Genomic DNA, 72,089 nt, shown 5'->3' with positions numbered 1-72,089 from the left:
TGATCAACAGTCCAGTATCATAGCATCTTATCATTGCTTGATTCACCCAACAATCCTCTGATAAATGAGTTATCATAAGATCAGGAACATACCATCTAGTCATGGATCTAGGATTTAAAATATAAAATTGAACCCTATGACCATTGGGTGTGTTCAAATATTTGAAATGAATCCTTAGTGGGAAGGCATTTTGGGCCAACATTTTTGGTGACCTGAGTGCGATACAAGCCTACTTGGTACATGATAGAGATTACTTTAATGGTGAATATTCATCTTTTGGTGATCCCATCTCATGGGTGGATCATCACTTAGCAAATAGCACATGCAACATAGGCCAACTAGGTCATTGGATATTTATCAGATTTAGGTTCAACACTTGTGGTAGTCACCCATTAGTTATCACATGATTGGTAAACAATATTGGTGCAATCACCAATGCAATATACATTTTAGGTACATTTATTTTAAACATTTCATCAGCTTTTGCATGTTTACTTCTTATTGGCCCACATTATTTTGCCATTACTACAACCAAATAATTTTCCCTTGGGTTTGGCATCACCTACCATTTTCTCAACATGTGTCAACCAATAGCCTCATTTAGCCAATTGTTTCATACTATGAGCTTGCATAGGAAGGTGCACTTCACCTATGTTTGACATTCCTGCTTGTTAATCCTACATAATTTGCCAACCTAGATTGGACTATAAGATATTATTATTCTACACAATTTGCTATTTTCTAGTTTGGAGACTGGCATTTCTTATTTTTGCCTAAGTTTCAGAATGCTGAGTGCATTGCCCATTGACTCATGGACCCTAGTTTTCATAAAAGGCAAGTGATTTTTAATTTTTTTATGTCCATAGTGGTACTACCATATTGGTATAGTGGTACTGGTTATTTTTTAGTTTTACCACTGGTGACTAGACATCTCACATGCTAAGATAGCCTATAGGTTTGTGAATTATATTGGGTAGTACCATAGTAGTAGTACCATTTTTTGGAGAATGAATAATATTATTATTATTATATGTAGTCCAAGTAGTCTACTATCACTATTCATAGTCTTTGTGTTGTCACTATTTGAGTCTTTTGTTCAACAACTAAGTTGATTTTTTTTTGTAGCCTTTATCAGTTTGCAATGTCAAAAAAGAGGACTAACAGGGGTTCTAATAGGATCCCTACAAGGCAAGAGAGGTGACTATTATGAAAATGCAAAAGTATAGTAGCATATTTTGGTGGTGAAAATGTTGACGACCTACAAGATTCACAAGTTCAACCTCCAGTGCTTATTGAAAAAGGAGATTCATCACAAGTTGGAGACTCAAACCGTATTGAAGTTCAAGTTGGTGAACTTGATATCTTAGATGAGAATGAACTTGAACATGATTTCGAGGCACTTCCACTAAGTAGGGAGTTAGAAATTGATATTATAGAGTTGGAGTTAGTTCTGAACTAGTCGAGTGAGAAAACCAAAAGTGATTCCATAAATCATGTTCATGCACAAAAGGGGAAAAGAAAATTGGAATCAAAGGAAGATTGATCTCGCTAGGATCTGTCCCAGAGGAATTTTCAGTTAGAATAGGTGGGAAAGTACTAGTTCATTGAACTAGTGGCCAATCCAATTGATGGTGGGACTCTTGTAGAATGCAGATGTAATATTTCAATAGAGATAACAAAGAAGGAGAAGAGGTTCAGCTTAAAATTGATACTATAAAAAAGCATGTCAGTAAAGTTTACAAAAAGAAAACTATATATGGAGTTGAAAAATCTATGCTAAATTGGAAAAAAAAGGACAACTATCTATGTATCATGAATGCTGAAATATATGAGTTACACCAGAAAATATGGGAGAAGCATTCTATAGTAAAAGTTTCCATCAAAGATCTCATTAGGAAAGCAATGGAAGTGCAAAATATGGGAAAAGTAGTCCAATTAGTGGTCTTTTATATTTTGAGTAGAGGACATCGTATGGTAGACTACCCTTCAATTAATGCCTTCCATTTAAGTACATATATATGACACATCTCTCTATTCCAAAGAGTTTCATTAAAACTTCTAATCCTTTATCACTGTGCTGAAATAGATTTTATTGCAGACAAGTGTCCTTATTTTAGAAACTTTTTCTAAAACTTCATGTCATTCAAAAGTTTCTCCCAAAATATGGTTTGGGCAATTAATTAAGAACCATCCAAGGGTTATAATTATAGGGTTACTATATGTTATATGATAATAATACTAACTTAGAAAACCTTCATAAATTATATGATCTTTCAAGGGCATTACTCACAAAAACTCTTGTGGGGGTGTTGCCCCTTGACCCTTCCCTATACTACGATAGGGAGCACATGGACCCCACAAGGGGTTCTTCCTCTTGACACCATCTTGGGGGCACTGCCCCCTAACCCATTTAAAAAATTGGAGGAAAGTTGGAGTGTTAAAAGTGGGCACAATTTATTCTCCAAGTTCGATAAATAATTAGGCTCCATATAATAAGAATAAAATAATAGTTTTTAGGTATGTGTACTTATGGGCCTATAGCTTTCATTTTCTTCAATAATGAAAGATTCATCAACATTTTATAAAATTTCAATATGATTACAAAAATATTTCGAATAAAATTAATCTTTTTTCTACTTTGTAAAACAAAATTGCCAATAGAAATTAAATTTTCCCCCTGGAATAATATTGGATCCGCAAAAGATTTATACTTTTTTACAAAGGGGGTTTTCTTAAATTTATCCCCAGACTCAATATGTTGGCAATATGGCTAGATAGATGTATGAGGGTTGTCACTTATGACAACATATCCATTTTGGTATCTAATGATGTAATCAGAGTTAGAAATTTTTCTAAGTGTTAGATAGTTTTGGAGTAGTACATATATAGATATGATATGTATTGATGACAAACTTCAAGTTAGCTCTTGCATACTTGAGGATTGATAGTTGATGGTGTCCTGATGACTTATCAATGCACAAATCTATACAAATAATATGACATAAGTTACAAAAGGATTATAAGTACAAGTAATTAATAGAGCATAATAGAGCACGACAGTAAATTGAATCGTACAGCTTAAGGAAATATTTTGAAAATAAAATAATTACTTAGCCATGATGGGTTGATATCCTAGATGTTAAACCCAAGTTATTTTATAATGAGTCAAGCATGTGAAAGCATCAAGGCCAACTACATAGAGTTTTGATATTTGCGAGATGTAAGTAAAGATTATATATTGCATAGCTAAGATGTGATGTAAATGTGATGTGAATTATTTTAAAGAGATATTAAGTGATATGCAAGCCTTATATGATGAAAAATCTGATTTATGATTAGAGAAAGTGTGAGATACAATAGTGAGACAAGTATTGTATGTATATCTATTCTTGTGAAGAAACCTTTTTTTTATATTGCATTTTAGGGCAATGGGCTCTTCTTGCATACATTGTATTTGATCTATCAACTCATAATAGGGTTGAGGCCTTTAACATGGCCTAGTCCTCTAACAAGGACTCGAGATAGTATATTTATTTGAAAGACTCATAAAAAATTTAGTAGCCTTAACATGATTATTTTGTTTAATGGACCATCTTGTGGGTATCATCCACACAGGGGTTTTCCCTTGGCCAGGGTTTCCCTAGTTAACAAATAATGGTGTTATGAGTTCTCTATGTATATGGTTTTATTTACTATTCAGTATTGTTGGTTTAATTTCATATGCAAGTTACAAAGTATTTAACAATATTTAGTTGTGGGAAAAAAATTGTTGAATATTGATTCACCCCTCTTAGTATTATCTATTTCTAACAATTGGTATTAGAGCACATCTACTTAGAAGAAGTTTAATAGCTTGGCTAAGATTCCTATGAATATAGAACAATCAAAAATAAATCTTGATGAAGCTCTTGAGAAAATTGTTCTTACAGAAGAAAGAGATAACTTGAAAGATAGGTATGCATATGCAAAAGTCTACATTGCTAAATTGAAAGATAAGATTAATGATATGAAATCTAGAAAGGAGTCAAATGAATAGATTAGTGACAATGATGAGGTAGGAATCCTCAAGAAAGAAAATTGAAATCTTGAAACATAAATTGAAAATTATTTAACTTAAGTTAATTCTTAAGAAAGATGATAGTAAGAATGAACCTAATTCAAAAATTGAGAATGCAAACCTTAGATCTTAGTTGACTCAAGTGACATCCAAATTAGATTCTATAAAAATAGAGCATGCAGAACTAGAAATTTACAACATCGTTGTGAAAGGAAAATTGACACAACCTAAACAATAGTTAGAGAAACCTTATTCTAGTAGTGAGAAAACTGATGGGCTAATATTTTACTAGAGACTGTCTTATGACTAGATAGGTCTTGGATATCTTGTTGAGGAATCAACCAAGAAAACTAAAGTTAGAAAAGAACCTGATCTAGTTGTTGAAATCCCTAAACCTAAAGAAATTGATCAAGGTAAGATTGAATCAAGAATATCTACATGAATATCTAAGGAAGTTAAACTAGTTGATTTGTTTGAGAAACATGATGAACCAAAGAAAATAGAACAAGTTGATGAACCTAAGCATGCTGAATCATCTAAGGAAGTTAGACATAAATTCAAAGGTAGATATTTCATATGCAATGAAGTTGGTCATATATAGAGTGATTGCATAGGCAAGTATTTTAAATATATTACTAATTTCTATTGTTATAATTTTCATGGTTATAGACATAAAGCAATAGAATGTAAGAAACCTAATTTTGACAAAAATAATGAAAATAGTAGAATGTTTAGGAATACTAAACTTGTAGGTAATGAAAGAGGAAGAACACAAAGTAGATCAAATGGTGAAGAAAGACCTAGAGGAAGGAATCAAATTGTATGTTACAAATGCAACAATCTTGGACATATTAAAAGGAATTGCAGAGCACCTAAAAGTCAGAATGGAACCAATTAGAGAAGAAATGCACCTATACATGTCAATTATGCGATAACTTTGGACACACACCAAGATTCTACAGAATGGATAGAAGGAAATTCAACATTATCCCTAATCACAGAAGGAACAATAACATAAATGATAAAAATTAGAAGGAAGAAATTAAAGAGCATGTTGATGAATTCAAAGAAGCATTTGTGAGAGCCATTAATCCAGAAAGTTCTTATATAGTTTTAGAGGAAGAATATTTTGATGCACCTGATGGAAGATTGAAGTCAGTAGTTGCTTGTAACTCATCCCATTTGAATTAAGCATTTCTAGTAGAGGCATTATATTAATTAATCATAACTAATGTTAGAGAGTGAATTTGAAGTTGCATAGTTAGCCTAAGGTACAATACATAGAGAGGAAGCTATGATCGAGTGTGCAAGAATTGTTATGATTTTAGTAAGTCGTATGGAAGAAAACAAGTTTGAATGCACTTGTACGTGTCATTTATGTAATAACATTGAACACACACCAAGATTTTGTAAAATGGATAGAAGGAACTTCAACAAGAACCCTAATCATAGAAGGAACACTAATAGAAATGATAGAAGAAATCATAATAGTTAGAAAGAAGAAATTAAAGAGCATGTTGATGAATTCAAAGAAGAATTTGTGAGAGCCATTAATCCATAAATATCTCATATAGTTTAAGAGGAACAATATTTTGATGCACCTGATGAAAGATTGAAGTCAATAGTTGCTTGTGACTCATCCTATTTGAATTAAGCATAGTGTTAGTTAATTTGAACTAATGTTAGAGAATGAATTAGAAGTTGCACAATCAACAGAAGTTGCACAATCAACAGAAGGTAGAAGGCATAGAGAGAAAGCTATGGTTGAGTGCACAAGCATTATTATGATTGTAGTAAGTCATGCATAAGAAAACAAGTTTACGATTAGTCAGTGACAACTTTTGAAAATGAAGTAGATGTGCATTTAATGCAAAGTTAAATTTGGAATGACTTAAGGATAGTGATTAAGATTTTTAGTACCATTTGAATTTGTGAATATTTTTGCTCAATTCATGAGTGATTTGACAAAGAATTGAAGTGCAAAGTGAACTATTTGAATTGTGAAGTCATAAAACTGTAAAACACAATATTATAGGTATTTTATGAAGCTTTAGTTGGAATTTTCAGCATAAATAGTTAGTAGTATGGCAAGCTAGTTGGCATGTGATGTTAGTGAGAGATGTATGTACAAACTCAAGAAGAACCCATTTATTTCTCTCATTAATGGTCTCTTATGAGCATTTTCTTAAATTCCACTAAATGTACTTTACATAGAAGATGTTAGAAGCTACATTCATTATAAATTTGAAAGTATTGCAGATGAAAATATCCACAAGGATTTAGGAGTTATGTGCAATGGAGACTTAACTATAAAATATGAGTATGCATACCTAAATGAACTAAACCTAATTTAGTATATGTTTTACACAAAATTTGACACTCATGAGTGGAGCAAGATTATCCTAAGTAGAGTTCATGAAGAAATGTTTTGTGTAGGTGATGTACCAAGTGCAATTGACAATGACCCAATTCATAAGGTCATAGGATTAAATAATGAAAATCTAGTAAATGACAAGAATATAAGAAAGACTATTGAAATGAGCTTGAAAACTATGAGAGTTGACCTAATTGAAGACATTGGAGTAAGAGTGTTGAGAAAGATAGCAAAATAAAAAATAAATCATAGATCTAGATCAAACTTAGTACTAGTAGGATTCTTGCACACAACATATGTAATGTCAATTGACAAGAAGAAATTAAATATATGTGAGATTATCAGAGTGCAATTGTTGGATAACATTGCCAAATTGAAGAAATCTAAGTATGCAATTTTTATATTTGAATAATTATTGACACATCTGTTTCTCCATGCAACCAAGCATTTTCTTGAAGTGATAAATTAGGACAACAATGAATTATTTATGGAAATGGTCACCCATTGCTACATGGTAAGACTTGAAGATGTCAGAGATAGAGACATAGATAGGATAATGAAAAGGTTCTAATAAAAAATGAAGCAAAGATACAAAATCCCTCCCTCTATGGTAGAGAAATAAAAAGATGAAATATGCTTTACAATAGAGACTAACACAACATGTATGGAAGCAATGGAACCTAGAGTAAATTTTATTGAACCCATGGAATATGAAATGTGTGAAGAACTCATTGAATGTTACACAAAGATTATATTGTAGTTTGAAAGGAACACCAAAATTTTTAGATGGGGTACTTATGACGAGAAGATAAGGGAAGTTCATTCCAAACTTCATAGTAAAGAGATAAAAAAATGTGGAAAAGAAGATTGAATCTATTCTTAAGGAGTCAAACATGACAAGAGAGGATTTTAATGAAATCAAAGGAGTAGCCTTGGAAATCAAGGCCAATGGGAAAACTAAGGTGTTGGCAACCACATCTATTACTATTGCAACACCATCTATGGAAGTGATAGTAGTAGAGCCTACTTCACAAATGACTATTGCACCTTATGCAACAGTTGCACAAGTACAACCAGTTAAGCTACAACTTGGTCAGCAAAAGAGGAAATTTGATGATGTTGTCATCACAACAACTATGCAAAGGAAATATGAGAGATTGGTTAAGGTTAAGCAACAGCCAACACCAACCCCTGAGAAAAGGATCAAGAAGACCACTAGTGGACCTAGAAAGAGAAGGAAGACACTTCAAATCAGTGATTTTGAGGAGTCTGATGAAGAGATTGGAAAATGGGTAGTTGGAGAAGGAAGAACACCAATTGGTAAGAAATCCTAGAAGCCTAAAGTTGAAAATTCAAACATGAACATTATAAATAATTACAATTTTGTTCAGTTGAATAAGTATTATAGCCTATAAAGTAACATGGATAGGAGATAATTAGAAAATGCTATAGTGAGGAACATAATTTTGAGGAATAAAAGGTTTGATAATATTCAAAATTAGATACTAGAAGATTTATACAATAGAATAATAAATAGAAAGAGAAGAGTAGTACAGGAAGACACAAAGTTGAGAGAGAATATGATTCAAAAATTGTGTGAAGTCAACATTGATAAGGATGTAGAAAGGATTTTTAAAGGCATAGAGGCTTTGTTAAGGAATAAAAGAAGAGAAATTCTTCTCATGGGAAGCATCTATGAAGAGGTAAAGGAAGAAATTAAATATTCTGTAGTAAAGTATATGACTTCCATGCCTAAAGTCACCAAGGAGAGTGCACAATTTGAGATAGTTATTTTAGTATATGTGGAGGCCAATACTCCTAATGATGACAAAGAAGAGGTTCAGGAAACTCAGAAAACTTAATCGCCTCCACACAAAATTATTGGTCTAGAATCAGTGCAAGTAGATAGTACACATATAACTATAGATACTAAAGAGAATTCTTTTGCAACATATGAGACACACATTGTTGGCAATATTATTGCCTATTATATCTTAGATGAAGAGGATGATGAAGAAGTAAAAAAAAATAGAGAGAGTAAAAAGTTAGAGGAAGAGGAAAGAAAGATATAAGTAAAGAGAAAAGAAGAAGAAAAAAGAAAATAGAAAGAAATAAAAAGAATGGAAGATGAGAAGAGGAAAGTAGAAGAAGAAGAGAAAAATAGGGAAGAAAAGAATAAGGAGGAAGAAAGTCAAAGAAAAGAAGAACAGAGAAGAAAAGGAATAAAGAAGGAGAAAGCATAGAAGAAGAAAGAAAGAAGGTAGAAGTAAAGGAAACATCTGAAATACAATAGAAATGGAAGATTGTGATGCAAGAGTCAACATTCTTACCCAATCTAAAACATGTAGAAATTGAATCTAGAAAGGTAGTCTTTCAACATGAAGTTGACATACCTTATGTTGCACCAAAAATTATACCTATTGCATGAGATACCCCAACAACATTACTTCAACTATTACTAGTGTTGTCTAATGAAGACATTGATCATAAAGGATTGAGAAGCTTGTTGAGAAAACTTCTTGAGAAAAATAAGTCTATGAAGACTTTGGAAAGAACACTAGCAGAGGTTTTGCAAAGAATGTAGAGGATAGTGCAAACATCTATTTCAGAACCGAACTTACAAAAAAGGGAAAAAGAATTGGTAAGATCATTTGATGTAGAGTTCACTACATTGTCTGATATTGCCTTAGTACAAGCACAAACAAAGCATGATGAATCATTATTTGACACAATATGCAACAATGTCAGGAAAGACTTGCAAAAATTGAATGTGCACATTAATGAAATGAGGAAGAGTATAGATGAGGGTAAGAAGTTATATGGACAATGTGCAATGTCATATAATCATATATTAGAATTTGATAATTTGATCAAAAGCCAAATGAGTGAGCTTCCAACACTCGCTATTATATTGCAGCAACTAGAGGCAAATATTGATGATATTGGAAAAGAAATGGATACAAATTACGATGCTATTAGAGGCATTGAATCTAATAATGAGAAGGTAATAAAGAGATTCTCCATCCTTAAAGAATATTTATCTCCTAAATTTATCATTTTGTAGAGGCAATTAGAGGAGTGTCTTGCAGCAAAGGCATCCTATGACAAATTTTCCTATATCAAATTGAGTGCAATTGAAGTGGCATCCTACACACTTTGTACACTTGTCATTATATTTGATACAATCAAAGAGAATAGTAAGAAGGAGTTTGATAAGCTGAAACATGATTCTGTAGATTGCATATCCAAAATGTCAAGTTGATTAGAGGAAAGTAATACATTTTTTGTATATAGTTTTGACACCTTTTCCATTAATGTCAAAGGGGGACATGTATGTAAGGAAAATTGTATATGTATATGTTTGTATACATAAGGGAGAAATATGTAAGGAAAATTGTATGTGTATATGTTTGTATATGCAAGGGAGAGGTATGTATGGAAAATTATGTATGTATATGTAAGGGGGAGCTTAGCTATGTATTTAAGAAATCAATGTAAAGGAGTGATAAGGAATTTAATGATCCATCAAGACATGAATACAAATTTTCAAGTTTTGAAGGCATTTTTTTTCTTTGAGTAATTACATTTGTTTTTGTATGACATCATTTGGGACTTAGCCAATGTTTCCAAATTTTTCCATCAATTGCAAAGGGGGAGATTGTTGGAAATATGGCTACATAGATATATGAGCATTGTCATTTATGACAACATATCCATTTTGGTATTTCATGATGTAATTAGAGTTAGAAAATTGTCCAAGTGTTAGAGAGTTTTACAATAGTACAAAGACATACGTTATTCATAGATGATAGACTTTGAGTTATCTCATGCATAGATGAGGATTGATAGTTGATAGTGTTAAGATGATGTATGTCAATGCATAGATCTTTATAGAAAATATGACATAAGTTAAAGAAGGATTAGCAGTATAGTTAATTAATAGAGCAGAACAAAGCATGATAATAAATTGAATTGTATGCTTAAGGGACTATTTTGGAAGCAAAATAATTACTTAACCATGATGGGCTAACATCATAGATGTTAAACCCAAGTTATTTTAGAATTGGTCAAGCATGTGAAAGAATCAAGGTCGACTACGCAGAGTTTTGATAATTTGTGAGATATTAGTAAAAATCATATCTTATGCAACTAAGAAGTGATGTGCAAGTGATGCAAATTATTGTGAAGAAAGCTTAAGTGAGGCTTATATGATGTACAATCTGATGTACGATCAAAGAAAGTGTGAGATCCAATAGTGAGATAAATATTTTATATATATCCATTCTTGTGAAGAAACCTTTTTGTATACTGCATGTTAGGGCAATGGGCTCTTCTTGCATACATTGTATTTGATCTATCAACTCCTAACAGGGTTGAAGCAACTAGCTTTCAATAGGGCCTAGTCCTCTAACAAGAACTTGAGACACTATATGTATTTGATAGACTCCTAATAGGGTCAATATCCTTAATAGGATTCCTTTGTTTAGTGGATCATCTTGTGGGTATCATCCCCACTGGGTTTCTCCCTTTGCCAAGGTCTTCCTAGTTAACAAATAATGTTTTAATGAGTTCTCTATGTGTATGTTTCTATTTATTATTCAATATTGTTTGTTTACTTTCATATGCAAGTTACAAAGTATCTAAGAATATCTAGTTGTAGGCAAAAGTTTGTAGAATACTGATCCATGCCCCCTTCCCCTCTTAGTATTATCTATTTCTAGCACAATGTGACCTTGGTCTACTAGGGAATTTGAATGGCTCACAAAGAGCCAGGCAGGGATCAAATGTTGTTGAGTGCAAGGCTTCGACATCATAAGGAATGAGGTTGTAGATGCTCAAACCTAATACCTAGGACTGACAGACCCTAACAAAACATATAGAGTTGGCCAAATACATCTTTGACAATTATTTTAGAAATTTCAAGTAGCCCAACTTCGAAAGTCTATAACTCACAAACTATTGCTCTGACTGGCTATTATAACCACTTTTTAGAAATGATTGCTCCTGATCTATAGGTTTGGAACTATGGTAGTGCCCTTTTGTCAAATTTTCAAACCTCATCCAAGCACTCTCAGGCCTCCAATAGTGAGCTTGAAGATTTTTTTACAAATTATTGCATTGAAAATCTTCAATAACTTCTCTAATACTTAAGCTAGAGCAATGCCATTTTTATGGTATGCTCATATCTCTAAAATGAACCTTCCAATAAAAAATGAGAATATTTTGAGCTCATATGACAAACTTACTAAAAATAGCAATTTCTCATAAATAGTAACCACCCTATCTACTAGTCCTTATTAAAATAGAAAAGATAGAAAATAATTTTTTTTGGGTGATGCAAGATTGTCCTTATACCTAGGATGCTCTTGCATCAGATACCCAGGGTAATTTTAGAAGTGACCCTATCACATCTCAAGTGATTAGAGGAAAACCAAGATGGTTAACCTCCTTCTTTGCTAGCCATGATGAATCCTCAACTGGCATCCCTTTCCATTTGACTAGATATTCCTCATAATTTATTTTTTTGGTACTTTTTCCAACATGAATATCTAGTATGTATTCAATCTCCTTTGTAGCTGAACTAGCTACTAGAATACTCCATTGCGCTTCTACAACTTCATCTCTATCACTTCCTTCATAATACTCTATCAAATCTAAAATATTAAATACTAGTGAAATATTCAATTCAGCAGGCAATTCCACTTCATATGCAATTCTTGAATCATGCCTTTTGGGTATATTGCATGGTCCAAACTTCTTCATGTTTAGCTTATTATATGTACCTATTGGAACATGTTTCTTTCACAAATAAACCATAAACCATGAATTCATCTCCAATCTAAAATTCCTTATATCTCATTTTCACAAGTGCCTTAGCCTTATATTGTGTATTCATCTTTAGGATGTGCTTCCTCACCTCCTCATGGATGTTCTTTAAATGTTCAAAAAACTCTTCTACTTCAACACTACTTATCTATCCCTTTTCCAATTGCCTTAATTCAGAAGCTTTTTTGGGACTACTCCCATATACAATTTGGAATGTTGATTTACCAGTACTCCTATTAAAAAAATTATTATATGAAAAATCCTCTTGTGGTAAAATCATATCCCATCCTTTGGTTTATCTCCAACCAAGCATCTAAACACGTTTCCCAAACTACAATTCAAAACTTATGTCTATACATTAGTTTGTGGATGATGTGACGGACTAAACTTCAAATTTGTCTTCAACTTCTTTCACAATGTATGCCAAAAATACTCAACAAATTTGTATCTCTATTTGAAACTATAATCTTTGGCAAACCATGTAATCTCGCAACTTCTTTGAAAAACAACTCTGCTACATGAAAAACATCACTAGTCTTCTTGCAAGGAATAAAATTTGCAATCTTTGAAAACTTGTCAACCACCAAAAAAATAGAATCATGCTTGCATTGTGTCCTTGGTAATCCAAGAATAAAATCCATCTTGACATCCTCCCACGACTTCTTTGGCATAGGTAATGGTTGATACAACCTTGTATTCTACTTCACCCCTTTCATCATTTGATAAACTCTACAAATTTGTACAAACATCATCACATCTTGCTGCAATTATGGCTAGTGATAATTTTTAGCAACCAAAGATATGGTTTTATCTTTGCCAAAATGTCTAGCCAATCCTCCACTATGCTTCTCCTTGATGAGATTCTCTCTCATTGAATTTATAGGAATGCACAATTAGCTTACTTTGAACAACATACTATCCTGGATCATAAAATCCAACCACTTTGTCCTGTCAACTGTAACAGGTTCTATACAAGCCTTCTATGCTTCACAAAAATCAGGATCATCTAGATACAAAGTACTAAGTTCTTTGAGTCCAACCACCTCTATTTGCATTTCTATCAGCAAAAGTTGTCTTCTACTAAGAGCATTTGCAACTTTGTTAGACTTCCCATTCCCATGTTTCAAAACAAATGCTCTACAAAATATCAACCCAATTTAAATGCCCTTGGTTCAATTTTCCTTGACTATTCAAATATTACAAAGCTTGATAATCAGTATACAAAAGAAACTCCTTAGGAAGAAGATAGTGTCTCCACTTCTTCAATACTTGAACTATAGATTAAAATTCCTAATCATAAATAATTTTTTAATTTTTTTTTGCATCATTTAGTTTCTCACTCAAAATAAGCAACATGTCGACCTTGTTGGCTCAAAACAACTCCTATTAGAGTACCACTAGCATCACAGTCTATTTGAAACACCTTGTTAAAATTAGGAAGTGCTAAAATAGGCTAGTTAGAAAGTTTTTGTTTCAATAGATTAAAACTCTTATGTGCTCTTACAGTCCACTTAAACTCTTTCCTCTCATTGTTTCAGTCAAGGGTCCACAAATACTGCTAAAACCGCTTATGAACTTTCCATAAAATGTAGCCAGTCCATGAAAAGATCTTATTCTATCACACTCCTTGGAGTAGACCATTCAAGGATAGCCTTCACTTTCTTTGGGTCCATTTTCAAACCTTCTATTGAAATTACAAATCCTAGGTACACCAACTCCTTCATTACAAAACTACACTTCTTTAGGTTTATCAACAAGTTTTATTTCCTTAACTTATCAAACACTTTGCAAATATGAATCAAATGCTCCTCCAATTTCTTAATAAAGATCAATATATTGTCTAGGTAAATAATGAAAAACTTTCCTAGAAACACCTTCAGTACCTCATTCATTAGCCTCATGAAAGTGCTCGGTGTACTGGTTAGCCCAAAAGGTATGACTAACTAGTCATACATTCCTTCCCTTGTCTTGAAAGCAATCTTCTACTCATCACCCTCTCTGATACAAATCTAACTATACCCACTCTTTAAATCTATCTTTGTGAAATACTCAGCTCCACTCAAATAGTCCATAATATCATCCATTCTTGGCAATTGAAATCTATACTTTATTGTGATCTTGTTGATAGCATGAGAATCTATGCACATCCTCCATTCTCCATTCTTCTTTGGTTCTAATACTACTATTACAACACATGGACTCAGACTCTCTTGAACCAACCTGTTCTACAATAACTCATGAACTTGCTTGTTTAACTCTTCACTTTCTACCAGTGTCATTCTATGTGTTTTCTTATTTGGTAAACTAGCTTCTAGAACCAAATCCATCTAGTGATTAATCTTCCTCATTGGGGGCAATCCATCAGGTACATTATCTGATACAATATCAAAAAACTCTCCCAACATATTTGCAACTTTTGTAGGTACCTCCTCTACTTCTTCTTTCTTATCTTTAGGAATTATAGCAATATGCATATGCTCATACTTAATACCTTTAAGAAACTCTTTTTCATCAACAAAATATATTTTGGTAGCACTACATACCTTTTCTTCTTTATCCTTCAACAATGTCAACTTATGTCTCACTCCATCCTTAGTTAGAGTGTAGGTATTTGCTCACCTATTGTGTACAACATGCCTATCAAACTACCATAGCCTACCCAACAACATATGACATATATCTATAGGTATGATATCACATAGTACCTCATCCTAGTAGCTTCCTATGTTGAACTTCACTGAGCATTGCTCCTTGATCATGACCTTGTGGTCATCTTGCACCCAAGCAATACAATATGTACATAGGTGTTTCTGCCTCTTTAGCTTCAACTTGGTGACCATCATTTCTGAAACCAAATTGTTAGTACTTCCACCATCAATAATCACATCATAATACTTATCTTCACATCTACACCTTGTGTGAAACAAGCTCCTTCTTTACTCAAGTTAATTCTCACCACTCAGTAGGACTCTTTGATTGATTAGGACTTCTCCTCTTTCAACATCTTCAAAATGTGAGGATTTGGCATTTTCATCATCATGTGCATCTCTAGCCTGACCTTCTATTCTTTGATCTATCCTTCCTTGGCACTGGGTATATTCAAATGCTCTATGCCCTTCTTCTCCACAGTGAAAACATTTCTTACAGAAGCCTCCTCTTCTAGATCCTTGTCCTCTACCTCTTCCTCTCTGATCTCTATTGTTTTGATCATGGAAATGATTGGAATTGTTTCCCCTCTTTTTCTAACCACTACTTCTAGCCTCATCCTTTCTCTTTTGATCATCATTATGACCACCATAAGATCATCCACTATTCTTATTGTCAAACTTCTTGCTCAGTTTCTCCTCAACTCTTAAGGAAAATTGATATGCCTCCTCAATACTCCTCATTCAAACTAGACTTAGCTCATCCTAAATGCTTGGCCTTAATCCATTAAGATAATAGATGACTTTCTCCTTATTAGGTTCTGCATGGCTAGTTCTAATGAGAACTTGGTAGAACTCTTTGGTATACTCTTGAACATATTTTCCTGCTTGCTTCAACCCTTGTATTTTCTTCAACAAATTAATCTCATAATCCACAAGAATGAATTGTCACTTTATTTTAGTTACCATCCATTCCCATTTGGTGATTTTTTCCTTTCCCTTCCTATTTCACTCCAACTAAACCTCTTTCCACCAGATTTTTGCATGTCCCTTCATTATTTCCTTCATAAACTTGATACTATCAAGATCTTCAATATCTTCATATCCAAAGTACTCCTCCAATTCATTGATCCAATTGATTAGCTCCTATGGATTAAGATTTCCCAAATATGTGTGAATTTCAAACTTAGGTCTTTTTCCAATCTTGGAGATGACCCTAAAAAGCCTTTCTTCCTCTAGGTTTAGAATTGTAGAAGTTGATGAAAGCCAACTTCACAATGCACCAAAATCATCTGAATGCAAATAACCTATTGAAGAGAAACCAAGAAAGGAAGGAGTAAGAGCTTGGAGAAACTAAATGAACTTGAGATAAGATATTGGAAACAAAGAAAAATGTATTGCTATACAATATACCTTGAAAAATAGTTATGAAATACAATGTGAGAGCCTTGACAACTAAGGATACGTCTACAAAAGGTGGAATATCCTCCATCAAGGTGAGATGATAAGTATGACTAGATAGGAACAAACTTCCATGTTGTCAAAAAGTTATCAACAAACTCCTAGATGAAACCTAATATCGCCAACTTCATAGTGCACCAAAATCATCTGAATGCAAATAACCTGTTGAAGAGAAACCAAAAAAGGAAGGAGTAAGAGCTTGGAGAAACTAAAAGAACTTGAGATAAGATATTGCAAACAAAGAAAAATGTATTGCTATACAATATGCCTTGAAAAAGAGTTATGAAATACAATGTGGGAGCCTTGACAACTAAGCATACATCTACAAAAGGTGGAATATCCTCCATCAAGGTGAGATGATAAGTATGACTAGATAGGAAAAAACTCCCATGTCGTCAACAACTTATCAAAAAACTCCTAGATGAAATCTAATATCTAAATGCATTTATCCTAATTAAACTTAAGTAAATGAATAAATAATTAATAAATAATTATTTAATCTAACACGCCCTTTAAGTGCAACTTAGGAGAATTCCTTAAGGTCACAATAGCTAAGATGAAATGCATAATGGTTCCCGGTAACGAGGCCATGTTAGCCCATGAACAAGGAAATCTCTATAAAGCAGAGACAAAGGAGAAAACATATTGGAAAAAACCCCTCTTCAAAGAGAAGGACTAAAGAAGTCTCCAACTAGAGGAATGTCCCAAAAAATAGGAACAAAAAGTAATCATGAAGAGCATCATTGAAGCATGAAGAAGCCACAACTCTATCATCACAAATAAACTACTAATTTGAAGAACCTCTAGGGAAGAATAAGGCATGAACCGAGCATGTCTATATGGTTGTCATGTTCCCTTTTCAAAATAATTAAAAATAATAAACTTTGCTAAGGCAGGCAGGCTCCAAAAAGGTGAAGTTTCGGCAAAAGGGGCTAATCTTTGGAAACCAATGGACTAATAAATAAAAAATATTATTAAATTATATTTTATTAACCCCTCTTGGACGTGAGTTAGGGTTATGCCCTCTTTTAAGGGGTTTGGAGGCATTTTGGGCTCATTCCAGAACTTGATTTTGCTCATTCTTTGTTATTCTTCAGAGGCTGCCAAACCTGTGGAGAAGGAGACCTAAGAATGGGAGTTTGTAGGTTTTCAGGGAGAACCAAGAATGGGAGTTTGTAGGTTTCCAAGAAGGCTAAATATGGAAGTTTGAAGCCATTCCATGTGCATGCTCATGTAGAGTTTTCCTTTGTGCTAAACAGTGCAGATTTGTGAGTTTTCGGGTGTATTTTTTGTAAGAGTTTGGTGTTTCCGGTTGAGTATTTCATATCATTTTGGGTTGCTGCTGTATATCATACTTTTAAATTTTAAAATAGAGCTGAAAATATGTATTTGGATATGATTATACTTCTATGATAGATTATTAAGTTTTTGTGGTGATTTCGGGCTATTTTGTGCTATTTTCGGGAGCCCGATGAGCATTGTTTTTGTCCTCCATTTGGGAGCTACTGTGTATATGTTATACAAATCTGAAAATGAAATTTTATAGGCTGTTATGATGCTCAAATTTCAGTAAAAATTTCTACTTTCAGATTTATTAATAATAGGTGAAGCTGTGAAGCTTTTTGGCACTATTTTCGGCATACCCGATTTGGGGTTTCTTGAGAAATTTGGTGGATCTTTTTGATATCAGTTATTTGATTTTGAAAGTCTGATTAGAGGTGTGAAATATCATAAAAAATCAGAAAAGGAGACATTTCAGTGGTATCAGAGCCATGATCTTGCTAGCCTGAGGGTTTGTAGAAGTTGCATGTCAGTTTTAACAACTACCCAGATCTTGCATGTCAATTTTGCCAACTACCCAAATCTTGCATGTTAGTTTGGACAACTAACCAGATCTTGCATGTCATATTTTATGGTTGCATATTGCTTCTAATTAGTTGCATGTCAAAATTTATGATCGCACGCAACTAAGTGAAAGAGAAAAAAGGTATTTGCAGCGAGAAAAGAATAAAGAAATTTTGATCAAACCTCTAGTTGAAAGTAAAAGTACAAAATCCAAGGAAGAGAAAAGTATGGCTGATCTAGATAAGATGGAAAAGAAATTATTCCAATACATCCAAAATACGTAGAAGAAAATAGTGGATGGTTTGGCAGAAACTAGAGAGGCTTTGTGAATATTGACAGAAAAATTACAAGGAGTTGCATCTATTAATGAGAAAGGGAACATTTCAGAGGAGCCAAGAAATGGGAGATCCACACCATCTAAATCAACCAAAACTATTTTCTTACCTACAGATGAGCCACCAGTACCAAATCCAGCCATTAATCTTGTGGAAGAGGTTATAGGTAACTTTATTACATTAAGAGCTACTTACAATGGCTTAGATGATGACTTTCGTAGTTCAGTTCCTTTTAGAGAATATGTGGATATGATGAACACTTTGATGCCCAAGCAAGAGAATAGGAGGGAGCATGACAAGAGTGGAAGAGAGCTCAAAAATAAAATAAGCAAGTTTATAGCACCTACTTTTGATGGAACAAATAAAATTTCAGCTAGAGCATGGCTACAAAAATTACAAACTTTCTTCACACTTAACCCCATGAAAGAGAGTGATGCTGTTCAATTTGCAAGTCTACACTTGGAAGATGCAGCCTATGATTGGTGGTATCATGGAATGACTACTCAAGGTCATGATCAGGTAACTACATTTGATGATTTTAGTCAAAGAGTGATAGATAGATTTGACCTCAAGGATGATGAAGAGTACTTTAAAGAATTGTCAAAGTTGAAGCAAACCAAATCAGTGAATGAGTATATAGAAGAATTTCAAAAAGTGGCTGTTATGGTACCTGATATGAGTGAAAAGAGGATTTTTTATCTTTTTCTTGATGGGTTAGAAGAATCTGTTAGGGGTTTGGTTAAGGCTTTCTCACCCTCAACCTTATAGGAAGCTATCAAAAGAAGCTTGCAACTTGAAACTTGGATGCCTCTAAAATCAGTCACTAATCAAAAACCTCCAAATATTTGGCAACATAAGGAAAATTTAAAAAAAAAGACTTTTCCAACACTACCACCAAAAGATGTGAAGAATGTGGCAAAAAAGAAGGTAGATGAAGAGACTAGGAGTCAATTACGAAGGAAAAAGCTTTGTTTTACTTGTAGAGAACCATGGGTTCCAGGACATAGATGTTTGGGGAAAGGTCAAGTGCACTATATTGAAGTTGCTTCAAAATCTGATTCAGATGAGCATGAGGAATTTCATGATACTAAGGAGGAGGTAGAAGAAGAGAAAGAAAAAGAAATCAGCAAGGATGGCACTTTAGCAGCATTATCAGGAGTCCCAAGATACCATCCCTTTTGAATTCGAGGGGTTCTAGCAGGGAAAAGGTTGACAGTTCTTCTTGATAGTGGGGCAACTCACAATTTTATTGATGAGGGATTTGTCATGGAAAGAGGGCTTAAAGCAGAAGATTTTGAGGGATTCAATGTTACTGTAGCTGATGGATCCACTATGCCTTGCACACTGGTGGTGAAACAACTCAAGATGACCTTAGGAGATTATGAGTTATGTGATGACTTCTATGTGGTTGGTATTGGGGAGACAAATCTTGTATTGGGTGTCCAATGGTTGCACTTTATTGGAGGCTATTACATGAACCATCAAACTATGGAGTTTAAATTTCATTCCAATGGGAAAGAAGTCATATTGAGAGGTTTATCGAATGGAGCACCTAGGGCAATCTCTGCAAAGAGGATGGAGAGGACTTTTCGAAGAGGACAAGTAGCATGGGCAGTAGGAGTCATGATCCATCCAACAAACTCTCCAAAGAATCAAGGTAATTTCCATTTTGAAATTCAAAATATTCTAGATAAGAACAGTGTAGTTTTCAATGACTTGCCTTTAGGATTACCACCAGATAGAGGTTTCGAGCATGTTATAGAGTTAGAACAGGGTGCCAAACTACTTATAACGACCCCATACTGCCATCCAAGAGGTTATAAGGAAGAAATTGAAAAATCTATTCAAGAACTCCTGGACATGGGATTCATAAGGCCTAGCTCTAGTCCATTTGCATCATCTGTGGTACTTGTCAAGAAAAAGGATGGTACAATGAGAATGTGTATAGACTATAGGGCTCTAAACAAGAAGACCATAAAAAATAGGTATCCCATACCATGCATAGATGAACTCATTGATGAGTTACATGGTGTTTTATACTTCTCAAAAATTGACTTAAGATTAGGGTACCATCAAATCCGAATGAGGAGTGAAGATGTGGAAAAGACTACTTTCAGATGTCACTTTGGGCACTTTGAATTTTTTGTTATGCCATTTGGCCTCACTAATGCACCTACAACATTCCAATCTTGTATGAATAAGGTATTTAGCCAGCATCTTCGAAAATTTGTTTTGGTATTTTTTGATGATATCTTGATTTACAGTAAAACGTGGGAAGAGCATCTAAAGCACATAGACACTATTTTGGGAATCTTGGGGCAGCAATCCTTCTATGCTAAGCTATCTAAATGTGAGTTTGGTTTGACAAAGATCCTATATTTAAGACATATAATAAGTTCTAAAGGAGTACAAGTTGATCAACAAAAAATCCAGGCAATTTTGGATTGGCCTCCACCCACTAATCTTACACAGTTGAGAGGTTTTTTCGGGTTGTGTAGCTACTATAGGATATTTTCCAAGGGATTTTCTCAGCTTGCTGCCCCCTTGATTGATTTGATAAAGAAAGGAGCTTTTGTTTGGATAGAAGAGGCACAAAAAAACATTTGATAAGCTTAAGGAGGTAATGAGTTCATGCCCTGTGTTTGCAATTCCAGATTTCTCTTTACCTTTTGTTGTTGAATGTGATGCTTTTGGAGAAGGTATAGGGGCTGTCCTAACTCAAAGGGGACATCCAATATCATTTGAGAGTAGAAAATTAAATCAATTAGAGAAAGGTTACTCCATCTATGATAAGGAAATGTTGGCAATCATGCATGCACTTCATAAGTTTAGACAATATTTGGTATGTGGGAGATTCATTGTAAAGACAGACCATAATAGCCTCAAGTTCTTCTTAAACCAAAGGTATTTGAATGATCATCAACAAAAATGGGTAAGAAAATTACAAGCTTTTGATTTTGATATTGAATACATGAAAGGAAAGAATAATGTGGTTGTTGATGCTCTCTCAAGAAAGCCCACTTTGTGTTCCTTATCATCTATCTCTGCTAATTGGAAAATCTCCATAATTTTAGAGTATGCTAAAGATTCCTTTGCCACCAAGATGTTGGATAAGTTAGTGGATGATAAAAGGTACAAGGTTGTTGATGAATTGATTCATTACAAGAATAGGATCTTCTTAGTGCTAGGATCAAAAACTAAGGAGAGGATATTGAGGGCCTTTCATGACACACCTTTGGCTGGTCATCAGGGATACTTCAAGACATACATTAAAATTTGAGAGTGTTTTCATGGAAGGGTATGAAAGAGGATGTCCTTAAACACATTAAAGAATGTATGGTATGCCAACAAAACAAGAGTGAGCAAAATTTTTCTGTAGGGTTGTTGCAACCACTTCCTATTCCTAAACAAAAATGGGAAAGTATTTCCATGGACTTCATCACTGGGTTGCCGAAGGTTCAAGGTAAGGATTGCATATATGTGGTGGTAGATAGACTAACTAAGTATGCACATTTCTTTCCTATCACATCTGATTTCAAGGCATCACAAGTGGCCGAATTGTTCTTCAAAGAAATTTTTAGATTACATGGCTTGACTAGAAACATTGTTAGTGACCGGGACAGTAGATTCCTCAGCTCTTTTTGGAAGGAGATTTTTCATTTGGTAGGAACTAAACTCACTCCCAATACTAGCTATCACCCTCAAACAGATGGACAAACAGAGATAGTTAATAAATGGATAGAGGAATATTTGAGGAACTATGTTTCAAATCAACAATATGCTTGGGTGAAATGGTTACACCTAGGGGAGTATTGTTACAACACATCTCATCACATGTCTATTGGTATACCTCCTTTTCATGCTCTTTATGGTTATGATGCCCTTTCCTTTGTTGATCTAATACTTTCTGATAGAAGAGTACTTGCATCAAGTGATTTCTTCAAGCAAAGCCAAGACATAATAAGGTCCCTCAAGGATAATCTACAACATGCATAGAACCAACAAAAGTTATATGCTGATAGGAAAAGGATTGAAAGATCTTTTGAGGTGGGAGATTTGGTATTTGTTAGGTTGCAGCCATATAAGCAAAGTACCTTGAAGAGGAATGGGGCAGAGAAACTCGAGCCAAGGTTTTATGGGCCTTATAAGATCATCAAGAAGGTAGGAGAAGTAGCTTATGAATTGGAGCTCCCACCAAATAGAAAAATACATAATATTTTTTTATTTATCTTGCCTAAAGAAGGTTCTAGGCTAGAAAACCATGGTATCTACAGAATTACCACCTCTTGATGATGAAGGGAAATTAGTTTTGATACCAGAAGAGATTTTGGATACAAGAGAGAGAAGATTGAGAAACAGGAGCGTCATAGAGCATTTGGTCAAATGGAAAGGATTACCACTAGAGGATGCAACTTGGGAAGGAGCACATATTCTTGAGAATTTCAACCTTCATTTCTTGAGGACAAGAAATATTTGGGAGGGGAGGACTTGTCATGTCCCCTTTTCAAAATAATTAAAAATAATAAACTTTGCTAAGGCAGGCAGGCTCCAAAAAGGTGAAGTTTCGGCAAAAGAGGCTAATCTTTGGAAACCAATGGAATAATAAATAAAAAATATTATTAAATTATATTTTATTAACCCCTCTTGGACGTGAGTTAGGGTTATTCCCTCTTTTAAGGGGTTTGGAGGCATTTTGGGCTCATTCCAAAACTTGATTTTGCTCATTCTTTGTTATTCTTCTGAGGCTGCCAAACCTGTGGAGAAGGAGACCCAAGAACGGGAGTTTGTAGGTTTCCAGGGAGACCCAAGAATGAGAGTTTTCAGGTTTCCAAGAAGGCTAAGGATGGGATTTTGAAGCCATTCCATGTGCATGCTCATGCAGAGTTTGCCTTTGTGCTAAACAGTGCAGATTTGTGAGTTTTCGTGTGTATTTTTTGTAAGAGTTTGGTGTTTTTGATTGAGTATTTCATATCAGTTTGGGTTGCTTCTGTATATCAGAATTTTAAATGTTAAAATAGAGCTGAAAATATGTATTTGGAAATGATTATACTTCTGTGATAGATTATTAATTTTTTGTGGTGATTTCGGGCTATTTTGTGCTATTTTCGGGAGCCCGATGAGCATTGTTTTTGTCCTCCATTTGGGAGCTATTGTGTGCATGTTATACAGATCTGGAAATGAAATTTTATAGGCTGTTATTCTTCTCAAATTTCTATAAAAATTTCTACTTTCAGATTTATTAATGACAGGTGAAGCTGTGAAGCTTTTTGGCACTATTTTTGGCATACCCGATTTGGTGTTTCTTGAAAAATTTGGTGGATCTTTGTGATATCAGTTGTTTGATTTTTAAAAACTGATTAGAGGTGTGAAATATCATACAAAATCAGAAAATGGGACATTTCAATGGTAGATGATCCATCTCACTGAAATGCATAGGTAACTAGCCACTACAATCACCTAGTATATAGGATCAAGTACTGGATACATAGTTCATACTATCAAACCATAGAACCAAGGAAGCATTAGAACAACATAATAACCCACCTAATGTAGATGGGTTGAGATGAAAGGAAACTAAAAAAGTGGGTCAAGATCCTTTGTAGAAAGAACCAAGAATGAAGCGAGATTTGAAGAAGTAAAAACACCTATAAAGGCATGATTACCAACTCTACATGGGGCTAATGTCATGGAAGGGACACTCACTTAACAAAGGAAGAGGGCACAAAAATGATAACAACTATACACCCCATGTGCTTTATAGAATAGTGCAAGTAAAACTATCTCAAAAAAATGTTCCTGAACCTAAAATGTAAGAGTGACACTTTATCTCAATGTGTTTCTATAAAGATTCTTACAAATGATAGCTACAATGATCAAAAAGGGAAAAAAGCTAATACAAAAGATAGTATAACTCAAAACAAAAGATCCCATGCCATGAAAATGATCCTTGGACTTAGAATACCCGAGCTATCCACCATAGAGGAAAAAAATACCAAAAGCATGATAGAAAGATCATGGGGTAGAATGTAAAGGAAATGACAACATTTTTGAAAAGATGACAAAACTAGCTTTCCAAAAATATAACATTTTTCAAAAACTGGAGATGGGACGTAAAATATATGCTTGTTAGAGTAAAAAATAGAACTTCAAAAGTTGACTGGAAAACCAAGCTATAAAACTACATCAAAACAAAAATATACCTACACCAATGTCTCTGTCTCAGAACTAGCTTTCTAGTGCTTCTGTTGGATGAAAAAATACCTTTGTATGCTCAAGTGACAGCCAAAAAACTACAAGTAGGTCAAAAAGGACCCTAGAGAGCTAGGATGATGATCTCATGCATAAATTTGATGGCTAGATAGTCTTTGCAGCAAAAAAGAGGCCACGTGGTAGTGCCACATGGCATCCACATGGCAGGAAGCTGACTAGGCAATTGATGTGGTAGGGGCCATGTCGCAATCATGCCACATGGTAGTTGAAAATCGTGCCAACTATCATAGAAATCCACATGGGCATGGGGAGTTGGCAAGGCCACAAGTGGGTGGTAGCTACTAGTGGTGTTGGCTATAGTGGTGGGAAGGACCAATAGTGCCACAACTATGGTGGCTGGTGGGAGGCCCACCAATTATAGTTGGGTGTGGGTTGCTCTACGGTGTCACTATGGTGGCATAACTAACTATGGTGGTGCATGTTGGCAATATAGTGGTGGCTGCCAGGTGACCTGCCCAAATTTTTTTTTTTTAATTTCTTTTGCATGAAAATTTTGTATAGTTCATACTTCAGGCCTGGTAAAATTTTTTGCCTCTTGGAGAAAATTTCTCCAAAATTGAAATATTTTATATGGATTCTGACTATTATGGGCCTTCTCAACTCAATGGTAGCATTAGTTTAGGCCCAAAGTGTTCAAAAAATTTGATCTTCCCCTTGATTGAAGAAAAATGCGCAAACAAACAAAAGTTTGTGTCTTTGAATCCCAGCTTCAAAAATCCTTCAACCAAGAAGTGGATGGGAGGTTCTGATACCATGTAGAACTTGATGGAAGCCAACTTCATAGTGTGCCAAGATCACCTGCATGGAAATAACCTATCGAAGAGAAACCAAAGAAGGAAGGAGCAAGAGCTTGGAGAAACTAAACAGACTTCAGAGAAGATATTGCAAACAAAGAAAGATGTATTGCTATACAATATGCCTTCAAAAAGAGTTATGAAATACAGTGTGAGAGCTCGAATATAAAGGCCTCAAGGAATCTTCTAGAATAAGCTAGAAGATGCTAGGAGATAAGTGTGACAACTAAGCATACGTCCACAAAAGGTGAAATATCCTCCATCAAGGTGAGAGGATAAGTATGACTAGATAGGAACAAAATCTCACATTGTTAACAACTTATCAACAAAATCCTAGATGAAAATTGATACCTAAATGCATTTAACCTAAGTAAACTTAATTAAAAGAATAAATAATTAATAATTAATTATTTACTTTAACAAGAATTGCCTCTAATTTGGCATTTTTTTCTACTTCATAGTCATCCTCACTTTCATCTCTTATAGGAAGATTTATTCCTCTATGCATTTGTTCTTCCAATGCTTGCATCTATCTTTGGAGGGCTCTAAAAGCCTCAGGTGTAACGGATACAACTCTTCCACCATGCTCTCTTTGTGGAGACATTTTTTGCGCTTCTGTTGAAACCCTAGTGCAAACTTCCTCACAATCAGTGATATGTCTACCCATTTTGTCCAAACCATGGTCCTGTGTGAACTGCCTTATACTCAACAATCTGTACACACTCAAGAACTCTAGCTCTAATACCACTTGATGTAGGGTGATCCCCTTAATACCATAAACTCATAATAGAAGAAAAGAAATAACAGAAAATGCAAGAACAAAATATAGACTTCTTATTTGTGTTGAAAATACAGAATTATAGAATTCATAAGTAGAGTATGCTAACCCACATGGGCGCCTTCAGCACAATAATTTGCAAGAAAAGCTACAAACTATCACCCAAAGCTCCCCTTGATAATGTTCGGGCCTTTCTTAAATAGGAAATTTTATGCTACATAAGAAGGTTCTAGATGCTCAAAACATATAGAGTTGGTCAAATAAATCTTTGACAATTATTTTAGAAATTTCAAGTAGCCCAACTTTGGACTTTGGATGGCCATAACTCATGAACCATTGCTCTGATTAGCTATTATAACCACTTTTTAGAAATGCTACTAGATGATCTACAGGCTCAATACTATGCTAGTTCCCTTCCATCGAGTTTTCAAACCACATCTAGGCACTCTAAGGCCTCCAATGGTGAGCCTAAATATTTTCTACAAAATTTTTCACCAAAAATCTGCTATAACTTCTCTAATACTTAAGCTAGAACAATGAGATTTTTATGGTAGGATTTTATCTCTAAAATGAGAACATTTCAAGCTCATATGACAAACTCACTAAAAATAACAAGTTCTCATAAATAGTAACCAACCTATCTAATAGTCCTTATTAAAATAGAAAAGACTGAAAAATAAAATATTTTTGGGTGATGCGAGATTTTCCTTACACCTAGGATGCTCTTGCATCAGTGGTAAGAAGTGTTTCAGTATTCCAAGTGGCAAGTACGAGAAAAGGACTCAAGAAGAGTTAGAAGATTTGAGATTGATGAAAGGTTCTATTGAAATGACCACATTAGACAATGTGACACTACATGATGAAGGATAAGATATGTTAAAGTTATATTGGTATTAGTTGGATTATTGGATTAGTATAAGGAAAAGGTGAAGTGATGCATTTGGAAAGGTAACACATTTGAACTATTTCAAGTAATAGATAGGGAACTCAAGTTGAAGGTCGTGGTAGTCAATAAAACCAAAATTTCAAAAAAGACATGTTGATTATATTAAAAAAATTAATTTAATATTTAAACTATTTTGAAAATATAATACATTATTTAAAATTTAATTGTTAAATATTTTTTTATTGGTATTTGGGAAAAAAATTAATATTACTCTTTAACTAATATTTTAACTTCAACTACAAATATTTAAACACTAAAATTTAAATTTAATATTTACTACTATAGATATCTTAAATAAATCTATCTAAAGAAATGCTAATAGATATCCACTACAAAATAATTATATTTTAATTTATTACATATAATTTTTTTTTTGTTTGGTAAGAGACCAAAGCCAATATTCATTATTATTATGTGATTTATTATTAATTATTAAGTTTGTGTAGAGTCAAACCCTAAGATCTCTAGTGTTGTAGGCTCTTGCCTATTTACTACATCTAAAATTATTTATATTTCCTTTATCTCTTTTAATTTAATCTTTTACTAACTTAATCTTTTTTATTTTAATTTTTTTTTTTAATATTAAAAATCAAGGGATCAAAAAATGTACAACAAAAAGGAGGGAGGTAGAGCCTCAACCAACAAACAAATCAAGGAAAAGCAGAAGACAAAGTCCACCAAGAGGGACCACTATCCGAACAAGCACATCAGAACCATATAAGGAAAAAGGAGAGCCAGAGACATAGCAAAAGGAGAGCTATGGGAGAGAATCTTCGAACTTATTGATCCACACAGTCCAGCCAAGGGGACCCTCCATCCATATGGCTTTTTTCTGATTCAGCAGTTGGTGAAAGACATGGAGATGATCCGCAGAAGGATTCTTGCTATTCTTGATCTCTTGCATGAGTTTGGCAAGGGCTTCATCGAATGCCACCTGATTTTTAGTTAAACTGGCTAGCTCATAACCATTTTGCATCTCATGGATTTCTATTTTGTATTTATTAAATTGTATTTAAAGGTATATTCTATTTATAATAAGATTTAAACTTTTGACATGTAGATAGTTGTCAAATTTAACCTGGAAGAATAAAAGTTAACATTAATACACAAATAATTTTAAAAAACAATCAGAAATATCAAAATTATATAATTTTCATTTATTAAAAAGGGTTTTATTATGATAAATCTTGTTGTCCCTGGAAACGAAAGACGGGGCTATGTTTCTTGCAACTATGATAATAGTAGAATGCATCATGTTATAATTGTGTTGCCTGGATAATGTTATGAGAGAGAGAATTTGTTAAGTTAATTAATGGAGAGATGGAGAGAGAAAGAAATTATTTTCCACTATTCCAATATTTTCTCTCTCCTTGTACTTTAACTTCTAGAGAGAAGTTTGGGTTCAAGTTCGAATTTATTTTTCTCCTTCAAAACTTTCTTTCTCCCTATACTACCTCTCTCTACATACTCAAACTATTAGAGAGAAGTATGAGTTTGGGTTGCCTTCTCTTACACAATATTTCTCTCTCCATGTACTAAAATAATCTCTCACTACGTACTCCAGCTTTTTAACCTAATCCTAACTTGAACTTTCCAACCCAAACTCCAACTTTAAAACAACTGCCAGCTAGAAATAAAATTCATAGATATCAACTTGAAGCCTGGTTTTATCTTTAGGGAAGTGCCAAATAATTCTTTGAGAAATGATGAACAAGAAAAAGTTTAAAGTCATCCTCCTTCAATCCAAGCACCAATATCCTACATGCTTGTGCAATGGATTCAAATATCTATTCTATTATTTGCTTATTTTGGTAAGTGAATGAATGAAAAGAGGGATCTAGGGAAACACTAAGGACTGCTTTGCTACACTATGGCCCATCTTCATCTCATGGCTACCTTCTTGGTCATTTCAATTCACATGTTTTACCTATAGCCCCTCATATTAATTCTCCAGCTTCTTTCTATTTCAGTTACAATATCTTCATCAATATATGCATACAGTTTGAAGAGAACCATTTGACAAGACATCCACAAGTTTGACATACCAAATAAAGGCACATGAATAGGCCTCAGAAAAATACACATGAGTAGAACACGGTGAAGAAAGCTTGGAGTAGAAGTTGTGTTCCAAATGTTTGACACAACGCATTAAATGCATTGAAAATTATGGAAGCATCCACTATGACAAAATTTTGAACCATCGAATGCAAGTAGAAGGCTAAGAGTTAAGTTATATCAACACACCATCATGCACGTGAACTCAAGAAACTGCAGGTGGTAGATGCAAAGTAGAATTTCCAGCATGTTAATCCTCAGGCAAAGCATGTGACTTCTCCATTTCATCTCCTTGAAAGAATATGTAATCTACGTACAAGGATCTACACTCATTTCCCCAACTCAGAACATTAATGTAACCATAGACAAAGCATATAAAGCTAGAGACATGACCATGATGTGATGTGTTTGACTGAATTTCATTGCCAACTTGATAATAGGAACAAATCTGCTACAAGGAATAGAGAAAGTCGTTATGCATGCCCGCATTTGCAAGTATGAGGGCTTGGATCCTTGAGAAACTTCACTTAGCCAATGTACTAAGAAGAAGTTTGATTTTTGTAATTTTGGTGATGAGATCGATGAACAACAAAAACTTTGGTGCTTAGTCTTTTTGAGATTGGGTGTGGGTGTAAAGCCAATAACTATAAGAAGAGAAAAACAAGAAATAAGTTTCTTTATCAAGGCATCACCATGCACATGATTTGTTCAAGCAAATTCCTCAAGCCATGCATGTAACTTAATGAAACACAAAGTGCCAAACATAAACCAAGCATGTCAATTGTTTGACAGCATGCCAAATCTGAATGTACCCACATTCATCTAGTGGAGTTGCTGACTTGTTTGATAAAATGCATTAACAAAAAGTCATCACTAGATTTTCCCTATTATAATGTGAATGCTTAATAAGGAAACAAGAAAGTTTAATTGGTCAAAGCCTTGCATATACCTAAGAACTTTGAAAAGAAGAAAATGTCAATTGAAATGGTTTTCCATATCAAGTAGTCCACTTGAGCTGAAGAGGGAAAGGTGGGTGAGTTGATTGGCATGACACTTTAAGTGAATCGGTGTGCCTCGAAGATAATAATTTGAAAATATGAAGTTGAAGGAACATTTATCAAAGGATTTAGTAAGAGATATTATTAGGTACAAATTCCAAGGTAAAGAGTCTCCTATGATATTAAAAAACATGCTTCCTAAGATATCAGATACAAAGATGAGACATATGGAAGTTGCAAACTTTTGGAAAATGATGAGTAGAGAAGATAAATCACCCCTGGCACAATGAACATTGGAAAGTGGTCTAGCCCATGTAGGAGGACACCCACTTGTAGTTCAATGTGTAGAATTGGTTTATAATGTATCAAGGCATATGATCAGAATTTCAAGGACATCAAGACCTCATGAGGTAATGTCATAGCAAGGCTAGATCCAATGTCTATTTCCATCACATTTAGATTGTCAGTAAGAGAAGAATTCACAAAAATCTTTAAAGAACATTCCCAATGATACTTCCATCAGAATAAGAAAACATGTCTGAATGCCATTGCTAGGAGTTGGCTAGATCAATCTAGACGAGGATAGTCATAGTTTCCAAGAGTGTTACATAGAAATATCTTTAATGAAGACATTTCTGATATGATACTTCTTCTCAATAGAGTGGTGGAAAATTAGATGGCTGAAATTTTTTAGGATTGGATATTTTTGTACATTAATACCATCACCACTAGGAAACAATTTATAGATTGGGGAGAAATGATTAGCGATGCCCTTCATCATCAGTTAACAAGATTCAATGTGAGTTAGGGGTTTTACATGTCCTCATACCTAGTGTATGCAATTGCTAGTATGAAATCATGGCCTGGTCTTAATCCTTATGGGGAGTATAAGTTAACCACACAAATTTATAAGTATTATCCCCAGTTAGAATTAAAATAAAACAATGCACACTTACATAGGGTGAATGATGATTTTTCTCTGCTCATAGCTAGGGAGCTATAGGAAGATATAGGGCTTCAAATTTCTCTTGAAGAAACCAATCTTATCATTACTTATGGTAGCTTCTTCATACAGTACACCAAGTTCACTTACATTCACTTTGGATGTTTTCAAGATTGTCTTTTCATGCTGCCTCACTTCGTATATGACAGGTTGGTGCTTTCAAAAGTTTGCAGGCAAATTGGCCAGGGAAACAAAAAGTACAAGAAAAAAAGATCAATTCCTTTCCCAATTGAGATTGGGCACGACAATTGTCTTTCTTCTTTGGATGCTCAAAATATTGAGAGATCCATAGTGAACATAACTTTACACTCTTTCCACAATCGTTTTCCATTTGATGGCAGTGGGTATGTTAAAAATAGCTTGGCACTTGGACCTGACTATCTCCATTTCCCTACAATGGAAGATTATTGTGCAAATTGTGAAAATGACTTCAAAGTGAGAAGAAAGGATTGGATGAGATTCATAGTACAAAAAATTATTGATGACAAAATGGGATGGGATATGATAGGAATAATAGAGGATAGGTCAAACTTGATTGATCCTTTCTTGTTTGAGCATATACAATTATTAGAATTGCCATATATTGATTGGTCTCTACCAAAATTGAAAGACCTCAATGAAAGAACCTCCTTGGTGATTCAATGAACTAAAAATTGGTTGAAGAACAAAGTTAAAGAAGCCACAACTACTAGATCAATAGGAAAAGGAAGTGAAGAGAAAAATAATAATTCATAGGAAAGTACATCAGTTTCAGCCATTCCATCTTCTATCCGTACTTTTTCTAGTTCTTTACATAGCACACAAGGTGGAGATGATGGCGAAGACCTAGAAAAAGGAGTTGATCTAATTTCAGCATGTGAATTAAATGTGGTCACTAGGAAGAAGAGATCAAAAACCAAGGAGAAGACTTTAAAATCAATTCAACAAATGATAGATGAAGCTCCCAAAATGAACACTTTACCATCATTTGTAGATGAGATGATTCAATCCATAACATCTCTTGCATGCCCATTGTCTCCTGAAAGTATAAAAGCAACTCAAGAGGTGCTAGTTGTAGAAAATGTACATAACTTAGATTTTTCATCTATGGTCCTACAGGTTCCTTCAGTAATCAACCCATCCACCAATATTTCAACATCTTGGTTACAAAAAATTTTGGAAAGAAAGAAGAAAAGGATGATCCAATTGGAAGCACCAAATCTAGATGTTGCAGCTGATTTAATGCATAAAGGTGCAAAGATAAAGAAGACTAGAATGGATTCTAGATTGACAGTAAATTCTAACATAGGAGACTTATTTAAGAAATTGCACAACTAGTCATAGAGAAGGACATAAATGAGATAAATAAATCTGATTTTAGCATCACTAAAGTGGATCTAGGCTAGACCGCCCATGAGGGAAAAGAACACAATTTTTAAGTGTCAGTTGCTACTCTGATGGAATCGTAAAGGAGAGTTAAGAAAGCTAAGAATCAACTCGAGCATCAAGTTCCCTTTTCGGATCCTAGCTTATCTATGGAAATTATAGGAGATCCCAAGAAGATGTTTGATGAAGAAACCATTCAAGACATAGGAGAACACCAAACTTATGGTAAGATGGTGAAAACATGGGTAAAAAGCATGAAAGACTGAGCATCAAGCTTATTTCAAAAGGTTAAGGTTACATTTGCCAAAGTAGATCATATACAACGAAAAATTCAAAAAGAGTTAACAACTCTCAAGGAACAACAAACATTCTAGAAAGAAATTGATGCTAATTTAGTAGAGATTAAAGGAATGGATAGTGATATAGTCAAATCATTGATGTTAATCATTGGTGGATAAGAAGAGAAAATTGACATATGGCTGAAAAAAATCAGATGGAAGAATGGTAGCATGAATCAACAATTGGGTGAAAGAGAGTAATTCTTGAACTCCTGAAAGTTACTAAAAAAGAAGGCCTTGGGAAATATACTGATGATTGTAGAAGGTATTCCTATTAGCAAAAACACTCAAGATCTAGACATGTCTTCCATTTTGGAATGCATAGAGGCAAAAATCAACACCGAACTTGGCAGTAAACAAAGTTCAAATGCTAGCATTATGACAAGATTGAGCAGTCTCTCAAGGGCATTGGACTCTTGTATTCAAAATTTCCCAGGTTATGTCATAGAGTTGGATGAAGTTAAGAAGAGACATGATCTATGCAAGCTAAAAATGTAGAGTTTAATCATCACTAAAAACAAGGCTTTGCTGCAGGTCATCAAATCATTTAGAGCATACAAGGAAAGCTTGACTCACTTACTCACAACACCTACAGATCAAAGAGCAAGCTCAAGAAATATTAATGATCATAGTTGAAAGTTGGAAGTTCATATGTCCAAAGTTGTCTTAGGTTTTTATTTATGTATTTTGTAAAAAGGTCAACTTTAGAATTAATTTTAGTTTTATTCAATCTCTTAACTTTTTCTAACTGTGGTTAAGCATTGCAAGTTAGAGTTGGTTATGAACTATCTTTGGAGTAGTCCAAACTCTAACTTTTTGAGTAGTTACGAACCCAAAAGGTTAGTTATTCTAGAATAGCTATAAATTTATTAATCTTAATGTAGTTAGGGACTTTTTTTGGACTTGGAGATAGGGAACACTTATGTTTTGATAACAAGGCAATTTTTGGAAAAGTGTGAACAATAGTTGTTATAATCAGTCATTTCTTATGTTCTTGGTGCTAAGAAATAAAGAAAGTACACATTGCATTCTCTCTTTCGTTGAAATATTGATTCTTTCTTTGTAATGGATGTTTTCACAGTATTGTGCAAATGCTCATGAATGATCAAATCAGCATTGTGTCAGTGGTAGCTCTCAAGCATAGTTCTTGATTGTTTTCATTAATAGTTTACATTGATTTTATGGAAACATTGTAGTCGTGTGGTACATTCACTATCAATGGTTTGCTTTTTATTTTCTAAGTTCTATTCTTTTTTTTGAAAATATAAAAAAATAACCTTATGAGGGAGTTGCCCCTCTAAACGTGGAGGAAGGTCAGATATCAAGGGCCTATCCAACTATTGGAAAAATAGATTTACCACACACTCCATTGGACTAAATCACATATTTTCTAACTGACAATCTATTTACCAACAAACTGAATCGAGACTTTTGTTTATTTCCTTAGTATTGAGAACTTTATTAAATAGTGTTTTGAATTTCAGTCCTATCAATTTAAAGTAGCTTGTGATTTTTTGAAATGTCCTTGAAAGAGTTTCCAAAGTGAATAGGAATATTGCATAGTAAAATAATGTGTTCTTAAATGCCCAAATTGCCAATCCAAGTTCTATTTTTACTATATCTCGATTCTCCTTATTAATCTTTTTAGCTTGTTTTTAGCTTCACCTTAAACATAGGACGCCTTATATATTTTGTTATTGTAAGTTTCCATTTGAATGGGAAAGTAAATTGGAATAATGGGGTACTATCTAGTAGTGAATTAAGGTCCTATTAAGTGGCCTTGAAAAGTTTGAAATTAATTATTAAAGTTTTTTTTCCAAGATTTTCATGAGTGTAATTCACTATTCTAACCCTAAATTGTTGAAATTGACAAGAAATAAAATCTATGAAGTGAACTAAGAATAATAAAAACATAAATTTAAGATGTGAAGATTCTAAAACAAATATGATCTATTTTTTGAATTAATTGAAAACCAATTTTGAAGAGAAAAAATTAATTACTAATAACATATATCATTGTCAAGACTCAAAACCACATCAATTTACTATCATAAAACAATCACAATACATTCTTTAAAACTCTTGACAACATACTCAAGAAAGATACACTGTATTTTGTTTCTTTTTTGTCCACACAAAACAATAGGGGATGCCTTTAGAATGTGTTCGCGATCCTTTGATGATGATAAGAAAAATCTAGAAAAGTGTTGCTTTAGACACAACTTTATTTGTGCAATAAAATTTGCAATATTAAGTACAGTTGACGTTTGCCCTTGGAGCCAAATGCCCACCTACCATCCCTAACAGATTACAAAACAGACAGAAAACATGAATGTGATAGGTGAGTTTTCAAATTTTGAAAAGAGGGGGAACTTTCTTGTGGTAGAAGACAAAAAGGAACGTCTCACATTCATTTGTGCAATTGAAGTTAAAAAGATTAGAATTTGCAGAGCAGAGCAAAGTAGAAAGAAAGTGATCAGCAGATCCAGTTGTTGCAGAGATAGAAGGAAGCTTATTACGTGACTATAGTTGCACGTGCTCCTTTTTGTCATTTTGTAAGTTTGTAATTTATTGTTTGATTTGACCTATGAAGAAATGATTTCTTTAGGCACCATTGTATGTAGCCATTAGAGCTACAAGTTTAAATTTTTTGAAGTATTGAAGTTGTCTAAAGTTTTAGGGTTATTTTAGAGTTTTCTGGTTAAAGCCAAATGCTCCAAAATTTTGTAATGATTTAATCAAAGTTGAATAGAAAGAAAGCAAGCATACTTGAATCCATTGTTCTTCTTCTATTCATTGCATTTGAGAAGTTTGTTTGGAAGTTTCAAGCTTTGGTTCTCTAGTTTTAATGGTGGAAAAGTTCATGTTATAGTTCTATCAATTAGTATTATCTTTGGTAGAAGTCATTTTTTTGTAGTTCAAGCCAGGCTCACTCAACACCTTCTTCTACCAAGCTCACTCAACATCCATTGATGCTGAGTTATTCTTCGTTTGTTGAGCTCACTCAGCACTCTCCTACACTCAGCTCTTTGAGGTGCTGAGCAAAACTGGCACTTGACAATAGTTTTTTTTTTTTGCTGAGTGTTATTGAGGGTTGTGAAATTGATTTTTAGGGTTGGTAATATATTTCTCACATGGTATCAAAGCTTTGAGGCTCCACATCCATAGTGAGTTAGGGAATTTTTTTTTGGGATATTTATCATAGCAGGAGATGCAGAAAAAATATGGTAGCAGCCACCACCCTTCATTGGACAAAATTATGATACATGAGCAAAGAAGATGAAAACCATAATAGTTGCAAATAATTTGTGAAAGTTTTTGATGAATGGGTTCAATGATGTGATAGACCCAACTCAATATGCTACTCTCACAAATGCACAAAAGACTCACCTAAAAGAGTCAAGGAGAAAGAATGCTACGGCATTAAGTCTTATTGAAGTAGCAATGGTAGAGATAGTATTTCCTAAGATTGTAGTAGCCAATTATGCAAAGGAAGCATGAGATATCCTTGAGACAAACTTCAAGGGGATTGATAAAGTTCGTATAGTAAAACTACAAAATATAAGGAGGGAGTTTGAGAAAGTTTAGATGAAAGAAAATGAATCAATTGTAGATTTCAGTTCAAGGACCTCCAATGTGATTAATCAACTAAATTTAAATGGAGAAGAATATCAAGAGTAGAGGATAGTGGAAAAGATATTGAAGAGTTTACCTCATAAATATGACAATTTGGTCATGACCATAGAAGAGGCAAAACACCTCACTATCTTGACAATGGATGAGTTGATGGGTATTCTTCAAACCCATGAGCATAGGATCAATAGGTCTGCATCTTCTTCTTCCCAAGAGCAAGCATTCAAGGCTTAGTCAAATTCAAGAGAAAAGTGGAGAGGAAGAAATGGCTTAGGTAGAAAATCTAGAGGTAGAGGCCAAGCTAATGGAGGATAAAAAAATGCTGCAGCAGAAAGCTCAAGAAGAGCAGATGGAGCAAGTAGCTCAAAAAATACTTCAAGAGGAGGTAAGAAAAATTACAACTCAAATAGGATTAATGTAAAATGCTACTACTATGATAAATAAAGGCATTATGCAAGTGAATTCTAGAAGAAGCAAAATGATCAGTCAGGACAAGCAAATGTGGCTAATGTGAACATGAGAAGTGGAAACAATGCCACTACCTTCATTATGTGTAATGTTGGTGAAGAAGGAAGCCTTGAGGTTTGGTACCTCGATAGTGAATTTAGCAACCACATGAGTGGTAATGAAACCTTTTTTTTATTCATTGACAAGAGTTTCAAATCTGAGATTAAAATGGGTAACAATGGAACCCTACCAGTAGTGGGCAAAGGATCTATTATAGTTTGCACTACGAAAGGCGAGAAGAAGGAAATACAAAATGTGTATTTTGCCCCTGGTATGAAGCACAATTCGATGAGCATTGGTCAGCTCATTCAAAATGGATACAAAGTGATGATGGAAAATGACACGTGTGTCATTCATGAAAAGGGTGGGAGCAAGAACTTACTTGCAATAGTTCAAATGACAAAGAACATAATGTTTTCCTTGAGGATAGAGACATGTTTCTCATCTCAAGTTGGTGTTGCACCTCTCACATAGTCAGCTCTAAGGAGTGTGATTGAAGACCCCTCATAGCTATCGTACCTCAGGTATAGTCATCTAGGCTATGCTAGTTTAAATTTGTTGTCAAATAAAATAATGGTAGAAGGTTTGCCATGTATAGGAAATTCATGTTACAAGTGTGAGGCTTGTATTTTGGGTAAGCAAAATAGACTTCTCTTTAATTCTAGAAATTCTTAGAGGGCTAGATATCCATTAGAGTTAGTGCATATTGACCTAGTCAATCCTATGCAAGTTACTTCTATTGAGGGAGTACTTATTTTATAACATTTATTGATGATTTTAGTCATAGGACATGGGTTTATTTTTTGAAATCTAAATCTGAAGCATTTGATAAGTTTCTTGAGTTTAAAGCCCAAGCTGAAAGAGAATGTGGACTCTATATCAAGGTCCTAAGATTAGATAGAGGAGGGGAGTATACCTCCAATTCTTTTATAATTTTTTGCAGAAAACATGGCATAAAGAAAGAGCTCACAGCCAGCTATAGACCACAACAAAATAGAGTGGCTGAAAGAAAGAACATGACCATTGTTGAAATGGCAAGGAGCATGATGAAAGAGAAAAGTCTCCCAACTAAATTTGGGGGAGAGGCTGTGGCAACAATAGTTTACCTAATTAATAGGTGTCCTGCAAAGGCAGTTCATGATAGAATTCCAATGGAAGCATGGTCACAAGGAAGATGGACAGTTGAACTCCTAAGGGTGTTTAGATGTGTTACATATGCACATGTGCATAAAGAGGAAAGGTAGAAATTGAATGACAAAGGTGTGAAGTACACCTTCATAGGGTACAACTCAAAATCAAAGGCATACAGATTGTATGACCCATTGAACAACAAGATGATTCTCTCAAGAGATGTGGAATTTTTTGAAAATTAGTCATGGTAAAGTGCAAATTATGAGTGAAGAAGATGCTGATGAATAGCAAAAAGAAGGAGCAAATAGAAGAAAAGGTAAGCAGCTTCAGTCATTGCTAAGCTCCTCTATGCATGACTGAGTGTCAGTGCTGAGTAACAGTGAAGACCGAGTTAGTCAGCAAAGTAGTAGTAGTGAATATTATGATCCCACACTCTTCTCCCTATTACCAAGAAAGACCAAGAGTCATAGGGAGATATACTAAGATGAAAGGTATGAAGATTATGATGAGAGTGCTAATTTTGCATTATTTTCTCATAGTGATCCAATATATTTTGAAGAAATGGTGTAAGGCCATGGATGATGACATAGATGCTATAGAAAAGAATGAGACATGGAAGCTAACTAATTTGCCTCCCAAGAAGCAAGTGATTGGACTGAAATGGGTCTACAAGACCAAATGCAATGCTGAAGGCAAGATTGATAGGCATAAGGCAAGGCTAGTAGTCAAGGGCTACAAATAGTAGTATGGAAGAGATTATGATGAGACATATGCCGTGGTTGCAGGAATGGAAACTGTCTGTGTTGTCATAGTAATTGCAACTCAACACAAATGGAAGGTATACCAAATCAATGTGATGTCCACCTTCTTAAATGATGTATTGAAGGAAGAAGTATATGTGGAGCAGCCACCTAGTTATGAATTAGTAGGTGAAGAAAACAAAGTATATAGATTGAATAGAGCTCTTTATGAGCTCAAGCAAGCTCCAAGAGTATGGTACAATAGGATTGACTCATATTTAATGAGCAATAATTTTAACAAAAGCAATGGTGAGCCTACTCTTTACATCAAGGCAACAAATGGAAATCTGTTCATTGTTGTCTTATATGTAGATGATTTAATTGTTACTAATAATGACAAGGCTCTAATTGGTGAGTTCACAAGGCCATGAAAAATGAATTTAAAATGACAGACCTAGGTCTCTTGAAGTACTTTCTAGGCATAGAAGTAAAACATATGCAGAATGGCATTTTAATCTCTTAAGAAAAATATGCAAGGCATATCTTGAAAATATTCAAAATGCAAAACAGTAAACTAGCCCCCACACCAACAACAATAGGTCTAGAGTTAAGCAAGGAAGACTCTAGCAAGAGAGTGGATCCAACACTATACAAGAGTATGGTTGGAAGTTTAATATATTTGACTGCAACTCGGCCAGACCTAATGCATGCAGTAAGTTTGATTTCCAGATTTATGGAAACACCAAAGGATTCTCATTGACAAGTGGGAAAGAGGATCTTAAGGTATGTGAATAGTACCAAGGGTTTTGAAATTTTGTATACTGCAGCAAATAATTTCAAGTTGGTTGGTTACACAGATAGTGATTAGGCTAGAAGTATAGATGATAGGAAGAGCACTTCTGGACATTATTCCATATGGGATCGGGTGCAATTTCATGGGCATCAAGGAAGCAACCTATCATTGCTCAATCTAAAGTAGAGGCTGAATACATAGCAGCAAATGTAGTAGCATGTCAAGCTATTTGGTTAAGAAGGATCTTGACAGATTTGAATGGAAGGCAAGTGAATGGAACCAAAATTTATTGTGACAATATCTCATCTATTGCATTGTCCAAGAATCTAGTCTTCCATGGGAGAAGGAAACATATAGAGATTAGATATCACTTCATCAGAGAGTTGGTGGAAAATGGAGATATCAAAATAAAATTTTGTAAGTCTAAGCAGCAGCCAACAGACATTTTCACAAAACCATTAGGCATATGAACTTTTGTACACCTAAGAGAGTGTCTTGGTGTAGTTGATGTGGATCAGTAGTGATCCTTGTTTGTTTGGCTTAGGACAAAGGGTGAGTGTTGGAATATTAATTGCAACTGACATTTTCCCTTGGAGCCAAATGCCCACCTATCACTCCTGACGGATTGCAGAATAGATAGAAAACATGAATGTGGTAGGTGAGTTTTCAAATTTGGAAAAGAGGGGGAAATTTTTTGTGGTAGAAGACAAAAAAGAATGTCTCACATTCATTTGTGCAGTTGAAGTTAAAAAGATTAGAAGTTGTAGAGTAGAGAAAAGTAGAAAGAAAGTGATCAGCAGATCTAGTCGTTGCAGAGACAGAAGGAAGCTTGTTATGTGACTACAGTTGCACGTGCTCCTTTGTGTCATTCTTTAAGTTTGTAGTTTATTGTTTGATTCGACCTATGAAGTAGTGATTGCTTCAGGCACCATTGTATGTAGCCATTAGAGCTGCAAGTTTAAAGTTTTTGAATTATTGAAGTTGTTTAAAGTTTTAGGGTTATTTTAGAGTTTTCTGGTTGAAGCCGAATGCTCTTAGATTTGTAATGATTTAATCAAAGTCGAATAGAAAGCAAGCAAGCATACTTGAATCCATTGTTCTTCTTCTATTCATTGCATTTGAGAAGTTTGTTTGAAAGTTTCAAGCTTTGGTTTTCTGGTTTTAATGGTGGAAAGGTTGACGTTATAGTTCTGTTGCTCAGTATTGTCTTTGGTAGAACTCATTTTTCTGTAGTTCAAGCCGAGCTCATTTGCTAGCTTCTTCTACTGAGTTCACTTGGCATCAACACTAGTGAGTTGTTCTTCATTTGCCGACCTCACCTGGCACTCTCCTGCCACTCGGCTCCTTAAGATGCCGAGCAAAACTGGCACTCGGCAATAGTTTTTTCTTTTTTACCGAGCATTATTTAGGATTGTAAAGTTGATTTTTAAGATCCGTAATATATTTCTCACAATAACACAATCTAAATATTGTCATAAGATATCATTCGTGCATCTTAAAAAAAATAAGAATTGAAAGTAATCCTAGAAATGAAGTTTTAAATCTTTCCATGCAGATCTTTGCTCATCAGCATCAATTATCTACAAGTTGCAGAGATTTACAGAAAGTATCAACAAATGACGACCTTGTTAAACTTACAGAACTAATTGTCAGTAAGTTTCCTGAACTTGAGGAGTTCCCAAGCCTCTCCAGAATGAGTTGCCAAGATCTTCACCACATTTCACTATCCCAACTTCTAAACTATCGACATTGATGCATAAATTTAAGTTGTCAAGATTCTGAAATTAACACGACCTGTTTTCTTTGAATTAATTGAAATCCAATTTTAAAGACAGACAATTTGTTACTAATAACATACATCATCGTCAAAACCACATTAATTTACTGTCGTAAACCAATACACTCCAAAAAATCTTGGCAGCATACTACAGAAAAATACAGTCTTTCTTGTGCTTATAAAACAGCAGGCAATGCCTTACAATCCTTAAAAAACAGGAAGAAAATTCTTAAAAAGTATTGCTTTATTTGTGGAAGAACACAATCTAAACACTATCAAAAGATATCATTCATGCATCTTTTAAAAATATTAGAACTGAAAGTAATCCTAGAAATGATGTTCCAAATCTTTCCATGCAGATCTTTACTCATCAGTATCAATTATCAACAAGTTGCAAAGATTTACAGAAGGTAGCAAGAAGTGACGATCCTGTTCAGCTTAGAGAACTGATTATTACTGATTGTCCTGAGCTTGAGGAGTTGCCAAGTCTTTCCAGACTGAACTATATGGAGGACATTGAAATTTATTCTTGTGAGAAGCTGTAGAACATTACTCTTCCAACAAAACTCTGTCAATCTGTCTGCATGGCATTGCACAAATTTGCAAAGATTAGCAGGATCCGTTGATGTTATCAAACTTACAAATCTGAGAATTAGTAACTGTCCTCAGCTTGAGAAGTTGCCAACTCTCTCCAGACTGAACTACATGGAGAATATTAAGATTGAATCTTGTGAGAAGCTAAAGAACATTTTTCTGCCCACAATACTCAACAGTCTGTCTGTACGAAATTGTAAAACTTTACGAAGTGTATCAGGAAGTGGCGATTTCATCAAACTTACAAAGTTGATTTTCACAAACTGTCCCGAGCTTGAAAAGTTTCCAAGTCCGTCCAGAGTGAGCTGCATGGAGGAAATTAAGATTCAGTATTGTGAGAAGCTGAAGGGCATTATTGTGCCAACATTACTCACCACTCTGTTTGTACGCTATTGCAGGGATTTCCAGAGATTAATAGGATATGATGCTACGAAATTTACAGATGTAACTATTAGTGAGTGTCCTGATCTTGAGGTGTTGTTACCAATTTTCAACAGACTGCGATTCCTGGAGAAGCTTAAGATTCACTCTTGTGCGAAGCTACAGAGCATTACACTACCATCAACACTCATCAGTCTGTCTGTACACAATTGCAGAGATCTGTATAGTGTTGCGAGCTTATCAAACTTAGAGAGCTGATTATAAGTGAGTGTCGCGAGCTTGAGGAGTTAGGATGTACTGATCTTACAGAATTTACAGAGTTGATTATAAGTGATGATCCTCAGCTTAAGGAGTTGCCAACTCTCTCTAGACTGAGATTCCTGCTGACGATTGATATTCACTCTTATGAAAAGATACAGAACATTACACTGCCGACAACTCTCATCAATCTGTATGTACACAATTGCAGAGAGTAGTAGGATCTGGTGATCTTATTAATCTTACAAATTTGTTTAAACAAAGATATCTTTTCTGGAGATAGTTTTATTGGCGTCGATGAAGTCATTTAAATTGATGATCAGAGGATTTATGACCCGTTTGCGATAACACAGTTGTTGTATGCTGTTTGGTTATTGTTCACAGCTCTGCTATAGCGGAAGATATAAATGCAAAGTCACCTCCACTGTCTGCCTACTTCCACAACATTATGGTGCGTCAAGGAGAATGAATAATCACAACGGTATCATCCATATACATTCAGGTGGATTATCCTATGGAATACTCAAGAAGAGGCTTCACATAAAGGTGAAGAAAGGTGAAGAATGGAAAATTATGGGTGTATTTAATACAATTGCTGATAAATTATACCAATTAGGGGATTGAGATATGGAAGCGTTAGTGTCATGTATAATTATTGATAAGTTTTATTATTATTATTATTTATAAATTATATGTCTAGTTTTATTTTGCACACATATAAGGTATCATTTTCCTTGATAAAGTTTGAATTGTTTTCTAATATTTTTGAGCTAAAAATTAAATTATTTTAGATTAAATTAATATAAAAAGTATTATTTATTTATTTTTAAAATTAATATATATATTAAGATAAATTTTATTTTATAATAAAAGATATAAAAGCTTAATTTTTTCCTTATTATATTCATTTTTATTTTGTATTCTAGGTTTCAAATTTCTTTTAGCTAGTAAAATGTTTTGTTACTTTATTAGTTATTTAATAGATCTTTCTAATTAATAGTCAAATAGTCAAATGACAATTTCAAATAATGGTTTTAATAATAATCATTTATTAATTCTTGTTATCCTAATAATAATAAGTAATTTGAAAATCTTTTAATATGACTCATTTTTCCCTAATAAAAAAAAACTAACATGACTCATTTCTTTTCAAACACGCCAATGTAGTACAATTAATCATTTTCTTTTATGTTTCACTTGTGCATTTTCTTTTATTATCTATAATGTATGTCTTTAAACAAAATCGAATTATGTTTGTCTTTTCATCCCTCACTTTTTTTGGGTATTTCCAAAGAAATTACAAAATCAAATCTAGTGAAATAATGTTTAAACAAAGACCTATAATCTTTTATCTTGTCTTTTTAAATGCTCAAGTTCCAATTAAGTGAAAGAGTAATTGCACCTTTAACATTGAGAGTTGGGTTCTCTCAATCTTCATGATATGATATTTCAATATAGAAGATCATTTATGGATGAATAAATGAATGTGGGTTCTTAGGCGAGCTAAACAATGATTGTTGGATAAAATTTCATGACTATTCAAATGGGTAGAATTAGGATAGAATGCGATGATTTGATATAAAAATTGGGCCAACCACAAACTTTGATTTATAGTTCTTTTAGAAGGAAATTGAGTATTTAGTATTTGAGATTAGATTCAAGATTGAGGGATATAAAAAGATGAAAACATATGGTTTGAGGTAAAAATTAAAGTTTCATCTATATATGTATAAACCAGTTGGGAGAAATCAAGTCTTCTTACATGTGTAAGATGACACATTAGGAGGAGAGAAATGAAATGTCTCTTCTTTAATATTTGAGAGATGTCAATACATGTTTTTGAGTAGTTGGAAGGATCTATGAAAATTTCACAAGGTAGAAAAATAGAATTACCTATAATCCCTTGACAAGGTACCAAAGGTAAAAGAGCCTAAATAGACCAGATCATCAAGTTAGATTACCTCCAAGGCATTGGAATTAAAAAGAACTTTGACACTTCAAGGTATTAAACTTGGAATAGATTGATAAGGTTTAAAAATGGATGTCAACATAGTGATTGTTCACTAGAATAATTGAATAAGGTAGGAAATATTATATGCCAATTTATATATTTCTTCCATCACATTAAGAAGGGTAAAGTACCCATTAGACTCAAACAAAACTCAAATATTGATTGAGTGTAAGGTTTTAACTATTTTCTAAGTAATAGATTGATTGATTGAAATAAAAATGAAGTAAATGATAATGAGTAGAATTAAATAGGATACAATGGGCATAATCTATACATATAGCCAATAAATAGGTTGACGTGTAATTTTTTTAAATAGATCTAAGAACTAGAAAAGGCCACTAATCTATAGAAAATCTTTCAACCAATTATGCATGTCAAATGTGTGTAGTTAATAGTGAGTGAATGAAATGACCAATACTTGTGGGAGTCACCCTTCCCCTATCAAAAGTTGACATGGAAGCCTAGATCTAAAATAGACTATTATGCTTTTTTGAATTTGAATATGAAGGCTTGCTACCTATTATTGGAAACATATAATTGGAACAATTATTGTTTTGTCATTGATGTCAAATCTTTTGATAAGACATATTGCTACATAATCTAAATATCATATCTATTTGATTGATGAAGAGGATTTGAGAAATTGCTCATAACAATAGCACCTAAAGGAAAGGTCAAGTTATGAAAAGGAAGCTACAATGGACATTTGATTAGTTAGACTTTGTCTCATGGAACTCACCCTTCCTCTATCAAAAGTTGACGTGGAAGCCTAGATCTAAAATAGACTATTATGCCTTTTTGAATTTAAATATGAAGTTTTGCTACCTCTTATTGGAAACTTAAAATAGGAACAATTATTGTTTTTTCATTGATGTCAAATCTATTGATAAGACATATTGCTACATAATCTCAATATAATATCTATTTGATTGATGAAGAGGATTTGAGAAATTTCTCATAATAATAGCACCTAGAAGAAAAGGTTGAGTTATGGAAAGGAATGTTGAGTGATACCCGTGTCAAGTGAGCCATAGTAAGTGTCAAGCAAATCTAGTGTCTACCAAGCATCGGTATCAACCAAGCAAGTTAATTGATGCTAAACTAGAAGTTTCATAGTGACCAAGTGTTAGAACTTAGTGATTGTCAAGTAACAATGTTGAGAATGAATTTAAAGAAATCATGATTCCCAACCGACTCAGTTGATTTCTTGGGAAATGTAAACCATTTTCAAATTAAGATTGATCAGTTGGATCATTAAATTCAAGTCGAGGATTAGGCAAAGATCTAACAGACAAATTCTAGAGAAGTTTCTAGAGGAATGGTGTAGAGGTCTTTAACAAAAGTGCGAATGAGTCCAATACTCAATCCTTCAAGGAAACCTCTTACCTTCTCAATGGTCTCTAAGACTCCCCTTTCCAACACTTCAACTTTCAACAAACTCCTAGAACAACTTTGAACTTCTCCACAAACTTCATAGAGTGACTCTAAAAACCAACCTTGGATCCTAGGGCACAAACATGGAAATGGTCACTACCCAACTCCCTGAATCCAACCAATGCATGGAACACTTCAAGGGATACACAAGGACCAAGTTTTCACTATAGTTTGGATTCCCCAACTATCACAACTATCAAATGAACTAAGAGACTTAATTACTCCTAGTAGTACTTTTATGGTTTTAGGGAAAAACTTGGAAATTTCCCAAAGAAATTAGCAAAAAAATTGCAATTTTAATTACCCTTCTATCTATCCTCCAACTTTCAATTCTCTAACCTACTCCAGCACCCTTGAAATCACATAGGGATTTCAGGCCTTATCGACCAAAAGAGACTTGGAACACCTGGAAATAGAAAGAATAGATTCCTACACACAAGTTGACTTGGAAGGTCTTTTTCTAATCTATATCAACATAAAACAATCATTCCCCAAGTTTTAGGCTTCCATTTGTTCATTTACCCTTCAAACCCTCACCAAATTGGTTGAATACATATGAACATATTCAACTTGGGGCTCAATCATAGGACCTTCAAATCTTTTAATACAATTTTGAGTTACAAGTTAGGACCAAAAAGCCATTGAAATCCTCAATATTAGGGTATGTTGAACCAATCTTAGAAATATAGTGATATATCCCTTCAAAGTTAACAAAAATGAATAAAATAAAATGCTATGGAATCAAGATTTAGAACTCTACCCAATCATGATATCAGATCTAGTCACCCAATATGTACAATTTTGTATAGGTACAATAAATGCTTAGAAAATCTATGTACTTCTCCTTAAAACTAGTTTGTGCGTACAATACTTCACATCTTTGAAATTTTTTAGAGTTTAGATGCCTAAATACATCATTACCAATTATTACAACTGATATTTGAAAGGTTGGGACCATTGGGTGAAGAGTTGCACTTTTTGACAAAAAAAACTGTCAACAACAAAAATTGCAAATCAACAACTTTTACAACTTTTCATTAAGACCTTATTACTTGATCATTTATATTTATACAAATTTTATTAAGGTAAAATGATATGAAAAACATATTAAAGGCTTCTATTTACTTAAAATATGTAATTTTAGGACCCTTTTGGACTAAGTGAACTTAGGTTTATAAACACACCTGAAGTTCCTTGACCAAATATAGGATCATTTCTTATTACACACAAAATAAAATTAAAACTTCTTTGATGTGGATTATTACATGTATTCTACAAGGTCACCATATTCCTTGATCTACTTTATTTTTAGTTTAATCACCTTGGTGTCTTGCACCATACTCCTTTGTCCAAAAGACACTCAAGTCCCTTAAGTGGGAATGTCTACAAGTTTTACACTAGTCTTCTCAATATCTTTCATAGACATCTAAGTTGCTTCCTCCAAATTTTTATCCTACCATTTGATCAAATAATCATAATAGGTATGCTTTCTTGTCTTCTTACTAATCGTTTTTTCTAAGATACATTCAATACTTGGAGAGCTTTGTCTAGGTGGATCTTGAAGTACATCCTTAGAACCTACATCATCAATGTCAGTAGGACTAGAAGTCTTATATGCATAAATATCAGATACATTAAATATTGGTGAAAGGCCTATATAAGGAGGTACATCAATTTTGTATGCATTAGGACCACATTGTTTGAGAATTTGGAATGATCCTCTTTTTCATATATAGATTTGTATACTTCCCTTTAGGAAGTCTTTCCTTCTTAAGGTTGACCATGACCATGTCTCTTACCTTAAAATGTATTTCTCTCCTCTTCATGTCTATTGGCTACTTGTATTCCTAACAACTCTGCTGCAATCTCTCTTTGACTTGTTGGTGAATATCTTTTAGTAGTTCAAAAAAACCATTTGCCAATGCACTCCTCTGACCAATGTTCTCCACAAATCTAAGTTCAAAGACACACATTGGATGAGAATCATAGATGATGTGGAAAGAATTGAGGCTTGCACTTCTTTTGACAAAGTCATTATAGGAGAACTCAACTTGAGGCAAGATAGTATCCCATACAACACCATATGCCTTTGTTAAACACCTAAGAAGGTTACCTAAGGATCTGTTTATGACCTCAATTTTCTCATTAGATTGTGGGTGATAGGAAGATGACATAGCAAGGTTAGTTCCCAATCTCTTCCACAAGGTACACCAAAAATGCCCTACAAACTTAGGGTCCCTATCTAAAACAATGGTTAAACAAAGTCCATGAAGTCTATCTCTTTGAAGAATAGGCCTACAATGTTGGAAGCATCATGTGTTTTGTTACAAGGTAGAAAGTGTGCCATCTTGGAGAATCTATCTACAACAATATATATACTATCATATCTAGATTTGGTCCTAGGAAGACCCAAGACAAAGTCCATGCTGATTGAATCTAAAGGGTTTGTAGGTATAGGTAACGGTGTGTATAACCCCTTATTTGAACTTGTTCCTTTAGCCCACTGACAGATCAAGCAAGTCTCCAAAAAATTTATGATGCCAGTCTACATTCTAGGTCAAAAGTAGAATCTTCTCAATAACTCTAAGGTCTTATCAAGGCCAAAAATGACCAACTAGATTCCCACAATAATTTTCTTTGATTATATTTTCCCTAAAGGAAGAATGAGGTATACACAATTGACTACCTTTAAAAAAAAGGCCTTCTTGGATGATGCAGTATGAAAGATCAATGTGATACCTATCCCCCAACTCCAAAAAAACCTGATAGACTTCTTTAAAATCTTCATCATTGATGTACATGTCCTTTAAGGTAGGGATACCTACACTTTCCAACTACACTTCTTGAATTCCTATGTTTCTCCTACTCAAAGCATTAACAATTTTGTTAACCACCCCTTTCTTGTGTTTGATAGAGAAGGTGTAGGATTGTAGGTACTCGATCCATTTGACATGCATATGGCTTAAGTTCTTTTGTCTATTTAGAAAATTCAATGCTTGATTGTTAGTGTAAACAATAAATTACTTAGGTAGTAAATAATTCCTCCATTTCCTAAGGGATTGAACCATTGCATACATCTCTAGATCATAGGTGGAGAGTTTTTATTTTGCTTCATTTAGTTTTTCATTGAAAAAGGCAATAGGACAATCCTCTTGACTCAAAACACCACCAATTGTCATCTTGCTAGCATCACATTCTATAGTGAAGACCTTGTTAAAATCAGGTAAAACTATTATAGGTTGTTGTGCTACCCTTGTCTTCAAATATTCAAATGACTAGTCTACATCCTTAGTCTATTCAAATTGTCATTTTCTTTCCCCATTGATAGTATCAATCATAGGTGCACTTATCCCACTGAATTTCTTAACAAATTTTCTATAGAAACTAGCAAGGCCATGTGTTGGTGTTTGAAAACGTTACCCATTTCCAATTACCCTGATGAGAATATGACACATCTAGGGGCAGCTAACTCCCATTATCAACACATCCATTTAGACACCAGGCCAACTATAAGGCATGACCCTTCTTCGACTTCAGGCTCTGCAAAACCTAGGCAGGTAGACCTGTAGATTCTTTATATGGTACCAGTTGTCAAAGCATACACTGAATCTAATATGAAGCAGATAGAAACCCTTATTTCTCCTAATAACTTGTGAAATAACATATATTTGCAGTAGCTAGATGCAAAATAATGAAATTCATAGGCTGAGTGAGGGCATTCTATTTATAGCTCTTCAACATGAAAGGGAAATTCATTTGATTAAAGATGTTGATTCAACAAAACCTCCAAAATGCAATAGTATAACTAGTGATCCTATAATTGATAAGTGCCTAATCCATTGGGCAATTCCATGAATTCAAAACATACATCTGTGACATCAGGGCGTATCTCATATATGCAGACATCAGATCTATCCAACCACCTTGTGATTCAGACATCAGTGTTCATTCAGGTCTCATTCTCACAAAATATCCTTCTCAAACAACTAGTAACCTTGTTTAAACATATTGAGCATTTACTCGGCCCTTTGGTCCAACAACAAAATACATCAAACATACAACCAAAAAGGGATGCAAATGGGTCTCAAATCTTTGTTCCAAAACCACATAAGATTTATAGAATGTTGAGATAGGAGACAAGAACCAAAACAAAACTAGTGAAAATATTGCTCATATGTATTCATTTCCTTGAAACTATACTTTCAGATGCATAAGATTAAAACATGAAACAACCTAATATCTCAGAACTATCTATATTATCTCTACAATGCTGTTCACATGAGAGTTTTGTTGAAGAAAATGGTGTCACAGTCATGGAAACATGTCAAAATACTGGAACCAATGGTCTCATAGTGCAAAAACTGGAATCCCCAATGGTATCATAGCAATGAACTTTTCCTTCCCAGAAACTGGAACCCCCCAAATGAGAAAGAATGAGAGATATATAGGAGAAAGGAAATTTCGGATTGAATCTGCACTTGACATTTGTAACCTCAGAATTCCTTCCCAAGAAGGCCAAAATCCTCTCTCTACCTTCTTTCTTCAACTGCCAATCAAAAATCTCCTCATTATGGCTCTATAAGGTAAAAATATCTGAGATATTTGATTCACCATCGTAACTGATTTCTAATATTAAGGAGGATTTCATGGTAAAAGGTGAAAAACCAGTTACAAAGTGACTTCAAGAAGCCCATATAACCTTTTTAGATCATTTTTCTCCATAGTCAAGCTTCAAAAGGTTTGCTAATCTGCCCTCTAACAAACTATAATGCTCAATCATCAAATATGTTTGTTCTATTGCCAATGCCTCAAATTTTTTAAATTGACCTATACCATGAACTGGTAATTACCTGTGCAAAAACCAACCTTAGATTCAGAAAGTTCAGCTCTTCTCGGTTCCGGTGGTATATTGGAGTGCTCATTTAGCCTAAAAAGTACTCCAGTTATGGCCTTCTGAAGATCAACCCTCTGTTCATGGTTCCATGGCATTATTTCACAAATATTTAAAACTTCATAAATTTTGGACTATATTAGCATTTCAAACTTTATTTTAAAATGGCCTATACATGATTCTGAGAAAACTTTTAAAAATAACCTTTTCTTAAAACCCTTTTGAAATTTTCCTTTCAAATTCCATCCGGGTCAAACTTGATTTGACCATCTGCACCACGTGTCACATTCTGATTGGACATCCCATCAGCACCACGGGTCGCCTTCTCGCTAACTCGATATGGTAAATCTCGTGCATCTTTCGCTTGGCGAGTTAGCGACAACCCTCCGATCTGGACACGTGTCGCGATCTCATTGCAACTGATTTGAATTCGCCATAACACCTCATGTTCACTACCACTTGGTGCGATCTAATTTGTTGCTTGCACCATATGCAGGACCACAGGCTCATCCACCCCTCACCGAATTTCAAGGTTTTTCCAGTAGGTCGCTATGTCGCTATCGAAAAACCTTGCCATTTTCCAATGGCGAGTTAGCGAACCACCAAATTTTCTACTTTTTTTGACGCATCCTATTGCTAACATCATCAAGTTTTAAATGCGAGTTTGTTCAAAATTATGACCTATTACCTTCACAACTCAGCACCCGAGTTGGACCCACCACGCACGGCCACAGTCTTGAATTTCAAAGGCGCATCTCTTAATTCACATTGCATTTAGTGTAGACTTCTATTTGAACATCATAAGACATATCCACGTAACAAATGTAGGATATTATGGAGCAAAGGATTTTTCAAAGGCTTAACTAAAGCTTTCCTTTCTGTGCCTTCAATGTTGCTCTTGGTTCCTTTAACTAAGTGCTAGATTGCTTATTTGGGTGACTTTCAGTATATACACACTGATTTCCCTTTCTACTAACTGTGTACTTCTTCCATTTTAGTGCAAGCTTCTCCTTATTTGGTGTGAGAGACCTCTACATGGGCAGATTCCAACTATATCTGACTGGCGCCTACATCTTTCATTGACTACGTAGATTCCTTTCCTGCTCAACATTGGCGACTTTCCTTTGTGCAGGTTGCTCCTCCCCAGACGTCTTTGGCAGTCTTTTGCACTTTGGCGTGAAGTTCTTTTTGGGCATGAGCTATGTTAAACACTGCCCCCTTTCCTTTGCATGGTGCATCTTTTTAACCTTGCATGGATCTGCTTTAGAAACTGCGGATTTCCCTTTGAATGCATGAGACATTGTTTATTAGCCTACTCCTCTGTTCTACTTAGGAGTTGCCCTTTTATTCTCAGCGTGTGGAGCTGCTCTCAATTTTTTGCCTCCATTGTTGCTCACATGGTCATCCTTCATCCTCTGCATGGATGCGTGAGGCTTCATCTACTTAAAATGTGTGGCCTTCTTTCCACACGCAAGAGCGCCTCTTTGTATTCTACATGGAGTAACCTTCAGTTACATGTGCGAGTTGCCTTTATTTTGCAGCGGTTCCTTCTTTTTCTGAATGCAGCTGCTCTTTTTGACATGTCTTGTTCCTTTTAATGCTTCACATGGGCTTTACCCTACAACAGGTGATTTCTTTGTTATGCAGCTTCCCTTGCTTCACACTGGTCTATGGCTACTCTCTCACAAGCCGTGGGTTCTTCAAAATGTGGACTTTTGATTCGGCGTGTGGGGCTTTTCCTGTTCTGTCGCCTCTGCCTTCAGACATGTTGCGGCTTCTTGTTTGAGTGCATGTGTGGAAATTCTCTAATTGTGGCTAGGTATTTAAACTTTGATAACCAACAGTTATCATATGCGTGAGCCTTCTTTTTTGAATGGCGTGGAGCTTTGCTTCAATTGGCGCCTTTCTCTGCAATGGACGGCTTTAAATTTGATTTGTGTGAATGCTAGGGAGTGCATGGAGATAAGTCTCTTTGAAGCAACTTCAATCCTTTTATGCGTATTAAACTTGTCCCTTACAATAACCTTTTCTAGCTAACTGCACTGGAGATGGAAGTTCAGAGTTAGCCATATTTAAAATGTCAAAATTTGAAGATGAGCAATCCTCAGCGAACCCCATTTCTTGGGCACATTCTTTGAACAATGGATTAAAAACTACATGAAACTATTTCTCATAATCATTTAGAAAAATGCCAACTAATTCATATCAACGTCTTCATCAAATAGCACATTAATAACTTCACAAGACCACTGCTGCTTCTCAAACTGATCAGAATCAATTTTGACCACAGATTGATCATTAAAACTCAATTTGTCACTTTCTACTAACTGTCACTTTTATGCCAGGAAGTCCCTTAACTGCCTTTAAAAACTGACCTGGAAAACTGACCAAGCTCTGAAATTTGGCACACTAAATCTCTGCTCCACATTCTTGCATCCTGTCAATTCTCGTCTCATGATGAGATCACAGTCAAAAGATATTGACTATCAAAGTTGCCTTCTCAGATTTACCTGCAAGCAAACACGTCAGAAAAAAACAAATTGGGTCTGGAATTGGCTTGGAAAACTAGGCAAACGAGCACATGAGGAAAAGAAAACTGGGACACTCATTCTCTGTCATTAGGACATTACGGATCTATGATTTGGGCTTATGACAAATAACTGGGCAGAAATGGTGGATGTTCAAAGTAGGCTACCTAGATTTGCAGGACATAGGACATCAATAAAATATCATTTTTTGTGAATGGAATGACCCTGGAAAAGTGTGCAAACGGATTCGTCAAGTTCTAAAAACTGGCACACTTGTAGTATTTTCAGTGGACAATACAGGGGAATAAACCATTTAGTCCTACCAATAACAGGTACAAAGATATGATATCTCGAACAGGGATTCCAATTGATCTGCAAATACTGACACTAGCAAAAAGTCAGAAATTCCATTTGGAATCACGCTTGAAAACTGATCAAACGGATTCATCATGATATGCAACTTGAAACATAACAAGTCTATGATGACTATAATGCAATGCAATAGGAATTTTAACATTTGGATCAACTGGTCAAAAGTTATTACTCGTCAAACAGGGCTTCCCAGAATTTTGAATATTTCGCAAGAGCATGAAAATAGTAACTGACCAACTTTGAGGGATTCAAAACCTAATCAAATGAACTCAAAATGACTCAAAATCTAAAACATAGGTTCTCAGGTATGGACACTAGATTCTCCCAAAATGGTGAGTCATGACACATTCCTGGGTAAAAGATATTCAAATGCAATCTGGGCCTCTGATCACTATTTGACAAGGGTGAAAATGCAAAATTGATACTAGCTAGAAACAGAACTTTGCCAAATGACTCAGAAACTCAATTTAACTTCACGAAGTGCTTAGGCATGCTGAATGAAAGGTGCTAGAAGCATTAAACACCTTAGGGATCTCGAATGGATAGCCGAGTACAATCAAGCACATATGCATTTTTAAAAGCGTTTAAGGGCTTAGTTTTTTCAAAATGTGACTAAAAATGAAGCATGCAATTTTCAATCCCAATAGTGGCTCTGTCTGGGGATGCATGTCCCTTGTGAGCATGGCAAGATTTCAGATCTCTGGGAGAAGTAGACCACACACTTGAACAGCACAACTTTCTCGAACAACTTTATTGAAAACAGGAAAACTACTCTTAACTATGTACAAGAGATGGCCCCAAGCCACTGAAAAGTTTCAAAACTTTTTACCTCTGTCATATACCTTATTTCATTCACATTCTCCTGAGGCAAATTGAAACTCTCATTCTTCCTTGTCTTACCCAACACATCATTATTCACAATCAGCTCAATAGGTAAAACAAAACTATCATCATCTTCATAGTGCGAATAAAAATCAGACATACTTTCTTCATCTTGCCCACTATGAAAAAATGGATCAATATGACCATAACAACTGATATCAAGTTGAAACTGATCACTTCTAACTGAATCATGGATTCTTTCAACTGGAAACACAAACTGCTCATATTCAACTTCATCCAACAAGCTACATGGAGTAGATTGTAACTCACCTTGTGCCTCCAGGTGTGAAGAGTATGTAGAATATGATTTCTGCCTACTTGCAACCATGTTACTCATCAAGTCAGATTTATCATTTGCTAAAACCTCTTCACATTCTTCAAAAAACTGATTAGTCACCAAAATTGAAACCTCATTTTGAAAGTGCTGATCTAAACCATGTTGACCACCATCATCTTCTTCATCAAACTTCCCTTCATTAACATTCCATGCATCTAGCAAATCATCATGTGCAAAGACATTTGAGGAAATATCATCTACAACTCCAAAATCTGATAAGAATTATTCAGATTCTACCTCCTTTTCTACATCAAACTTTGGGGAATTGATTTGACTGAATGAGAAAGTATTATGAGAGAAAATATGAAGATTCTTAGAGATATTTACATGCTTTTCAAACTCATGAGCCAACAAAACAGAGATTTCATCAGAACTCAAGAAGATTGCCTCACAAATCTTCTCTTGGCTGTGGCTATCATCTGGATAACATGAAGAACTTACAACAGCAAGATCCTTAGTGTAACAATATGGAAAATCAACATTATTACAACATTCTTTCTTATCGTGGCAATCACTAGATCTACTGTCGTTACAACTTTCTTCAACTTCATATATACTGTAACAAAATTTTTCTTCTCTCTTATATCCATCTTTTTCATGTTGATTGCTATTACCTGACTCAACAATATTTGAATCCACCTCTTCACAATTGAAAGATAGATTATCTTGCTCTACGGACTCATCATATTCATTACTACCTTGGCTTTCAGCACACTCATTATCATTAGGAGATATTTCATGAAATCTATAATCACCATTTTCCATCTCGTAAATGAATTTTTTAGTCTGCAAAATTATTTGTAACTTTATAGGTGCTGGCCAATCAACTGAATTGGGTACTAGAACATCAAGGAAAATTTTTGGCAAGGAAGATTCCTCAGGTCTACAATGAAAAGGCATCTTACTGATTACTGACTTAAGCCTTAAATAACATTGTTTGATACTTAGACCTTGAGTACTGCCTACCTCAATTCTTATAAGATTTACAATCCTTTTGTAAACCATTGTATTCAACATAGTAATGTTATTATTCACAATTTTCAAACTCTCAGAATTTGGTGAACTAATCTCAAATCTGAGATCTGATTCCATCATAAAAAAAACTTTCTACCTCTTCTTTCTAGTGCTGAAAATCACTTAATAGAGGCAATGTTTTAAGCACTTGACTTCCATGAAAAGAAGGCATGAAAATTAGAATACCTCAAGTGCTGATGCAAAACTTCGATTTACTGATTTGGCACAGGTACAAGACTGGAATTCCTTCACACCACTGATCAAACTTTGTAGAGTTGCCATTTTCTTTCAAGAGGATAAAGAGATCACTGATGTGATTCACTTTTACATTTCAATTTCTTTATAATAGTAGATTGCAAACAAAACTATAAAACTTATAAAGAATTTATAATTCCTTTCCAAAAAACTACCAACAGTTTCAGATCTGCCCACACAACTGAAAATCCTTCAAAAATTTTACAATGAAATCAACTAGGAACAACTAGTACAGAGATTTGAGAGTCGCCACTCACACTTGGTGAGAAATAAAGCATAATTTGTCACTTGACAAATCTGAACCAGACTTTCAATATAGGAGAACTTGTAGATCATTATTATCTTGAAAAGAATTTACACTTTATAAATGAATTCTTGACTCTGAAACTTTCTCAACAGTATTTGCAAACTAGACTAATTGAAGATAGACCTATGACAGTCATAGAACACAATTTTCATCTAGTTTCAACATACTGCTGATAATGAATAAAGCTTAACTGGGGGACATGAAACTTCAGCAAGGAAAAGGAACACATCTTGCTATTTATATGATATATCCAATGTGTTTCACATCAGAGGCTCCTGTTCTTTCAACAAAATGGATTGCCATCTTATCTCCCCAGCAGAGTCGCCATTTTGTTGGTGTTTGAAAATGTTACCCATTTCCAATTACCCTGATGAGAATATGACACATCTAGGGGCAGATAACTCCCATTATCAACACATCCATTTAGACACCAGGCCAACTATAAGGGATGACCCTTCTTCTACTTCAGGCTCTGCAAAACCTAGGCTGGTAGACCTGTAGATTCTTTATATGGTACCAGTTGTCAAAGCATACACTGAATCTAATATGAAGCAAATATATGCTATTTCATAAGTTATTAGGAGAAATAAGGGTTTCTATCTGCTTCATATTAGATTCAGTGTATGCTTTGACAACTAGTACCATATAAAGAATCTACAGGTCTACCCGCCTAGGTTTTGCAGAGCCTGAAGTAGAAGAAGGGTCATGCCTTATAGTTGGCCTAGTGTCTGAATGGATGTGTTGATAATAGGAGTTAGCTGCCCCTAGATGTGTCATATTCTCATCAGGGTAATTGGAAATGGGTAACATTTTCAAACACCAACACCATGGAAGCTTTTTACCTCACTAGCTAATCTTAGATTAGGCCAATTCAATATGGATTTTTCTTTTGAGGGATACATCTTTAGGTTTCCCTTGGAGATGACAGACCCAAGAAATATAAGTTCTTCCTATAAGAAAAAACACTTGTTCAAATTGATCTTTAATTGCTCCTCATGTAACCTTTTCAATACCATATCAAGATGCATTATATGTTCTTCTTTATCTTTACTAAAAATTGAGATATCACCCAAGTAAACAATAATAAAAATATTTATGAAAGTTTTGAGGACTTCATTCATTAACCTCATAAAGGTGCTTGGAGCATTAGATAGTCCAAAGGACATTACAACCCATTCAAAAAATCCTTCATTGGTATTGAAGGCAATCTTCCATTCATCCTCCTCTCTAATCTTTATTTGGTGGTAGCCACTCTTCAATTTAATTTTGGAAAAATACTTTTCAGTCCCTAGAAAATCCATCAGATCTTCCATTCTAGGCATTGGGAACCTATATCTGATATTATCCTATTGATTGCTTTGGAGTCAGTGCATAGCCTCCATGTACCTTCGTTCTTGGGAGAAAATACTATTGGAACAACATAAGGGCTAATACTTTTCCTTATGAAACCCTTCTCTAGTAGACCTTGTATGTTCTTGGCCACTTCTATATTTTCCTTTGGTGTCAGTTTATAGGTAGCCTTATTATGCAATGTGAAACTAGGGCTAAGGTCAATATAGAAACTAATCTCCCTCATAGGTGGTAAGATGTCTATCCTTTCATCAACAATTATTCATTTGTACTAGTCTAATAGGTTTACAACTTCTTTTTAACCTACTCTCCTAACTAGATTTGCTATTATTTTTGGCTTCAAAATTATGGAAAAACATGGGACATTCTCCTCCTTTATGGCTTTTAAGAGTTCTTTCTCCCCAATTAGGGTCACACTATTACTCAAGACTCTTCCCCCTTCACTCTTAGGCAATGGTGTCATAGTATAACTTACCCATCCTTAGTCAAAGTATAAACATTATTTTCCCCCTCATGTTGGACATCAACATCATACTGACATGGTCTCCCTAAAAGAAGATGACATGCATCCATGTTGGTTAATTCACACAAGACCTTGTCTTTGTATTCCCCTATTTGAAATTCTACCCAACATTCTTCATTTACTATGTTTTTTTGGTTCTTTTTTTGTCAAGACACCTTGTAAGGGTTTGGGTGTGGAAATTTCTTCAAACCAAGCTTATTAATCATCTCTATTGATGTTAAGTTCTGTATTGAACCAAAATAAAAAATAACCTTAAAAACCTTTTATTTACCTTGTAGTGTGTCCTAAAGAAGGTTTTCCTTTGGGGATGTTCCTTCTACATTGGCATCTTCAAGAGTTTTCTATTGAACATGATGCATTCTCCTTGCTTTGGCTCAACAAGTCTAGAAATTCTTGAATAGTAAGAGGTCACACTTTGACAGTTCTCCTCTTGGGAAAGTTTTACTCTATTATCTTATTTTGATGGCTTCTGCTTTCTTGACTCTTGCTTGGACATTTGGAGGACTGATGGAATACTTGGTTTTAGGAAAAATAATTGGTAGTGAACACATGATTACCTCTTCCATTTGACCTCCCCCTAATGTTTCCTCTGCCTCCTCAAAAGATTCCTCTAGAGCTTGTATCCTCGTCATTCTCCTAATTGCTTCAATCTCCTCGAAGTCTTGGTGTTGATCCCCTTCCTTGGAACATTCCTTTACCTCTAAAATTAGTTCCTCTTCCTTTATTCTGATCATTCTTCCTATTGATTTTGTCTTCAATCTTAAGAGAAAGTTGATAACATTTGTGTATTGATCCTATTGATGCTAAAGTTAGTTCATCTTGGATGTTGTACTTGAGGCCATTTATGTACCTAGAAATATTTTTCTTTCCATTTTCATATACCTTAGCTCTAAGAGTCAATTTATGAAACTCTTGGATGTAGATACACACTTTGATGTCCCTTTATTTAAGGTTTTGCAACTTCTTATGTATCATTACCTCATAGTTATCATCAACAAATTGTTTCATTAGCTTTTCCATCTTCCTCTTCCATGTGGATATGAGATGATTTTCCCCTTCCATGCTCTCATTTTGAAGGAAGTTCCACCAACTCAAAGTTAGTCCCTTCATTTTATATTTTGTTGTCTTGACTTTCTGACTTGCAAGGATCTCCTCATACTCAAAATAGTTTTCAAAGGGCTCTAGCCACTCCATGCATTCTTTTGCATCCATCTTCCCATCAAACATGGGTAAGTACCACTTGTCCTTCTTTCCTACCCTCTAAAAGAAAACCACAATCATTCTATATTCTTAAGGTACATGACGCAAGTCATCCTTTTCTTCTTCTTCTTCTCCTTCAGACTCTCCTTGGTCTCCCTTATGTACTTGCGCCTTCAATTTCTCAATTTCTCTTCTCATAGTTATATTTTCTTCTCTCATGGCTCTACTCTCAGTCATCTACTCTTTGAAAATTTTTCCAACTCTATGGTAGGGATTCTCAAGGGAACATCCTCCTCTTTCATTTTATCCTTTGACTAGATCTTAGTTGCTCTAATATCACTTGGTGTAGAGGTCTTCAACAAAAGTGTGAATTAGTCCAATACTCAATCCTTCAAGGAAACCTTTTACCTTCTCAAGGGTCTCTAAGACTCCCTTTTATCACACTTAAAATTTCAACAAACTCCTAGAACAACTCCTTTGAACTTTTCCACAAACTTCACTGAGTAACTCAAAAAACTGACCTTGGATCCTAGGGCACAAACAGAAATATTCACCACCCAACTCCTTGACTCCAAAAAATTATTGGAAAACTTCAAGGGATACACAAGGACCACGTTTCCACTATATTTTGGATTCTCTAACTATCACAACTATCAAATGCACTAAGACACTTAATTACTCCTAGTAGTACTTTTATGGGTTTTATGGAAACAACTTGGAAATTTACCAAAGAACTTGGCAAAAAAATTATAGTTTCAAATACCCTTTTGGGACTTCTATCTATCCTCCAACTTTCAATTCTCTAACCTACACTAGCACCCCAAAATTCACATAGGTTTCTCAGCCCTAATTGGCCAAAAGAGGCTTGGAACACCTAGCAAATAGCAAGAATGGGTTCCTAGGATAAAGAATTGACTTGGAAGGTCTTTGTCTAACTTATCTCAACAAAAAACAATCATTCCCCAAGTTCTAGGCTTCCATCTCTTCATTTACCCTACAAACCCTCACCAAATTGGTTGAAAACATGTGAATATTCAACCTAGAGCTCGATGATATAACCTTTAGATCTTCTGATACAAATTTGCAACTTAGGAATCTATTATTACATGTCCTAACCTTGTAAAATCTAGAAGGCCATTGAATTCCAACCATGGAGTTACAAGTTGGGACGAAAAAGGACATTGAAACCCTTAATTTTAGGGTATGTTGTACCAGTGCTAGAAAAAAAATGATATCTCCCCTCAAACTTAACCAAAATAATGAAATAAAATACTATGGAATTTAGATTTACAACTCTACCCAATCATGACCTTTGATCCAATCACCCAACCCGTACAATTTTGTACATATAATAAATGCCCAAAAAATATGTTTATTCCTCCACAAAACTAGTTTTTTCATACAATACTTCATGCCTTTCAATTTTTCTAGAGTTTAGATTCCTAAATACATCATTCCCAATGGTTAGAACTTATATTTTAAAGGTTAGGACCGTTTGGTGAAAAGTTGCACTTTTTGACAAAAAAGTTGTCAACAACAAAAATTGTAAATTAAAAACTTTTGTAGCTTTTTACTTAAGACCTTATTACTTGATTATTTGCCTTTCTAAAAACCTTATTAAGGTAAAATGATATGAAAAAATATTAAAGGGTCCTATTTACTCAAAATATGTAATTTTAGGAGCCTTTTGGACTAAGTGAACTTAGGTTTATAAACACACCTGAAGTTCCTTAACCAAACATAGGATCATTTCTTATTACACACAAATTTAGAGTATAACATATATGATGTGGATAATTACATGTCTTCCACAAGGCCACCATATGCCTTGATCCACTTTTTTGTTAGTTCAATCACCTTGGTACCCTGCACTAAGGAAGATCAAGAAGGTGGACAGATACAATGAATCATGTTGAACCTAATCACAAACCCTAAGATCTACAGTGATCATGGAAAATAATAAAGAAAAAATTTCCTATTTAAAAGGGTACAGAGCTGAATGAAGTAGTGCATAGTGTGAGTGTGTGTGAGTAGAGTACATAAGAAGGTTGAATAGAGATGCATAATTGTGAGAGTGAATGCAAAACACAAAGAGATTGGTTACACAGATGCTACTAATGTTGATAAGTGAATCTAAGAAAAAGGCTCAAGTGTTGTTGATAGGAGAAGATTGATTACTTGAAGGGTTGCCAACTGAATCAAGATCAGGGATGAAAATGGAGAGCTTATCAGTGAATCATTACATGAACCAAACAATGATATAAACTTGTAAAGTGAGTTGTAATCATATAGATAAAAACCCTACTATTTTCTTTCTAATCATTATACACAATTTGTATTGACATCCTTTTAACAAAATTTGACCTAACAATAATTTGAAGGACTTAACAATCTAGGTCAATCCTTTAGCAAGGTGACATTCTAAATGGAATGATCAAAGTCATATAACAAGGCAACTCCTAATAGGGTGATGAAATCCTCTAACCAGGTCACATTTAATAGTTTGTACTATAAACCTCTAATAGGGTTGGCTCTTAACATAGCTCACTTTGAAAGAGTTAAAAAGTGGTGACATGTTGCTGGTGGTTTTTCCTGAATTGGGTTTACACTTAAAATCCTAGTGTCAAATCTTGTGTTGAATATTTTATATTTTTTACAATGTATATTCAACAAAGTATGTTATATTTGGGACAATAATTTTGTTTATTAGTATAGTAGAGACTGAGCAACAACATGATAAGAAAAACAATGAGTATTTTTTGTTTAATTGTTCAAATGGTACTTATGGACCTTGAGTAACTAATTCACCCCTCTCTTAGTTATTCTAAAAGTCCCTAACAATTGGTATAAAAGCTTAGTGCTTGTAGAGAAAATTTTGAAGGTACTTAAAGCCAAAGATCATGACTCAAAAGAGAGATGTACCAAAGCTAAACAAGAAGAGCTTTCTTGCATGGTAAACCTTGATGAGGTTGCATATATCTAGTATCAATGATGTTTCTATCAACTTTATGGAGAATGAGAATGTGAAGGTAAAAACTACTCCTCTTACACCTAATCAACTAAAGAAAAACAAGAACACAATCAAACAATGTCAGATATTGTCTCAGCCCTAAGCTATGTCAAGTGTGATGAATTAAAACACTATGATAGTGCAAAAAGAATGTGGGACAAATTGAAAACCATATATGGAGGTGATGACAATGTCTTGAAAGAAAAATTAGAGAGAATAAGAGGTAAATTTAATGACATGAGAGTGATGGAAGGTGAGAATATAGTACAATACCACAAAAGAGTTAAAGTAGTAAATGCAATTCATGGAGCAAATGGAGAAATCAAAGATGAAACTGTGATAGGTGATAGTGCCCATTCTAAAAATGAAATTGATGAACTTGAAGACCTCATTGTTGAATGATTTGGAAGAGGGAAATGTAAACACAAAGGTAAACTACCTATTATCTATTTTTCATGTAATAATGTTAGTCATATTGCTAGTAGGTGTCTTGATAGAGAGGATAAGGATGAAAGAAAGGAAATCAAGTACAAAGGAAGATGAGATGACAAAGACTACAAGAGTGATGGGGACACAACCCAACTCAGAATGGATACAACAAGAAAGGGAAAATTTTATTTACTATGAAAATATGCTATTACATGCAATACAGAGAAAATGGACTTCTACACATGCCCTATTGGCTTACAATAGCACAAATCTGGAGATAAATTCTTTTCCCAGTACCTTCTCTCAAACTCCACTCCAAACTACCTTTTACAATGCTAGAAATGTCCTTAAATAGACCCCAAAGGGTTAAGGATTAGGAATACATTCTAGAAAGTGTCAGTTGGCATCCACTAACCAAATAGAAGGTTCTAAAATCCATGTTAGAATTTGACACAAAATTAGAAGAATCTTGAAATGGTAACCGAACTTCTAGGAGGCATAACTTTTGAACCGTACCTCCGATTGACGAACCGTTTACATTTTTGAAAAGCTCTCAAAGTGTTCTATAGCCCTATGGAAAAATTTGATCGTCCCCCATTTTTCAGCCCTGTACAAGGTCATTTAATGCCCTAAATCTGATTTTGAAGCATTCTTAGGAGGTCTCCAGAAACCAAAAAACTATAATAACTTTCAAACTGTGGAGACTTTTGACCTGATTCTTTCTTTGCAATGCTCTAAATTACAATTACAATCATCTGACCAATTTAAACCTTCTAGTTCAGCAAAATGATGGCTCAATTACATACTCCTATTTTTTAGGCATTATCACGTATCCTAAGGTGCTCAAATACTCTAACCTAGAACATTGATAGTGGAACTATGAGAGTTGGAACCTTTATTTGACCCAAATGGGTATCCAGAAATGAAAACACATGAAATAGAAACTAAATCTAAGTACATTTTTTTTTGGGTGACATAGGATTTCCCTTATACCTCTGGATGCTCCTGCATCAAAGAGAGACAAGGATGAGAAAGGTAAAAAATCTTGTTATATTGCTAAAGAAGAAACTGACGATGAATATGAAAGTAATGATGATGAAGTTGTCTATGTTTCTATGAAAGGAGATTCTCATGAAGATGAGAAAACTACATTAAACAAAAGTGATAGATGGATAATTGATAGTGAATGTTCAAATCATATGAGTGGTGATACAAATAAATTTGAGGATATTGGTCCATACAAAGGTGGATGTGTTAAATTTGGTAATGACATTCCATGTGTTGTAAAAGGAAAAGGAACTATTCAATTGATTGACAAGATAAAATATGACAATGTTTACTGGGCTAAAGGACTTAACTATAATCTATTGAGTGTTTCATAGTTGAGAAAATTAGATTATAGAGTTGAATTCCACTATAGGTAGGCCAAGATACATGATGTTGATGGTAACACTAGTAAATATGGACTTGCTCTTTGACACTTTTCTATCAAAATTGTGACTAAAAAATGTCTAAACCTATTGTTGCTAAATTGGAGTCAAAAGTTTGATGGCCAAGATGGGTTTCGATATATCAATGAAAAAAACCATTGAAAATTATTGCCATCATTGTCTCATGGTGGCGCCAGATAGCGAGTTTAGAATGTCAAAGTATTGATTCCTATGAGAGATGGTTTGATGGGTATTCTACATCATCAATAGTAGGAGCCATCTAACTATCAACAACATGGAGATATGTTTCGACAAATTTTTCACACTCTCAATGATCGGATTTATCAAACTATCGATGACCTATAGAGATGTTTTGTAGGTTGCTTATATCATCGATGATAGTAAATGTTGAAATAGTGATGGTAGTTAGAGTTTAAAAAAATTTCAATAGCAAGTAAAATTCTATAAAATAATTGCTACCAAAGATGACATATTAGACATCATGGCTTGTATCTACGGAATACTTTTTTGGGTAGTTGGGAAGCAACTAAGGATTCTATTGGCTGCATTTGTGTACTAGGGCTTTCATACCTCCAAAACTCCAAAATTCCTTGTCTCAACATAACAAAAAATGCACCAAAGCATTTTCCTTGCAACTTGTCTTGGAGGTTGTTACAAAAATTATATAAGGACTTCAGCCTACAATTATTTTGTACACTCATTGCAACACACAAGACATCATCTCTGAGGGACACGTGTTTATTTTTATTTACTTGGAAAGTTTTAAAATCCCTTTCAACAAACCCAGTTGTGTATATCTTGTGTATGATGTTCCATATTTGTGTTTATCTCTAATCAGAGATACATAAGTTTAGATTGTTAATACTAAAATGTATGTTGCTCATGTTTGAATACCACCAAAAAAATGCATATTTTGACCCATGGTAAGGCATGTTAGTCACTATTCTTAGAATATTAATTATTTATGTTGCTAATTCTTAGCAATTTTTTTTTCAAAAAGGCTCAAAGACATGAAATTTAATATTGAGAAGACAAATTAGAAAAAAAAAAGTAAATAATTTAAATAAGTTCTACCAAAGTATGCATAAATAGGTTGGCTTAGTTACTATAAGAAAATATCCATCATCTTATTAACTATTTATTATGTTACACTAATTTAATACTATGATATGAGGATCTAACTCTTCTATTCTATGTAATTTATGGTTTAGATTTTACCTATGCCCAACATTCAATATTATTTATGATATATTTAGTGGAGCTATGATAGCATTGCACCATAATATATTAGATGTATTTTAAATAGCATCAAGTGCTACTAGTTAGATGGAGTTAAATGCATGGAATGATTGTATATTGTCATAGATCAAGATAAATGCAGACAATATATATACAGGTTGAGTTAGTGCAAAGTTTGATGGGTATGGATTAGAGAGATATTTTTAGTTAATTCATGAACATTAATGAAGAAAATTCTAATTTTTTCCTTAAAAAAATATGTTAATGTCTTCCATCACTTCACATTGGGTTGAGCTAAGAGTATGTTGAAAAGACAAAGACAAAACATGAGAATGCGATTCCTTCAAAATGATTTGTAGTTGTGGTAGAAAATGCATCACATTGAAGTTTTCTCTAACCTCGTTCCATTATATTTGCATATGTTCATCATGAAACTTCTTTTAGGACAATGCATTAACCTTCTTATAAATAACCTGTAATGGAAAAAGGCCTCACTGCTCAATGTTAGATAGTAAATACTATGAAAATTTAGAAAGTAGAATACATTGATTGTATGAAGAATACAATAAATCAACATTCTTGAAAAAAAAGTTGACTGAAGTTTATGAGACACATACCTATTTTTGTAGGGCGGTGGGTTAATTCCTTTATCCCTTAGTCTCTTCTCTTTTGCATCTTTAATGATTTCATTCCACTCTGGTTGTGGCACCATAGGAGGACACTCACACTTTGGGTTCAGATTTAGAGCTCTTTTGTACTGATCTCTCATAGTCTTTAGATGTTCACAAGATTTTCCTAGAAGTTGGGATCTATTCAAAATATTTTGACTAAAGAACTCCTCCATAGTTTTTATGAGATGATATTTTAATTCAGGGGCTTGGTTAGTCCAACTTTTAACAAAAAACAAAATTGTTAGTTCAAGGATGAACAAAAAAATGTAGAATCCAATTATTTCAAGCTACATACCTTTTACATAATGTGGGCCCAAATATATTCAATGTTAAATCATAAAAAAATTCATTAAAAAGATCATTTCTTACAAAATCATCACCACATCATTAGTTGAAAATGAGTTATGAATAAGTAAACTATAATTACACTCTAAATAATTATAATTATAAAGTACCTAGAAGCTTAGGCAATTTTAAGGGAATCATATCTTTCTCGGCCATCAACAATGATGCCTCTAACGATCTAGTACAAGTAACATGGGCTGCTCTAGGAAAGGCTGGTAAATTAGTAGCAATACTGGTATCAGTTCTATCATCAAAATGGCAAGGTGTACATGTCACATAACAAAGTTCATCAATTTCATAATATACTTCGATGAACAAAAAAGTAAAAATAGTATCATATTTAACACACAACAAAATGTAGCAAAACAAGGATTTACCATCTCTAGTTGTAGCAGGTGTGAATGTTTGCATGCTCCTTTTTGTCAATCCTTCAGTTGGCAATCTTAGATTGCTAGTTGGCCTTGTGAAAGTAGGTGTATGGAAATCATCAACATTATATATATATATATATATATATATATATATATATATATATATATATATATATATATATATATATATATATATATATATATATATATATATATATATATATATATATATATATATATATATATATATATATATATATATATATATATATATATATATATATGTCCCCTATTTTCCTCTAATAGAATTTAATATTAAATAATAAATAACAATAGCATCACTTTTGGGAGAAACTCTCCACCCATTATTCATTCCAAATAAATATTATTAATTTGACGGTAAGCATTATACCACTATAAAAGGAACCAATCCTGTATCAATATATTAGGAGCAACAGATCATCATATCACAATTAGAAATATTTGAAATAATATTGCATATGTACAACACCATATGACAAGTTCATATTTTAATTAAACCATATGACCAATGAAAATCATACAGAAAATAAAGACAACAATGATTTAATTTATAAATTCTATTAAATATACTCCTAACCTTGTTTTCAAATTTCTATTTATAATATTGACACTTCTAAATGAAGGCCAAACAATTAACTGAATTACCCATCATTAGAAAATGACTAGTACACAACCAAACCTAGCAAAATAGGAACTAAAAACATAACCAAGTTTGCTACCAAAATATTTATTTATTATGTTTACTACAATATTCACCATGATGAAATATACATTCTCTTTTCATTTAAAGTAGTTGTACTCTTTTTTAATAGACTTAATAAATAATAAGAGACAAGGGAAGACATAAAGCCCTTCTTGTAATGTCCTCTATTTAGCTATGTTATGAAATAGAGACAATTACTTCAACTTCCCTTTCTACTATGCTAATTGAATGAAAATAAAGAAATTAATGAAACTTGAACCAAAATTATCCTATTTCAAATATTAAAATTAATATATGCAAATGGAAGTAATCACAATCTAATAAGGTAGCTGATGGAAATATTGTCATTAATACAAAAGAATTCGGTTGATTGTAGAAATTGTCTTTGATGTCAAAAGTGTACTTATTAGGTAAATTTATATCAAGACCAACATATGCATTACTTGGCATTTGAGCATTGCAAATAAGTATGAATACACCAATCATAATTGAACTTGAAGGACAAACTGATTCACTAAAGAGTGCATTGAAAATTGTGATATGTTCCTCACACTAAATCAAAAGAAACATCATCTATAGTTGTAGATATAAAAATAAGGTCCATTTTTCAACAAATATAGTGAACTACTATTGGAGATAGGAAATGAAGGAGAGACACATAAGAGACACATAAAACAGTGAAAGCCAAGATGGAAAAAATTGACATTAATAACTATCTAGTAGATTGAACAACCAACATTAAAGAGCACATAAGTCAGGAGTGATATATATATACAATGAGATAATATTTAAAGAGTTTTATTATTCATTAACCAAGAACTATAGAGTAGAAGTAATGAAGAGAAGAAAATATTGGGTACTATGCATTAAATGAGAGAAAGAGAAAGTTTATAAATCATATACTGAATCACTTCAAAGCCAATGGAAAGTATAAAAAAATATTTAGTGATAAGCCATATGACCAATGACTGACTATTATGTACAACATAGATATCAGAATCATATCATCACAAGCTCATGGACATAGAATTGGTCAAGAGGATATACATTTAAGACTATATCATCATAAAGGTTCAACAATTATAGTTAGAAAAGATGTATGAGTTTTACACATACAACAATTATCTTAAGTATCAAAGAGTCAATACAAGTGGTTAAGTAAAGGGGAAGAGTGAACATGGAAAAAATAATATAAAACTATCAATAATAATGATGAAGAAAACAATGTCCCTTCTAATGATAGAGAATTGAAATCACATACCTATAGGATGTACAGTGGTACCCTTGTCAGGTGGAAGAAATCAATGAGTTCTTAAAAAATCTTTAAAAAAAACATACATATCATGGTTCATGATCCATAAATTAGTATAAAACATAAAGCTTTATTGAACAATTGTCCTAGCAGGAGACTCATTGTTTCTTACTTCAAGACAGTGTGCTCTATGTCACAATTCGTTTCTTGTGGTCCCTTTTTCTTCTGTTAGATTTGGATCCATCACAAGCCCAAGAATTTTTAGGTTGATGTTTTTCAGGGTCTTTTTACATAGGCTAATAGGATCATTGATATATGCAATTTCATCATCATCTAATATAGTTACTACCATATCAACAAGTGATTATTTATGTGCAATTTGTTCCTTTCCCTTTTCCTTTCTATCTGAATTAAGCTATGACAAAAAATATCATTAAAAAAATCAAAACAAGTCCAAAACCTTCATGAAAGTAAGATAATAATTTGACATTTTGTAAAATTAAAATTGCATTAATTATTATACAGAAGGTTTACCTACACTAGAGAAAGGGTGGGAGCAATGTCCTTGCCTTTGTCATCTAATGGCTCGGCCATGTCACCCTGTGGCAAAGAATATATATAAAAATATCAACATAATCAAAGGAATAGTTCACTTAGCAAAAAAACTTATTATTAAAATGGTATATTGCATATTATAGTTCTAATTGGAAGTAATTAGTTTAAATTTTACATATATAGTACTTACAAGTCCCATGATAGTAACTTTGTTTGTATCTATGTGATTCAAATTGTAATCTATTAGCAACTCTTCCCCTAAACTTAGTGATTTTGTTGCACACACAAAAATAGTTCTATTGGAGTTTGTAATCAACCTAGCTAATGAACAACTAGACCAATTGAGTTGTATATGTCCTAACTCATTCCTTATATAGTTATGTTTAAAAGCTTGTGGCCATGCTGCTTGTTGAGTGAGTTTTATTTTTTACATACATACATATACATTGATCAAAAGGGCACAACAAATTGGACCATCCACAAGCATTGACATAAAAGATAAATTAAGCAAGAAAACAAAGGAGGACAAGACCTTACCTTGAAAGAAAGCTCCAAACATAAGAGGACACAAATAATGAAAATGAATCCATCAACCTTACCTTGATGGCATTGAAAATCTCTTAATTGGTCACACCTGAAGCTTCTCACCCACACTTTGCCATGTGATAGGAAATGAAGTTTCACTTCTTCTTTTTTTTTTTAATATCCCATACATGCATGCATGCATGCATACATACATACATATAGTCATATATATCAATCAAAAGGGTATGACAATGAAATCGTAGATCTTGGTGTAGGGGCTCTAGGTACTAAATAAGGTGGTCAAACACCACATAGGATAGTATAGAAGGTGATCAATAAGCATCCAAGTTGACACATGATACTTTAGACAATCTCAAATATGCATTTAGGCAAGTTATGTACATGTTGTAATAAGGTTATAGGCAAGTCAAAGGTTGGTCAACTATTGGTCAAACATTATGAGTTGAGCAAAAATCTCCATTTTTATGTTTTATAATATTTTTGCATATTGTGGTATAGTTTTGAAGGCATGTAGAGTCTTTTATTTTAAGTTTGTGTTAAAGCTGTAAAAATTGCAAAAAATACAATATAAGTTGTCATGCAACTTTTTGCAAATTTTCTTACAATCTGGAAGTGTAATAGTCAAATTATTATTTTGATAAAAAATGAAAGAATGAAGTTGTAAGGTCAAGATTTGTGACCTATAAATTGATTATCTTCAACCTAGTTTGGGGTTGGAATAGTACTATATGGATTTGGAATGAAATAGCAATCCTTTTAGTGGGAAAATCCTTACTCTACTAATTTGGTCTTCATACCACCATAACATATACATACATACATACATATATACATACATACATATGTATATACACACATACATATACATATATACATATATAAACATACATACATACATCAACATATACAATTTTATTACCTCATTTAACTAACTTTACTTCAAATAAAAATTTAGTAACTAAAATATTGGAATCATACAAACGAATCATGGAGGAAAGTCAAATAGGTAAGTGAATGAATGTTGGAAGGCATAGATGCTAATGATAAGAAACACCAAGCATCAAGAATAGATATGGAATTTGATGGTTCTTGCTTTGTAATTTCTATGTTCATGATGGAAAGTAGTAGTTACCTTCACACTATCGTTCATGGTTCAAAAATTATATACAACCTACTCTTATTTTTTATTATTTTTTATCAAAGGAGATACATTATTATCTTTTATTTGAACAAAAAACATGATTTTAATTTGGTCTAAATGTTATGAACATGCAATAAGGAATATGTTGAGTTAGACCAATAATGGAGGGAAGTGATATGAGAAACTTGGGAAGAGACTATTCATCTTCCAAACTGAGTGGGAAGATACATTCACTAGTTTGTGTATGATTCAATGGAATAATCTGAGGCAAGATGGAGCTTCTAGTTTTTTTTTCAAAAGTCAAGTCCTCTATTTATGATGTTGCA

This window comes from Cupressus sempervirens, chromosome 7, assembly GCF_028749045.1.
Source record: "Cupressus sempervirens isolate cs-2001-9-10 chromosome 7, ASM2874904v1, whole genome shotgun sequence".
NCBI lineage: Eukaryota > Viridiplantae > Streptophyta > Pinopsida > Cupressales > Cupressaceae > Cupressus > Cupressus sempervirens.
Note: the sequence above shows the minus strand (reverse complement) of the source record.